Genomic DNA, 72,089 nt, shown 5'->3' on the forward strand with positions numbered 1-72,089 from the left:
TAAGTTTCTTGCCTATGGAAAAGTAATTTGTACAAATCCCAATCAACCGAGAGACCCGTTTACTTACCTGGAGAAACTTACCAACGTGTGATAACCTATTAAGCCAAAGCATGCTACATCAAACGTCTCATAAAAACTAAATGTTTTCATTCACAATCAAAGATAAATGATTTCAAGGTTAAGCTTAAGAGTTATAGCTTAATCAAAACACCTTCAAATATTTATACAAGCCTAATTATGTATAGGTTAAATATCATTCTCAATCAATCAGTCAAGTTTTCCAACACCGACGATACAAGTGAATACGCTAACCTTTTCAATCAGTCAAAACATATTTATACTCGATAGATGAACGGGTGTTTGTCTTAAAGAGGCAGTCAACATTTACATGAGATTACATGATCTCTAAAAAGTTATTATACAAAGTAGAAAATAAAAGCAACTCAGACCGATTACACATGTGTCTGGATCCAAACATAACTGTTAAGCCTAAACAATCTAAGACTAAATGGTTGCGGGCTAACAGTCATAACTAGTTCTCCATGCAGGGGCTACATGGCTCGGGGAACACTTGTGTGTATGTGTAGGGTAGTGGTACAAAATCCAGAAGTAGAAATACTTCTGCTGAGTGTACAGAAAACTATAATTGTATTGTAACTAACATTCAAATGTTTTATAGAGTCATACATGTTCACCAGCATATAGCTGAAGTATTTTTCCAACCCATTGCAGGCAATTAAGCATAAGTAGCAATAGCAAGGATTGGAGTCGTAATGAAGATAAAAGCGCGTACAAGATGGCTCCGTTTTTTATAACTAAAATCCTTGTAATATGAAACATATATTTTGTAAACTAATACTTGGGTATTTAATTCCCAAGTAAATTTTCAATGTAAATTAATATTATATTCAAACCTAAAGTTTTCCGCTAAAATTAACCCATAACCCTGATATATTTACAAAACATGTACAAACTTGTGGTCACACGTCTAGGCCCTAAGTCGGGGTGTGACACGTCAAGTAGCATAAAAATATTGATAGATCAATCAGAGTGACCCCTATCCATCGACCATTCACGCTTGTAAATAAAGGTGACAAATATTTCGAGTTTGGTAGGTTTTAATTATGGATTTAGTTTTCATGCACGTGTCATATTTCTTGTAACTTGTGTCTATCATAGGTTGTATAATAAATAAATGTTATATTTTTACACTTCCGCAAGTAAAACGAAAGTCTATTTTTATGCTTTCACAAGTAAAATGAAAGCTATATTTTTGCACTTTTGCAAGAAAAATGAAAGTTGACTTTTAATGCCTTCGCAAGTAAAACAAAAGCTATATTTTTTCACTTTCGAGAGTAAAAAGAAAGTGGACCTTTGAACTTTCGCAAGTAAAACGAAAGTTGAAATAATTATTTAAAATTTACCATCGTAAAGAAAGACAAAAGGATATTTACGTAAATATTTTATCGAAGAAAACGCCTTGATAGAAAATATTTAAATTATAATATGAAAATTCCCTAACCTTTGTGTTGACGTATTTTAAACGCGTTTTTCAGGTACATGGGATGGAAGCTTTGTGAAATGTTTGTGGGAAAAGCTGGTTGTATTTCGAATATGTAGTACTTGGACTATGTTTTAATGAAGTTGTGTATACAACTACTAAAAATATTGTTTTATGAATTAAATAAATGCCCATATTTTATATATTCCTCGTGTTCGAAATACTATTGGCTAAACGCCCTCCGTTACCACCATGCTTAAGTTAATAAAGTCTTCCGCTGCTAAGTTAATTTGGGGTGATAGAAGTTATTGTCAGAGCCAATGATTATAGTGAACTAGAAATGTTTGATAAAAAGTTATAGACTATAACCCAAGTACTTATAAATAAACATTTTTCCATTTCATGAAGCCGAAAATACGTATAAACAAATTTTATATTAGATGCAAAGGAAAAAAGTGGCATTTAATTTATTTATATGTGTCTTATGTGAATAAAGTTGAGAAATTTTACATGTATATTGTATTTATTTTATCACGATTACTTAGGACAGATTATGTCATATGTCACAGATGTCAGATTCACACCAGTTCATAGAGCTTTCACATTCAGGCGGTGACACCAGGGACATACCCTCGCTAAATACTGTCATACACGAGACATTAAAAATGCAGACAACAATCATGTTTGCCCTATCTCAACCACATCACTCATTTATACTACCACTATGTCATCCTTTTATGCTGATTTATCTGCATATGCTACTTAAAGTTGTCCCATTTTTAGTTAGAACACTTGATCGGTTAGGGAAGACGACACGAATCCATCACTATCGATCTCTAAGATTGATGGAACGTCTGAGTCAGTATCGGTTTTGGGTAGTTCTTATGGTACCAATGTTCTGGTAGTGGATGCTATTATTACTGCACATGTGAAGCTATTGTTGGTTTCTAGTGTCTCACTAGTTATTTGAAGGTTTATTGGATTTTAATAATCTCTATTAACTGGTATTGATCGATCATAATCCCTATTCATTTTATCGCTATGGTCCTTATTAAAAAGAATTTAACGTTGTTATACTTATTTGGGAGTTCAAACTAATGTTTTAGAGATTTTGATGAGAAGGAGAATACGAGTCGATTGATATAAAACTTAGTTTGAAACAGTGCTCCAAAATGAAGAAACAATGCTCCAATTCGGGTATTTGAACTTCCAGTTAACAAAAACCAAGCCGTTTGGATCACCGTTTTGAGCTAAGTTTTACATCAATCGACTCATATCATCCTTCCGATCAAAAGCACTATTACATAGCTTGAAATTCAAAAAAAAGTACAACGTCGTTAATTCTTTTTTAACGGGGACCATTATGGCGAACTGTTTTAAATTTGGGACCATCAGTGGCGATAAAATAAATAAGGATTATTACAGGCCAATGGTAAAGTTAAAATACAAAAGAAGAGCAAAACGAGAAGTGTGAGAAGAATTTGTGGTCACACAAAAAACCATTAAAAAATTCAAAAAAAATAATTAAAAAATTATAACTCAAAATATAAATAAAAAACAAAAAAATTAAAAAATCAAAATGTTTTCTCCGTCATTCCCGTTCCAAAAAAGAGAAAAAGAAAAGAAAATAAAACAGCGAAAAGACACAATGTCGAGAAAAAAATGCATAATGCCGAAAATGAACAAACAACACATTGATAAATAAAAAAAGACACAATAGGCCGCAAAATTAAACACAATCCCGAACAAAATATAACACAATGTTAAGTAATATAACATAATATCAAGAAAAAAAAGACGCATGTCAAGGAAAAAAGACACAATCAATGACGAAAATAAACAAAAAACACAATGATAAATAAACAGATACAATGATGTTTTTTCCTCAACATCGTGTCTTTTTCGATTTTGTTTTATAACGAGAAAGACGTGGAAACATTTTCGCATATTTACATTTTAAACGGTGGACACATTTATGTGTTTTTACATTTTTCAATGTTTCTATTAAATTTTCGGTTATGATTTTTTTACTAATTTTTCATTATTTTTTTGTGTGGTTTTTTTTTGTGGCTAAAAACCTTTCTCAACATTTTTATTTTTGTCACCCTTTGTAGAATAACTTAAGCCATAATCCAATACCATTCATTAGAGATTATTAAAATCTAATAAACCTTATTGGGATTACTCCACAGAATTATAACCACGTTTTGAAATTGTTTCAATCAGGTCCCTCATAAAATGTTTTGTTCAATCAGGTCACTAAAATTTCCTTTGTATTCATATCCTAGATATTTTAACTGGATAACAAGTTATGTAGGTTTCTTTATTTCTAAATAGTTTGGCATTGAAAAATATTTTTAAGAAAACCGGGAAAATAATTTTTAAATTGCGAAAAATTGCAAAAAAAAATTGAAAAATTGCAAAAATAAATCTTAATTTTTTTTTTTTGGGTTGGTAGGTTTGCACTTGGTAGACTTGAGCAGTATTGTAACACCCAACCCGGAATGGGCTGACGTGTCACCACTTACGGAGGTATACAGAGACGGAAGACATCATTCCACTAGACAACAATCTTCGTAATCATCTTAAAGTTTAATTCACTATCTTCATCTCGCCTAAAGTAACTTGTGAACCTGTGTGAAGGAAAAGTTTACGGAATAAGCCGAATGCCCAGTACGAATAAAAGGCTCAAATAACCATGCAATAAATGAAAACAAATATAACAAGATAAAGAGATAAAGTAATCATAAATGATACGATACAAATTATGATAGTCAATAAAATGAATCGTATCATACGGATGATACCCATGAGCCGAAAACATATAACATACAAGTGTGGCTACATAGTCCTGCAGAACTATGCACCCAAAATAGTGCGATGGGGTGTTAGCATACACTCAGCCATCCACAAATATCAAATACATATCCATATAACCTAGGATCGATCATACGCCTCCTAATAGTTGTGGGTCACACCTGCCCTTAAGAGACGCCGTGAACTAATCTTTTCGTCACGGAAGGAGCACACAACATCGATGCCACAATGTTGTGCCTGTGGGACACTCCACAGGAAGCGTAGAACTCAGGGTACCATAGTATAATAAGCGAATACAGGTAACACGCTCAAGTACAAACAATGTCAACAAATATCTATACCGTGTAATAAGTAAGGAACATGCGATATTGAGTACAAACTTAAAAATTATCGCATGCTTACAACATCAATCTATTTGAGTTCAAATGACCGTAACCGGATCTCGAACCAAAATAAATTTGGATCCGATTAATAATCAAAAGACGTTTAGGAGATCCAAAAGAACACGAAACATCAACGGGGTTTTAACAATCAAACACGACGATACAAGTGGAGGGGTAAGAATCCGTACCTCAAAAGATGATTCGGAGCGATGTCATATTCGTTCTATTCAAGGAGGTTTTGAAATCTACATGTAGTTTAATAGTTGATGAGAATTACTTATTTTTTTTTTGTGTCAAGATGTTATATATATTCACTAGATTCACTGGATATTATTCCAGCAACATAGATTGCATAATTTAGACCGAATGTTAGTTAATATCCATGAGTAATTATAGGGAATTAGAACGCTGAGATAAGTTGGTTAAGAATCATACTTCTAAGCATTTATAGTCACCGTTATATGTGATTTGAGATGACCAAAAAAACATTACTTATTATAAAGAGACATTTAATTGAAAAGCATTTTTTTTTTATAAAAATGTGTGTGATATGAGTTTAATTTATCTTTCGTATACTAAAATGAAAGAATACTTTGCTCATTATTTAAATCAAATATGTATTTTATGTTTATAATATACGATATTGATATTTAACGTTCTAACTTAGAAGAGAATACATATAGATTTATTATTTGACAAAAACATGCGCATGATACAGCAAGATTTGAGAGGCTATGGGTAAATAAATGATTCTGGTTAAAAGTTTTATGACATATGAGAAAATAATAGGTGCTTTAACCAACAATTAGAAGACAAAGGGGTAAAAGGGTTTTATATGAAAAGTATCTAATAATTTGCATTTATATAGGGAGATAGGAGTTGTGGATACTTACACAATAGAGGTTAAAATGGAAAGACAACGCAAACACCCATCGTCTTCTTTCTTGGCAGCAGCGGTGCTTCTAACGGATCTTTGGATTTGAGTTTTTGATGTCGCTTTCGTTCGCCGAAAGCCTTGATGTCTGCCCGAATATTTATAAGAAAGCAAAGAGTGGAGGAAGGGAAACAGAAGGGATGAGTGAGAGAGTTAGATGAGGTTCATTTGGTTGGATCTTGATTTATAGGCGGTGTGACTTGGTTTTTGATAAGCTTGTCGGCGATTACGGCGGTTGCAGGTGGGTGCCAGGTTGTAGGTGGGCGTCGGAGTGCAGGTGGCTGGCGAGTTGTCGGCGGCGGCGGCGACGACTCTGGTCATCCATATCTTGTATGTGCACAGTGGTGCATTAAATGATTTATTTTCTTTCCTAAAGTATCTCATTTTCTTTTCCTTTAGTATTGTATTTACTTTCCTTTTTATTTTACGCTCATATTTTTCTTATTCTTTTTATTACTATTAATATACTTGTATCATATATTTTATATTCATTTCTTATTTACATTCATTTTGTTTGCAAGTTCAAACATGAATAACAACGAAAACATGCAAGTAAAAGTGTCAGAAATATTCATCTTTATATATATATTATATATATATAAATAATATCCAGGTATTTCAACTCTTATTCAGAATGATTTTTTTTTTTTTAATTTATTTATTTATTATTTTTTTTTTTCAAAGAATATTTACGAGTGGAAACTTATGACCTAAGGATAAACAATAATATACTTGAAGTACACATTTGTAAAAGTGTAGCTGGTCCAAATTGGGTCAGAAAACGGTGCTTGGTGGTGGGTTAGGGTCACTGGAAAACGAATGACGGTGGCTGGGCGTGAATGGTCAGGGTAAAAATAAAAAGGGCAGATGGGAAGATTTGTACTTGCTGTTAGTTGTTTCACGTGATAATGGAGGTTGTTGGAGACGTTGCAGGTCTCCGTAACACATTCTGTTCACCGGAAAACCGTGAAGACGTGATCTGGCGGTTCAGATTGGTGTCAAAAGCTTCGACTTCGTCGGGGTAGCGAAAGATGACATCCGATGTTGGTAAGGTGTGTTCGGTCCCGATTCGCAATGCGGTTGATGATCCCTTGTCGGAACCGAAAAACCATTGTAAAACAATATGGGATGAAAAGTCATGAAGATGGAACGGTGAGGTGTCTTTCTAGAAAACTCTCGATCAGCAACTTGTTCTAGTGAAATGTTTGGAATTTAAATATTTATTGTTTTAGGCTATTATGAAGAGTTCCCATTCAAAAGTTTATTATCTTCATTTATTTTAAAGATTATTTTGGGTTATTTCAACTATTACACCCTTAAAATAAATTTTCCTCGAAATTTGTAGATGAGAATACGGATTGTTTCATAGGAGAGGTAAAGGAAACGATGGTTACGGAGGGCAGACATAAATCTACATAATGGGAATCCAGTTACACATATTTGTACATGTAATTGACAATTACCTCGCAACCGTAATTCTCAATTACCTTACAACTACGCCCAAGAGGTTCTCCCATAATGCATCTGAATGTCATAGAGAAAGTTGACGATGAACAATCAGATAACAGAGAGGTTGTCGGTATACATACCGTAATCTCAATAATTGTTTAGAATTCTTCACACAGGTTACTTTAAAAACAAACCACAAAAGTAGAGAGCGAAATAAAAAAAAAGAATATATAAAAGAATAGTTGAGACAAGGTTCACATTTTCTTGCAATAGAACTAACTTGGAATAACAATTTATGGAAGCTTAGGATACTAACATTTGGATAGTCAGTAATCAACCCAATAAGAATCCTTATCTTGCATACGGAAAGTCAATCAATCAATCATGCCCAGTAAAATCTCACCGACAGCAAAGCTATAAGTAGGGTCTGGGGAGGGTGGGATGTAGGCACACCGTACCTCTATCTAAAGGAATAAAGAGGTGGCTTCCAGAGAGACCCTCGGCTCTAAGTACATGTGTATGAAGCAAAATAAAGGAAATCAAAGTTTAACAGTTATATAAAAATTACTAATAATTATAATAATATTAATAATAAGATCACAGTTTAATAGCTATATAAGCTAATAATAATTATAATAATAATAATAATAATATATGTAAGGGAAATACCATTATGGTATGTGACCTAAATAAGTTAAGTCTAAGTCCTAAGGTATTCAAATCTCTCTAAAAATCCTTAACTTTAATTCTACTTCTCCACGAAGTCTAAGCATTATGGTATGTGACCATTATGGTATGTGACCTAAATAAGTTAAGTCTAAGCATACGGAAAGTTAATAGACATTCTATTTCATATCGTAACGCTAATCCTTGTTTCCCTCATACATATGTGAGGACATTCATGGATAACAGGATCAGTTCCATATCGTAATGCTAATCCTTGTTTCCCTCATACATATGTGAGGACATTCATGGATAACAGGATCAGAATACTAACATCTCCTACTAAGATAATGGAACCTAAAATCCAACACAACCATGAGAGGTTTACTGACGAGTTCTGAGCGCAAAAGATAAGCCTAAGCAATTTACCGTCTTAGATCTCAAATAGATAGAATCAAGGTCACAGAAATGGGACGTAGAGAACACAGTCGGTGATGAACCAACAAATCCATCTCGAGGTTAATGTCACGGTTGCTCACACACTTTCGAATAACGTGAATATTTTATATATATATATCTGTTATCAAGGTTGATTTCCATTTTGTATAAATCTCATTTACTAATTTCGTGTTGCGTATCAGTATATGCGTGTGTGTATATATATATATTCAAAAATAAATTTATTTTGATTAAAATTAATCACTTGCACACATATAACAATATTCTTACAAAAGAAATGGTAACCAGATCCAATTAGTCTATGAATAATTGCTCCATTTATCAAAAGTATCCAAAAACGTTCTAGGCCCATATCTTAATGAAAGTAATAATATTATGTAGTTTTGAACGGATAATGTACTTATTGATCATTTGGGTCTCGATCTATTATCAATATATATCTGCCACATCTTTATGATATAAGTTATTTCACGTTAACAACACTTAACCTATCATGGCTGGTAATAAATCCGTTAAATCGTTAATAAAACGTTTCGGAAAAGAAAAGAAAAGAACCGTAATGGTTATCCATTTTAACGCAAAGCTAAATTCTTGAACGTTTTTATTTATTTTATTTACAGGTTTGAATATCACCCTTATCTAGCTTAAAAACACTTAACAAAAGATGACTTAATAAAATTATACAGGTTTATAGAATTATGGGTGGATGATTCATTTAACAGGAACATGTTTATAAAGGCTGAATTTTTTTAATTTTTTTTTAGCGAAGTTCGTGATGCTCGTCGGAAATTAAAAGAAAACGTGGGGGAAAACAAGAGATGGGTGAGAGAAGGTTTGATGAGATGAAAACTAGTTAGGAGGTGAGTTCTTATATATAATCAAAGCATGATCCTTCTAGTTGGTTGTAGATGGGTGATTGCAGGCGGCTAGGTCGGTTGTTGCAGCAAGACAACTTGAGTGACACTGTGCAAATATGAAATATCTACTTACATTCTTCTAGATTTTAGTATTTAATTATGGATATTTTTATCTTTTATTCATTTCTTATTTATTAATTATTATATATAAATTTAATTGTATATATATTAACCGAAAAGAATCTCACAACTTCCTTATTTTATTTATGTATTTTATCTCTTTCAACATTTTTATTATATAGTAATACAATTATTTTTAATTTAATACATTAATCTTTTTTTTTCTGGATATTTCAAGTATAGTGTGTAGGGTACACTTGAGCTTGTGGGGCATGGGTAACATAGTGGGGTGCAGGTATAACATGGGCTTGATGAGCATGGGTAAGTAACGGGCAGGTGTTGCGGAGATGGTTAGAGTCTCCACAATGATAACAAGAACGGGTATTAGGAACATCGGGTTGAGCAGGGTTAGTAGCAGGTCTAGAAGTAGGTTGTGCAGACCGTGTTTGAACGGCTTGCGAACCAGGCGGTGCACAACAAATGTTAGCAAGATGGCCATAACGGTTGCATTGGGTGCACAATCGGCAATGGGATTGAGCAGGGTGATGACGGTTACATTTGGCACAAAGGGGATGAGGACCAGTGTAGGCTCTTTTGGTTGGGGCATTTGGGTTAGGTGAAGGTTGGTTATTGGGTTGGTTGACAACATAGTTTTGGTGGTTGGTTTTACGCTTATTGTTGTTGTGATTCTTGTTGAAGCGGTTATTGTCGTTGTAAGCATGTTTGGGTTCAGCTTTGGCATCGGTGGATGAGTCAGTTTTGGTCTTGTCAGGATTAGGCTTGGAATCATTGAGGGACAAGGTTCCATCCCTAACATGACTATCGGTGAGGGAAGCAGTTAGGTCCATAGTCTTACCGATGGTTAAGGCGTCACAACTCACGACAGCATCACAGAAAATGGTTGGTAAACCGCGAATTTATTTAAATATGGCGCAGTTCTCTGGGGCCACAAGGTGGGGTACGATGCGGCTAAGTTTACGGAAGCGGTTAGAATAGGTGGAGTTATCCCCACCAGTCTGCTTGAGCTCCCAAAACTCAGCCTCAAGCCTTCGAAGTTCATGATCACGGTAAAACCCTTTCTTCATAGCCTCTTTAAGGTCCTCCCAAGGCATGGCTACAACCAAATCAGTTCCTTGGTCGGCCCTCAAGGAATTCCACCATATGATTGATCGGTCCTCGAAAACGCTCGAGGCGAACTTAGTATGTTTGGCGTCCGGACAATCACAATGGATGAACAGATTCTCCATCTTCTCGAACCATTGTAGCAACCTGGTAGCATCTTCCTCACCACGAAATGAAGCAGGTTTGGTACTAAAAAAGTTACGAAGATCATAATTGTTCGATGCAGCTGAAGTAGCAGATCCATTAGAGTTGAGGCTCTGGAGCAGCCAACTCCTTGGTGATTCTATCAGCCAAGCGGCGATCGTGAGAACCAGATGAACGTTGGTGACGACGGTGGTTTCTGAGCGAAGACATTCTACGAGAAACTAAAATAAATAATTGTACTTGTGTAAATATTTATGAGATGACGCAACTAATGAGCTTAACGTGAGGTAACTAGATGAGGAGACGGGGTTAGTTTGAAAGTTAAATTTTTTGTTGATTAAGTTAACTTTACAATAAACTAACGAAATATATTGCTGGGTGTTGGCCTTCCATGAGCTTTCCATGACATTTTGAATGGCCCAACACAACTAACAAACAAAAGTAATGGAGTTGGACGACCCATGAGCGTTACATGGCATTTTAACTGTACCAACTAAATAATGATTTAAAATAAGTGAGTTCGACGGCCTATGAGCGTTACATGGCATTTTAACTTTACCAACTAATTATCGAATTATCAATACAATAGAGTTGGACGACCCATGAGCGTTCGATGGCATTTTAACTGTACCAACTAAATAATGAACTTACGAAATAAAAATGTGGGTAGTTGGAGTATCTCGTGCACCACGTATGATTACTCCAACAAAAACACAAAAACAAGTTGGGAAAATGGATAGTCGGAGTACCCAACTAACCATTTAAAAATAATATAACACAATAATCGAAAAAAGTTACCGAATTTAGCCACGAACCACCGTGAATTCGGTTTAAAAATATATGGAATGCAACCACTAATGCGGTTACGTTTGACAACCTAGGGTGTTGGTTATATGACAGTTGTGTCCCGCTTCGGCGCTTTGGCTTATATGATCGAGTATTGTGGTTAGGTTATCCTCCAGGTATGAAGTAGTGTCTTACCTTGGGTTCTCGGAACCGTTTTTCCAAGGCCGACTCACAATTCTCTCCCCTTTCCAGTTACGACAGGACTTGTCACACAACCTAGCCCTAAAGTGAAGGAGTAAAAACAACACTAGTGAATTCTTAAGGAATTTCCCGAAAATAAAGGCAATCTAATTGATTTTTAAATTAAATAAAAAAAATTATTTTTGAGGTTAAGGCATAGCCTCGGAGTTGTGTGTGTGTGTGTCCATGACGATAATATAATAATCAAAAATAAATTATTAACTAAGAAAGCGATAAACAATTAAGTAATTCACATAAGGCAAACAAGTAAGCACGTATGGGGCTCCTAAGCATGTTATTAAGGCACCATTAACGACCTATACTAAACTTTCGGCTCTGATATCAATCTGTCACACCCCAACCTAAGGCATAAATGTCGGGGCGTGAGCTGATTGCTCACAGCTCCTAAGGTACTATAATGCAATAAATTAAAAATGTCAATATCTATTAATTTAATTTAAATAATCAAACAAATCCAAATAAACAAAGTACATCATTCATAAATAAAGCAAACAAGATAATAAGTAGTTCAAATTTAACTACATCTTGAATTAGTCTTGATAATCATCTCTTCTAACATAGCAATCCTAAATCCTTTAATAATTCATGACAATCAATTTACACGATGACATGCATATGCGAATAAAATACAAATAATTTGTCAACACGAGGTTGAGTGGGTAAAATACCAGTTAAGTGAGATACAATATAATATATAAAAGAAAACGCAAACTGTTCCTGTGAGATAAGCAATTTTACCAATGAGCAAATAATAAGTGTCGGTAAAAACTGTTGCCTTGCGAAGTGGGCATGGGCTACTACGACGGTCGTATGATCATACTATTGCTGTGATTATAATGGACCTCTCCGAATGTGATCAATTAAGCAAATAAACATATAGCAAATTAGGCATTAATCCAATTTACACACAAGAATTAAACAGTTGCAATTGTGAATACTATATAATAGGTAAATAAATAAGATACGCATATGTCCCCAAAAGGATTAAAATAAGTAAAAAGAGGAATGAAATACTCACCTTATCAATAAACAAGAAGATAATGATTTGATAAGAAATAGGGGGTTGATCAAGCTCTTTGGAAAATACCGACGAGAAATCCTAATAGAGAATGGTTGCGGAAATAAATATAAATGAATAGCGGATTTATAGAGATTTGGGAATTTTGATGATCGGGTATATTATTGCGAAAATTAAATATTAATTAGATTTATTATCAACCTTATTATTTTTCTTTATTTATCAAGCTTTTATAATATATTATAATTTTAATTACATTCATAATTATAAGTAAAATACTCTTATATATTTATATAGTTGTCGATAAAATATATATAAAGATTTTTTTAACAATTTAGTTTAAATATATTTATTGTATTTACAATTATTTTTATTTTTCAAAAATGTTTATTATTTAGATTTTAAATCAATTTGTGTTATATATGTGTGTGTGTGTACAGATCAATATAATAATAAGAAGTGGATTTTTCCTAAGAAGTATAGAAAGTGTGTTTTCACCATTAGATCTAATAAAACACACTGCATTATAAACACACCGCAACTAAGATAAAACACACAACACAATAAACACACTTTCCCGATCCACCGTAAGATCAACATATCTAACGCACCAGATTACTTATTACACTTCTTAGACACACTTCACTTCTTGTTATAACCCCACCCTATATGTACACACATTTACATATATATACATACATAGGGTTTTAGTAAAGATTCAAAAAACAACACGTTAAACTTGTCGTTTTTAATAAAATAAAGTGTATTTATGATTTTCTGTTATTAATATTACTTGTTTAATAAACAAAAATAAGAAAATAAATCCTAAAACGACGGGCTGGGGGACTCGAACCCGCGCCCCTGTCGTCTCCCAAACTCTAACCCATGGTGCACCAGCCATCTGGGCTGGTGGCTAACTCGTTCATAACAAAGATTGAAAAACTTAAATATTAACAGAACAAGAGAATCCCAAATCGCATAAACCCTAATAATAACAATTGATTAATTATGTTAACGTTCGTCCAATTTATCATAGGGTTTATGTTCAAGGATCAAATACGAATCAGATACAATGTTTAATTACCTGTTACGATGATATATTAAGGGTTAATTGATATGAACAGTGGCCGACAATAACGAACTCAAGAACACGAACCAAACAGAAATGTTAATTTAATTGGGTCGAGGGGTTTTGACGGCGATGGTTTAAGGATTTTGTGTATGCAGGTTTAGTTGTATTATTATATTCGTCATGATGTATATTGATGAATGGGTAAGGACGGTGTGGTATAATAAGCAATACGAATCAAATTTGATTGATATATCATAATTACGAACGTCGGTGAGCCGGCAAGATTAACACAATTCTTGATTCAATTACTAAGTTAACAACGACAATTGTGGTGCAAGCAAATCATTTGGGTCTCGGGTACACGATTTGGGTCACGGGTATGGGTATATCCGATGGGTTAACAGGTTGGTGAAATATTATTAACAAAAATTGCAATTTGGTCCTTGTAGTATGGAGGTGGAAACAATAAAGGGTTAACATTTAGTGTAGGGTTAAAATTGTATTAACTTGAAAGTTGTTATATATATATATTAAATATAATCAATTAAACAATAATATTATAATAATTAAATAACTCGATAATTGCGGTATTTTATTGATAGGATAACCCGAAAATAGAAATGGTTCGGGTAATGGTTATTCATGTTTTGTCATCTTTTGGAACAAAAAAGTCGAGAGACGGTGGTGGTATTTGACTCAAGTTTTGTTCCATCTCAGTATCGCCAAACACGGCATCGTCGTCTTGACCATACAACATTTCCGGTCGATAACAACTGCCCCATTGATCCATACTTTTAAAAAATGTGAAGGAGAATGTAGAATATATTGTTTTTGAAGTAGTGTAGAGAGAGTTAAGAGTGTTGTTAATTTGTTAAATGTAATTGTGGGGTTTATATAGGTTAAAAACAATTAAAAAAAAAGTTTTTTTTTTTAATTTATTATATCAAAGCTTCAACGATCATCTTACTTTTTTTCTCCATGCCTAACATTTACTTTAGCCATGCCAGTGAGCTCGCGGTGGCTCGCTCGCGACACCCGTTGCGGTGTTCGCGAGTGATGTCGCTCGCGACGACTGCTGAAGCTCTTGGTGGCTTGATTAGTCTTAGAACAAAACATTTGAGTGAACGTTTAAAAAAATAAAATAAAATAAAGGGTTATGACGTGGTTATATATTTCGGGTAGAATTTGTCAAGTTTTGAAACATGGGAGGGTAGACAAAGCACACCGACCTTCGTTAACCAGATCCAAATCTTATTTCTTTCACACACACACCATACCATTCATCATTCATTATCATATCAAACCAAATCTCATGGCTCGTCTTCTCACCCAAACCCTAACCCTAACCCGAGCAACACCATCAAACCCCTTACAAATCATTTTCAAACTTGGTAATCGATTCTCCAGCCGATCAGGCAAATATCAGTTGACCCAAATCGACCTCGATTCCGACGCTGACGTGGAGGTTCTAGGGATACGAAAGCTCGAAGATGCCATCCATAACATCATCGTCAGGCAGTCGGCTCCCGATTGGCTTCCGTTTGTTCCTGGCTCCTCATATTGGGTGCCGCCTCGTGCCCACCGACCTGAGTCTCATGATCTGTTTCAAGCGTTGAAGAGGTTTACGAATCCGTTGACCGAGGATGAGTCGATGGCGGTTACCTCGTCTCGCGGTTGGCCTTCGTCTGCTTATTTTATTCAAGGTATGGTATTTGTTTTGTTTCATGAAATTTTTAATTCATAATGAATGTTTTGTGCCATTTAAAGGTGTGGAAATTGAAATAATTTGTTGTTTGTTACTTATGTGGTTAGTAGACAAGTAAATGAACCGAACGCTTGGCGGGAAGTTCGTGTAATAAGTGAATGAACATGAACAAGATATTTCGGTAGATTAACTGAATGAACGGACACTAGGGCTGTAAACGAGTTGAGCCAGCGTGGGTTCGATCTAAAGTTTGAAGTTTAACGAGCCTAAGGGCTAGCCGGCTTGGTTAGAAAAATGAGCTGGCTCGGCTCAGATCGTTTCAAATCATGTTTTTTTAGCTAGCTTTATTCGAGCGAGATAAGAACCGCGGGGTTTTTTGAACAGCCCTAACGAACACGAAGAGAGGCGATACTTGTTTAATTGTGTGAGAATTTTCGATAATGTTTGTTTGTTTATGTTATTTTATTAAAGGGTTTTAATATTTTAGTGACTTCTAAGCTTATCATATAGAGTTAAGCAAAGTTATTAATTATGAAACAAAAATATATGCGAGTATTATGTGATTAATAAGTTGTATGTAAGTTAACGTATGAATATGAATGTTAAAAGAAACACTAACACAAGCTTGATAGCCAGATCAAATCATTGATACTGACTGCTCCTGGTTAGTCAAATCAAATAAACATGATTTGTGTCCGTGAACCATTCACCAACAAGAAATTTCGTCTGGTTTGGTGTTCGGAACCATTTGCTTGTTCGATAAAAGCTTAATGGACAAACATCAACAAAGCCTAGTTCGGTTCGGTTTGTTTACAGCCCTAGTGGTTAGAATTAAGTCAGGTATCTCAAGAACAGTTAGGTTTTAGAAATCAACTTACAAACTTAATAACACCTGATAAGAATTATCAAATGCAATTAACTCATTCTTAAGAATTTTTACATGGTGGATATTTTATTGCTGCAGATTCTCCCCCTGTGCATCCAGTTGAGGTGAAAGATGATATTAATTTGGATGATGAAGGATGAACTTGCGTCTACCAGTGCTGTAACCTGTAAGTGTATCACCTCTTGTTAACTTTTGATTCCATTATTGTTATTGTCAGTCAAAATAAACGCTTTTTGTAAATATTTATTGAAGCTAGAAAGCCATGGGTTGAATGTACAGTTAGACGTTTCATGGCTGTTCTTATGTAGGTAGGTTTATATAGTATGTTTACTGATGTTTCTGTATAACAACATAAGCATGTATGGATCTTTATAAGCTTTTACGAATCTCTCTGTTGTTTGTATGTATGTATGTTTGTTTGTGTATGCATAGTACATTAAACTATAAGTTTAATTTCTTAACTAGATAACAACACGTTTGATGATGTAATATGGTTTTAAAATGAGATGATTGGAATTAGAGTATGCTTTTATGTTTTATTTTCTTTGAAACATGCTATGGGTCAAACAAAATGTGTGTGACATGCTCGTGAGATATCCACAAACTTTGAGAGGATAAGGTTAATGGGTTAGAAGCAAGTGTGTGCACGGTTCGGTATTACCTCATAGCTAAAACAATTAATGAGATTTGGGTATTGGTTAGATATACAAAATGGTTTGGTTAGTTGGTACTTGGTTATGCTCTCATTTTTGGGCTTATTTTATTTGGGTGAGCTGTAGTATAGATATTGAGTTTGGACTTAGGGTTTAGACGATTAAAAAGTTACAAAAAGCCTATATATACATGGGCCTCAACTTTAGTTAAAGCTTTTATAACACAAATAATGACATCAATATTAGACACTCAACGAAAGCATATGCCTGGCAAAATAAACCCAAGTATCAAACTTTGGGCTCTATGAGCAATTTCATGCTGTGGTGGGTTACTTTGGGTAACAGTCAAGTTGTTGATGGGTCTTTATGCGCTAAGGAGGAAAAAAAATCAGTATTAGCTGGTCAGGATGGGTAGGAGAAAAGGTTGAATGGGCTAGCATATTTTTAAGATTGGGCGGGTTGTAGAGAGAATATCGATTGGACTCGCCATGTTTTACTATTGCGATGTTGAGGGTTGATGTGACCCGTCTTTTCTAGAACAAAGACAACAGATAAAGAGTCGAAGATGATTTCATTGTTTTCAAAGACCTTCAACGTCGCAAATAAGTCGGAAGACAATTCTGGAATTAATATTCTTTATTGATTTCAAGGTTTCTGATTTCAATGATCTAATCGCTTCTAGTTTCAAGGTTTCCGGTTTTTGAGTTTTGGTTCATTGAGCGGAGTTTGGTTCATCAATTTGGGGTTTTGAGTTTTATTTCCAAATTCTAATTCATCAAATCAATATTGGTTGAAACTTATCATCTGATTCCTTAATTTTGGTTTTGAATTCCGTTTCTAATTTATCTATTGTGGTTTCTGATTTCATTAATATAATGGATTCTGGCTTTAAGAATTTCGGTTTTAAGTTTTTGGTTTCTTATTCAGTGATTACGGTTTTGAAACTCATATTAGTATAAAGAAGACGATTGAACAAATATAAATATGAGATGAAAAAAAAAGCATATTGATATTGATTAAGCAGAAATCCACTGGAATGTGTCCTTCAGAATTTTGATCCGGTGTTGGTTTTTGATGTTTGAGGTTCTAGTAGAACGATTTGATGGGACAGATTTTGATTAGGTGTTGGTTTCAGAATTTTGGGTTCTGCATGAATGATTTGATCAGCAAATTTTGATCTTTGGTTGCTTCTTCAATTGGGAAGTTTTGTCTTTGATCTTTTTTTAATATGGCTCATTCTAACCCTAATCTATTGTTGCCAAAACCCGTTATCACTGGAGCTAAAATGACTAAATTTTAGCGCGGCCAGTTCTGACCCAATGTACATGACCAAAGTTTAATATACAAATTCGTTTTCTAGAGAAATGGCTAACCAAATATACTTGGTTTTTAGAAGAATTGACATGGGTTAAACTGTTAACCGGGTAAAGAAGGAATAACTGGGGTAAAGGAGTCACCATCCCCAGAACATGACAAGGGAAAACAACCTCACACGACCACTTTCAGCACATAGCGAAATCAAAGAAAGGGCCATTATACTTTGCGGTTTGGTACTTTAAAACTGAAAGCAAAAGCAAAAATAACATTCACCTCACAAGCTATAACATTTTTAACGTAATTTGTTCAGCAGATTAAAACCTTAAACAATGCCTAAATCAGATTTACCTTTAAACCTGAAATTAAGCTAAATTTGGCAATGCCGATTTAAACGTTTCTATGTTATGAATGTTGTAACCGAGAATAGAACAGATTGTATGAAATTGAAAGTCTCATAGAAATGAGAAAATAAGATGCTTCATACCAAAATTCGAATGTCATTCATGCCTGTCACGGACCGTTCGCCTCTTGTAAATTGCTCTTCATGATTAGTGAATTGAGGCCTCAATATCGCCTATTTGGATTCGGTTAGTCCCTAACTGAATCAAGTATGTGGTAAGTCGATGACCTACGACATCAAAACAAAGAAGTACCTATGATCTATTGGTCTTGTGGTATGGTGTTTCTTTTTACTGAAGTAAAGTGGGTTCAAATCGTTTACAAGTGCAATGTTTGGAGGATTTCATAGTAAAAGAAATTTGTTGTTAAAAAAACAACGAAGTGAGAATCTAAATTGTTGTTAATGAGCCGAATTATACATTCAGTTTTTTTTTTTTTTGGAAATTTGAGGCCCAGTAAATTGAGAGTCCTAAACACATGTATGACCATTGACAAATGGAGTTGTACATATAGAAAACCTACCGCAACTAGGGCTGTTCATGAGCCGAGCTGAACCGAGCGAAGGCTTGCTCGTTGCTTGGCTCGTTTAAAACCGAACGGAAACGAACGGCTGAAATTCGAACCGAGCGAAAACCCAAACGAGCCAAAATCGAATCGAGCATTTTTCGATCAAACATAGAGCGATTTCGAGCATTATTTGTTTATTTTTCACTTTAAAATTTTCAATAAGAAACAATTTGAAGGTTGTAAAATACATTTTTATAAATAGATTAGTAGTTTTTAAACAAACGTGTAATATATTGTAAATATTTATTAAAAATAAGTTTGAAGTGAGATATAATGATCATGTAAACAAACTTCTAGTATTCTAAAAATTTAAAGTGAACAAATAAAACCATAAAAATGATGGAATATGAAAATTTTAAAAGGATAAAAATAATTGTAAGCTTATATTTATGTGTTTTGTCTATATATTTATATATTTGTTCATATATAATTATATATAAAATAAATTAAAAATATTCAAGGTGAACCAAACCGAGCAGACCTTTGCTCGTTGCTTGGCTCGTTTACAAACCGAACCGAGCAGAGTGGCTCATTTTCAATCGAGCAAAAAAACGAGCGAGCATTTTCCGAGCAATTTTCGAACGAGCGACGAACAGTTTGGAGCGGCAACAAATATGATGTCATAAGGTTATTTTGATAAGGAAGGTATCTTGTTGCAATTTTTAAGTATTTCATCAAAGAACGCAATTTATCAAAAGATTAATGTCAAGTTTCTATATACTCTCGTTAATAAAATTATTTAAAAACATCAGAAAAAAATGGCATAATTAAGGGTGGTGGTAGTTACTATTAGACCAATGGTAAGTTATTCTATAAAAGGGTAATAAAAATGAGAAGTGTGAGAAACCATAAATAATTGACATGTCTCAAGTGGGGACAAAAGGAAAAAGGGTATAAAGGTAAGTGTGCACATTTTTTCTCTCCACATGCAAGGCAAATGTTCATACCTCCATCATTTTAGAATGTTTATAACTTTTTCGTATAATATTTTTTTTATAAAAAAATTCATCATAACAACAAGCGTTTTTTTATCTTTAATATGAGTATGATTTTTGTTATATAAAATTTAAAACAAAAATCACGTCATTGTGTCTTTTCGCACACCATTGTGTCTTTTCGCTTATCATTGTGTCTTCTTTCGTCATTGTGTCTTTTCGCACACCATTGTATCTTTTCGCTTATCATTGTGTCTTTTTCGTCATTGTGTCTTTTCGCACACTATTGTGTATTTTCGCTTATAATTGTGTATTTTTTCGTCATTGTGTCTTTTCACACACCATTGTGTCTTTTCGCACACCATTGTGTCTCTTCGTACACCTTTGTGTCTTTTTTCGTCATCGTGTTTTTTCGTCATTGTGTCTTTCAACTCATCATTATGTTTTTTTAAATACTAATAACACCATTGTGTAATAATAATATGTACAAATAATGATAAGATAACAACAAATTATCTAATAAATAAAACAAAATGATTAATACATGTTAAACAATAACTTGAAACGTAAAACACAATGGTGAATACGTATAACACAATGGCCTAAAACGTAAGACACAATGGTGAATATATATAACACAATGACTTGAAACGTAAAACACAATGGAAACAACATATTACACAATCACACAATGAACAACAAAAAACACAATTAAAAAACCCATTAATTTTTTTTTATTTCTATATAACAATATGATACTCATATTAAAGATAAAAAAACGCTTATTATTATGGTGAATTTTTTTTAAAAAAATAATGTCGTATGAAAAAGTTATGGACATTTTAAAATAATGGGGGAATTGGCATGTGTTTTGCATGTGGAAAGAGAAAGTCAACAAAGGTGGGTTATTACTTTCATGCCATTTACATCAATTTTTATTTATTAAATGTCACATCCTGTTTTCTGGTTTCGGTTAATAAACGAAAGTATGAGTTATTATGAGTCGGGCTAGTGTTGGGTTAAATGGAATTGGGTTATGGATTTGGGTTATGAAGGAAAGAGGAAAAGACCATGGGCTTAAGCCCATGATCTAAAATTATATAAGTCATTAATACCCATTTAATTTCATTTCACACATATTCCAAACACCTCCCAAAACACACACTTAAGCTTCCTCTCTCTAGTTTCTCTCTCTCTAGCCGAGCATAGAAGAAGAATCGATCCCGACCTAAGGTAATGATAGTATGATGTTAAACCCGTTAGTTATGGTCACGAAACGACGAGTCGATACCGTTAAATCGTTTAAGTCACGAGATCCGGATGGAATCGGGTATAAACCGAGCCTAAGATGAGCTTAGGGATCACCCTAGCTCAGATCTGGATCGAATGGGGCGAAAAACGGTGAAAACGGTGTAAAATGGGGTAATCCGCAAGGAGGCGCGGGTATTTAAGGATGTCAGAGAATGTTTCTGACATTCTCTGACAAAACCTAACCCTAATTCGTTACGGGAGGATAACGAATGAGCTTCAATTCATTATGTGGTTCGTTACGGAAAAACCCTCGTTTGTTAGGCCAGTTCGTTAAGGAAGAATAATAAACTAGTTGAGCAATTCGCTTTGCTTTCCAGTTCGCTATGAAAGACCACTTTGCTGAAGTCCAATTCGTTAAGATGGTCCATAAGTGGTGATTCGTTATGATATAACGAATCAGAACTCCATTCGTTCTATAATTCGTTAAAGAACTGAATAACGAATCAGATAACTGGATAACAAACTAAGTTTACAAGAATGGCAAAAATGGTCCCTAGACTTAGAAAAAGAACGATTTAATTACAAAGAAGCCCTTGAACTTTTACGTAGCAAATTATTTAATAATTCAAAATTCTAATGAAAAATGTGATAAGACAGTTAATGGAAATAAATTTTTCCAAACTGACCTGACAGCTCGACCCCAGCCAGGGGCTCTGCCCCTTGAACCCTGCTAGGGGCTGCCGCCCCTAGACCCCGCTGCCAGGGGAGCTGCCCCCGGACCCCCGTTCGTTGAGGGTTATAATTGGACTAGAAATACGATATGGATAGTGATAGTAATTAATACGCGTAATTGTTATACAGGTAGTCGTGCACAACTAAAGAGGGGAATAACCGTAAACGGTGAACGCAACCGCTTTGAGGTGAGTTTCTAGCCCCACTTCCTTGTTATGTTTTCGGGGCTGTGTGCATACTCGATGTGATAGTTAATACACTTACCTTAGGTGGTAAGTGTATGCCTTGTATGATTTATCTATGATGATTGCTTGATGGTGTGTGAACGATCTTCGGATATTGCATGTACCGTCAGGTGGAAGTTAAGGATATGATTGATATGTATGATGTATGAATGATGTATGTATGAATATATATGACGTATGAATAATGTACATATGATATGTTGATGATACGTGAACACTCTTCGGAGATTGAACACATTGTCAAGGAAAGTATGTAAAGGACAGGTATGTTATAGTAGTACGAATGTAGGGAACCGACCCTAATAGTATCGACGAACGTAGGGAACTGACCCAAATAGTATCAGCGAAGTTAATAGAGCGAAATGCTCTTAAAACATATATGTACGAAAGGAAGTATTATGTAAGTATGAAAGAAAGGACGAAAGTACGAATGTATGTACGCATGTAAGTAAATATGAAGGTGTGTACCTTCGGGTGCATATGTCAGTATGTGAATGTATTGTATGTCGTCTGATTAACTAGAACTCACTCAGCGTAGCTGACTTTTAGTATGCACGCAGGTGAGTAGAATGAGGCAACTTGCTTGAGGGGAAGCACATGGCATGGATTTGAAGACACTGATATCTCAATGAAGTGTTATGTTGTGATATTTAAAAGACAATGTTTTATATTTAAATAATTGAAATGCTCGTTAAGACAAGGATTAATAGTTATGTAATGTAATGGTTTGAATGTTTTAATATTCCGTGAATGTTTTTATTAACTCTGATAGTATAAACTGTGTTTATGAGTAAATCCAACGTCCAAAGTAGGGCACCGGTAACGGGGCCTTACATTAAATTAATCTCAGCCATTCAAATATAAGATCAATGGACTGGATTCCTTCTCACCCTTTTTTGTTGTCCTTTGTATTTTAACTTTACCCTTAGACCAAGGACCAAATATGTAATAATCATAGGATATGTTATTTATAATATCTCCTATATAAGAATACCACCTTATGTAACCCTAATCACGATGATAAAATCTAATAAAACATTGTGTGACTTACGATGTGTTCCCGAGTTCATTTAAGAAAAGAAATGCAAGGAAAAGAAAATTTTCTCTTCGTATGTTTTCTTTTGGTATCTCCTATTTTGCTTCAACTTATTTTCCTTCATAATCTTTCCAATTTGGAAAGATACAAATTCTTTTATTTTACTAATCATTTTCTCTTCCCTCCCCTCCTTTTCTTTTTTTAAATGAAACTCGGGAACACCTTTTTTAAATTTTCCTTTCTTAAATGAAACTTGGGAACACAACATATTTTTTCCATCCCTCATTTTCCTTCCCTTTCCTTATTTAAATGAAACTCGGGAACACAACCTTAATTCTTACAAATCAGGTCAGGCGGTAACAGTGAGGGGTGACTAGTGGATGTACCATCACAAACAATGGTGAACATTGTTAACGAAAGTGAAAAATTGACGAACGGTGGGAATCGATGATGTTAGCATGTTGGTCAATGTTATTCCACAAATGTGTTGTTCTTTCAAGAACACAACAACTTATTGATGAAGTGTCTTTACTGCAACCCACATCCCTTTGGCTGTAGTACAATTACCGGTTTGTGAAGCTAGCTCCTCAGGTAAACCTTGATACGAAAGAGCGATTGCTATCTGATCCTTGGTGATATTGTTTGTTGTTCCTGAGTCGATTACGTTCCATACTCTGTAAATCTTGAAGATATCCTACATTTTAATCGACCAAATCGCATAGTTCGTATTGGTTAACATTGGACAAGGTATGCTAGGACTGTGTTCTTTTGTTACCACGTTTCCGTCGGTGTTAGTCATGACTGTGTTTTAGTTTCTTCCCTAGTTCCCTTGTACGTAGCCGGTGTTATTGGATTCGAATCAATCTTATTTCTTGAACCCGAGCCTTAATCGTTCCTCCACATGTTTATTCAAACCCTTTTGCTATCACCTATGATCACCAATTATGAATCTATCGCGCACAATGATTGATCGATGATGATCGCACCCTAGTTGGACTCATATACTCCCTCTCGATCAAGCGTCCTTAAGCTCTGACAACAATTGAATGATAATTGACACTGAAACTTAACAAACCTTAGACTTTAGGCCTGAGTACCCTTTTACCTGGACTTATAAGATTAGACTAACAATCTATATCTTATTTATTATGGAACACTTGAATAAAAAATAAAAGGTCCGAGTTTTTTTAACACAATGGAGTGGGAGGAAAAACTAGTTACCTAAATAGGTGATTACAAAAGTATTTACCAAATTAGGGGATTTTTGAAAACTCTATTTTTCTCATTCCTAACCTCATTAGATGAAAATATCTTTTTATAAATTTTGTTTATCTAAATTCAACGGACCAAGATATTTAACTGGAAAATAAAAAAAAATTATACTTTTCACCTCTTTTATTTTTTCAAATTACTAAAAAGAGGTATCCTGAAAACTAACCACTAGCTTAGTCTAGCGACAAAAGTGTATAGCCTTCAACCAAAAGATTATGGGTTCTAGTCTCATCTGAGACATGGATATAAATAAGATGAAAAAAAAATTGTTAAAAAAATTAACTATAGTAATAAAAGTAATTGTGAACTACTTGCAATTTCATCACGTCAGGTGTTGTAAAGTTAGTGCATGTATACATGATTTTTTATTTAAAGAGAATTATTTTTTTTAACTACACAAAACCGTTTAAAAGAAAAGAAAATCTATATAAAAACGTTTTTAAATTTAAGAAGAGTAAAGCTTAGACTCGAAAAACACAACATGGTTGTTTAAAAAGCTAGCTGCATCCTTGAATATTACTAAAAAACTCGACTAGAAAAAAATCAAATGTAAATGAGTCAAGCTGGCTTGGTTTATCTCATGCTGTCCTACCTTAGATGTACAGTTGTGCATTAGCCAAACCCTGACAAACTCGCGTTCCGGTCGAATGTAAACCGAGTTGGCTTGACGAGGCTCGTTTACATATGAGCTTTTTTTAGTTGGCATTTTTTTCAAGCAAACTTAAGGCGATTCACGCGCATTTGAAACATTTCTATAGTTTTTTTCAAGCTGAACTTATATCTTTATTAAGTTATTAAGAAAATGTTTATTCAAAGTTTACGTTCTCGTTTGAAAACATTCACGGACAAAAAGAGAACAATTTCAGCTAATATGTTAGTCTTATATATCAAGATTTAATCTCTCATGATTGTTTTCAAAAAGTTTTATAATGACAAATATAAATTGAAACAATTTTTTTCTAGAAAATAATAATGGTTCTAACATAACTTCCACCACCTAATGAAATGTCTCAAAAAAGTTGAAGAAAAAGAAGATGAAAAATAAACATCTAAACTATTTATTTTTTAACTACATATTTTATTTTGGTCTGCTGAATTTTGATAAAGAAAAACTATAGAAATGTTTTCATCCAATGAGATTAGGAATTAAAAAAAAATGAGGTTTCAAAAATCATCTATTTAATAAATACTTTAAAATCACTTATTTTTTTTAAATCTATCAATTTTGATAAAGAAAACCCAAAAAGTCATGTGCATGTACGGTAGAAAAAGTAGATGGAAATAAATGCTTAGACTGTGTAGTTATAATGCTCCACTCATAGATGTTACGTGTTATATGGTGCACAGTAAGAGTTATTTTTTTTTATAAAAACATGATGTAGTCATAATTCTCTATCCCTAGGCTTTATGTGTCCAGTCATTTTTACACTTTTTTTTGTTTTTCTTAAATTTTTTATTAAAAGTAAACAAATAATTTTATCTTAAATTAAGCATTTTAGTTTTTTCTATGTTAGTTTTTATATTACCACTTCATAGTTATAAAATTTTATCTAGTAAGTTTGTTAGCACATAGGCTACATAATTTGTTTGAGGCTTTGATGTGTATTTTATCCCATATTCACATGCATCAATATTGAGTGTTAGCCCAATTAGCCCAATCACTAATATTAAGTGGGGCCCTAAACATTCAACAATGGTCATCTTTTGCATTTGTTGAACGGCGATAATCAGCGACAATCATCTCCATTAGATAATTAGCGAAAATTGCAAATTTAAAACTATTGGACTAAAATCGCAGATTTGGACAAACCACAGGGGCGAAAACCACAATTCACTGAAATAAGTATTAAGAAAGAGTGAAAAGACATGTCTACCTTTGACTTAACGAGTAAATTTAACGGGGTTAGTGATTTGGTTGTAATTGGCAAGAATTGTGAAACGTGGAGGGTTCATATACAAAAAATAAACTTTTGGACTAAATTCGCAATATTTGTCAAACCACAAGGACGAAAATGGCACTTTACTCTTTCTTTTAACCCATTAAAGATTTTATATATTTAGATATATTTGCGACCTCTTCATCTTTTATGGATATATATATATATATAGGGGTGAGATCTAGAGAGAACTCTTCTAAATGAGAGAACTAGAGAACTATATTATTTTCATTGATTTCACCTAATCAAAATTGAAAAAAAAAAGAATCAGATAACAAGACCCGTTTTTATTAGGAAAGGGCAATTAAGGAATTAACAAAAATAACAAAAACCCGCCCAAAACCATCACTTTCTATCTCTCCCCTCTCTCTCCAGATCTCACGCACATCAATCGTTCATCCCAAACCATAGGGTTTCTTCAAACCAGACGAACACAATTAAATCCAGCCGATTAAACGCGAAGAACAAATAATCGAAGCCGAATAACACACCAGGTAATCATCCAATACCCGATTCTCTGTTTTTTTCGTGATTTATATCTCAAAATCGGGTAACAATATGTGGTTAACAGCTCGTATACGTGTGACTGCACATATGTATTACATGATTCATTAGTAGATTACACATAATCGATGCGAACATATGATATTACTGTGCTTTTTTGGTTGTGAGTCAAACATTATTTTGTGTATACCACTACACATACGCATTATTCTCTGTTTTTCGTGTTTTATATCTCAAAATCGAGTAACAATATGTTGATAATAGATCGTATACGCGTGATTGCACATATGTATTACATGATTCATTAGTATATTACACATAATCGAAGCAAACATATGATATTACTGTGCGTTTTTTGGTTGTGAATCAAACATTATTTTGTGTACACCACTACACATACGCATTATTATCTGTTTTTCGTGTTTTATATCTCAAAATCGAGTAACAATATGTTGATAATAGCTCGTATACGCGTGATTGCGCATATGTATTACATGAGTCATTAGTATATTACACATAGTCGATGCAAACACATGATATTATTGTGCGTGTTTGGTTGTGAATCAAACATTATTTTGTGTACACCACTACACATACGCATTATACTCTGTTTTTCATGCTCTCTCTATGAAAATCGAGTAACATTATGTTTTTAATAACTCGTATACGTGTGACTGCACATACGTATTACATGAGTCATTAGTATATTACACATAATCGAAACAAACATATGATATTATTTTGCGTTTTTGGTTGTTACATGAGTCATTAGTAGATCGAACATTATTTTGCATATACCGTTTCACATACGCACTGTACTCTGTTATATATGTATATATTTTTTTAACCAAGTAATAAAACGTTGATGAAAATTTACTATTTTTTTCGATTGCATATACGCAGCACATAATTATCGTGATTGATTGAGCGTTTTATAGATAAGTTTGTAAATATACTTTAATGTTGTCTTACATGGTCATAAAATGTATATAAATGCATAGGTGTGTTACATTATAACACGAATAGAGTAAGGAATTTTATGGTGTTTGTTTAGGTATATGTACATGCAAATATATGAAACTTTTATCACGTTTACTAACACGTGGACATAATTTATACAGGTTTTAACAAAAAAAAGATGACAATATTAAAACTTACAAAGAAAGGCAAACGGAATGAAACAGTCGCTGAAACCGGAAGGCCAATACAAGTACCTATAGTGGACAACGACGAGCAGACGGATCATGTGGTAAAAAAGATAAGAATCGTATATAGCAAAAAAAAGTAAAACACAGCCGGCTGCAGTTACAGAAACAGGTAAGTTATAACGTTTATTTATTTTTTTTCGTTATTTTAAAAGCATGAAATGGTCAGATGTATATTTTTTTTGGTTTTTTTTTTTTAATTTTATGTGTTCATTTATTTCTTTTACACCTATAGAAAAATCAAATAAGTCACGGTCATCAGGGCATAAAAGGAGCAGGACGTCGAATAAAGGAATATCGTCGGAAGTTGAGGATTGCAAGTCCAGGTAAAAAACTCTCAAACGCACACATACTTGTTAACACGTATTATATACAAATATGATATTTCATATATTTTACAGCAAAAGTTATATCAAGATCATCAAAACGTGCATGCGTTTTGAGAAGTGGAACACTGGATGTTGACGTATCCAAAAGCAATGAAAGTGAGTACACGAGCATTATATGTTGTATTACACCTATGCACTACTAATTTAGGTAGATACAGTATTAATTCGTCTTATACGTTTACGCATATATCACATACTCATTACAGATGAGTCGAGCATTTACGCGGATATGGTGTATTAAACATTAATGTAGACATCAAGTAGTGCGCATATGCATTGATTACGCATTATTTGTATCGTTAGTGCAATACGTATATGCATTAATGATTTAATGTGTCTTATACGTTTAGGCGTATAACAAATACGCACTACTGATGTGTTAGACATTTACGCGTATATGTGTGTATTAAATGTTGATGCAGATATAACGTATTGCGTGTATGCAGTGCATATGTGTTGTACGCATCATTATTGCAATACGTATACGCATTACATTAAGAAATGCACATGCGTACTACTGTTGTATTTCACGTTTACGCGGACTCATTGTATTACGTGTACGAAAGCGCGTGCATATTACGACATGTTAGATGTAGGCCATAATCATGTATAACATGTGTTTTAGATATGTATACATATACGCGTTATTAGTGTATTAAACATACGTGTTACTTGTGTTTTAACAGGTAGAAAGAAAACTGCAAAGGGAAAGAGAATAGTGGCAAAAAAGTATGAAGGAGGTGGGTTAAGGACTCGCTCGTCGCCAAAACAGCTAATTTCATGCATCGAAAAGCTGTCAAGGACACAACGGGCCACCGTTTGAAGCATAGGATTTGGGAAAATGCTACAATCTAAAGTAGACGGTATACCGGCTGGGTTAGGGCATTTCGTGGTTGATAAGTTCAACGCGGCTAATATGGAGATTGATTTGGGTGCCAATAAGCTCAAAATAGACAACGACACAATCCACCAACTGCTCGGGATACCAAACAGCGGTATACAGTTATCGTCGACTGATTGTACCAAGAAGTTTGTAGGAATATAAGAAACTTGGAAAAAGAGGTTTCCGGGAACGTATGTCGCACCAACCGAGATAGCTGAAAAGATTGAAGATAACCGTGATGACGGTGGGATGATGTTCAAGCTTGACTTTTTGGCGATGTTCTTTAGCGCGATGGGTGAGATTCAACAGACGGGGAAATGCAAGCTTGAATTCATTTATCACATAAGAGACGACACAAACATCTGTGATATTTATTGGTGCTCTTTCATCGTTAATTCAATGAAAAAATGCAAGTCTGGTTGGAGAAGATGCGATCTGAAATCAATATTCCTGGCCCGCTAACGATACTCGTGGTACGAATTTCATTAAATAAATGATTGTAAATTTTTTTAGCATTATTAAACGTGCGTGTATCTAACGGTTGTAAAAAAAATGACAGTTAACCTATGTGGATAGAGTCACATCTCCTGGGTTTAATATGGAACGTAGCATGAGCCCGATAAAATTTTGGAGCATGGAAAATCTGAAAAAAAAGGAAAGGTTAGAAAAGAAACGTGGAGGTTTTGGACAGGGTGAGATTAGGGACATGTGTTTGGGTGTGGATGGAGATGAAAGCGAGGACGAAACAGAGACTAACACGTCTGCAAATCTGTATAGCCCGAATGATCTGTCGGTACGACTTACAACCATCACACGTGTATATATTTAGTATAATGGGACTGTTAGCATTAATAACTTATGATGTGTTTTTTTATTAACAGGGACATGTGACTAAGCTTGACACGCTATTCGAATATGCCATCAAAGACAAAAAATAATCGAAGGAGCTCTGCGTGAAGCACGTTCGGCTTTTCCAACAATTAGCGAGATAAAGACTTTTTTTGACAGGTATAAAAATTTCTACAAAGATGTTGTAAACATCGAGGACGACAATGCGAACGTTGATGGTGAGAAGATTGAAGTCGAGGCTGAAGAGGAGGAGGGTGACAATGCGAACGTTGATGGTGAGAAGATTGAAGACGATGCTGAAGAGGATGAGGGTGGTTTGAAGCTGTATGACGTGATAAACAGATAAAACAAAAGAAGTCGATTATGAAAAACCGAGTTTCAGTTTCGGTTTCAGCTCCCAAGAATCAGGTGGCATGGATAACAACACGAATGCTAATGAAAACACGGGTATATGGTCGTACCAACCAGTTGACATAGAACAGGTGATGATTGATGAAGAAATGATGGTTTGTCGGTACCTAAGAGGACTGGTAGAGTTTAAAAAGAATAAAAAAAGAAAGAGCACAAGGTTGAAATCTACAGAACTTTCGGAGAAGGATGAAGACGGGATTACTGATAAAACATTCGGGTAAAAATGTTTTATTAATTTTTTATACACGTATTATGTTTGTAATTACATATGAAAACATAGTAGTGCGTGTATGTAGCAATATGCACATATATTAATGCATATATGTAACACGTTAATATGGCAGTAGCGTGTATGTGTACGGTTCATGAAACATTATGTAAGTATTGATGTTTCACGCATACACGTTATTAAGCTGGTGCATATGTACACTTACTATATTATTGCTATACGCATTAAAGTGCGTATATGTGCTGTTAATTATACATGCGTGAATAATACATATATGTACTATATAAACATATGGGGTTTTCAATTTAATATATATAATGTTAGTATTTGTTATCAATTTAATATTACACAGAAAGGATATGTTAGACGTTGACTATGGTGTTTCCACGAGAGCTTATTTGTTGGAGTCTTTGTTGCCGGGTAATCCGGTTCAGCGAAGCGTGGTTGACTGTTGGGTCACGGTTTTAAACTATCAAGAACAATTTAGAAGCCCGGGGTCAATAAACCGTTTATTTTGTCGCGCATCAACGATTGTAAGTTTACAGTATATATAGCCTTAGAATAATTTGAATAACGCTTATATAAACTAATATTGAAGTGGCATTAATTAAATATGCAAGATTGGATGGATGCATGCTTACACAGAATAAATCAACACATGAACAAAGAGTAAACGCGTTTAAAAAAACCTGTTGTCTGTGCTAAATAAGGATGAAAGCAAGATGGGTTTAAGAGAGTATGATGCGGTGTTGTTTCCAATTTATGAAAAAAATCACTTTTGTGTAATCGCTTTCGACATGAGGGAAACTGGTTTTTATGTTTTCGACAACCTGGTGAAGACCGTGTATGGAGTTAGAACCAGCACAGTTTACGTGAACAAAAGCACGCTGTAGAAAGTGGTAAGTCAAGGCACAGTATAAAAATATTATTAGCGATGAATACAAGAAGGCAGTCGGTAATAAACATGCGTAGTATGTTAACAAGTTGAACATGTATTACATTATAAATATATACTGTTGTCATACACGTTTGTTATAATGATATTTTTTTTCGTTTACACAGATTGACATATTCGGCAGGTACCTGACATTGGTTGGACACCCAAAGGCTAAAGAGATTATGCGTACATGGTCGCCAACAAGAGTGGAGTTACCATGGAAAACATCAAGCAACGTAACAGATTGTGCTGTATTCGCGATGCGACACATGGAGTGCTATAGAGGAGGAGATCGTGTCGAATGTGACTTCAGCGTGGAAGAAGACAGAAAGGTAGAGCAGATCAATATTCTTAGGATGAAGTACATAGCTCGCATGTTGATTTCGGGAGTAAACAATGTAAGGAATGGCATGTTGGCGGATGCTAGAGAATGGGAAAGCAAAAAACCAAAGCAGGTTGTGGTTAAAAAGGTTCGTTTTAAGGAGGGTTGATGGATAAATGTTGAAATAAACGGTAATCGTATAAAAACATATGGTGTCATGTAGTTTATGCATGCTTATTTTGTTTTGTTTTGACACGTGTAATTGAATTAGACGGTTGGATGGTATGGTTTTAAACATTTGTCTTGGTTGTGTTGTTTGTTTTGATATTTGCAAGTTAATGGAACAGTTGAATGGTATGGATGCAAGTGTTTGTGTTAGTTGAATGTGTGTAAAAATGCATAGGGAATGTGCAACGTATACGATGATGTTTGACATGTAAACAGAACGTGTGACTGGTACAATATACATGGAAAGTGTGATGCACATGTGTAATGTGAAAACGTAACAAGGATATATACAGGTACCAACGTGTGATGCACACGTGTAATATGAGAACGGATATATGGGGACCAATGTGTGATGCACACATGTAACATGAAAACATAGTAAGAATAGATAGTGACCATACATTACATTATACAATTTTGGAGATTAAAAAACACGTTAAATTAAGAGGTGCAAATAAAAAAGAATGAACATGCGTATACGCATTATAATGCGTACACGCAACCTGATAGTCAGTGTAACATTAAAAAGCGTGTGTAAATGTGTATACACAATACAATATTCAGAACGTAGAATGTAAAAAAAACACAGGTATATAAAACATACAACACACAAATGATAATGCACGAGTCAGAAAACATGCGCAAATGATATATACCACGCAACTGCACCCGTCTAAAACAGTTTAAACACAAGTATAAAAATCAAAATATTAATCTGTATTACACAAACATAAGTTTCATTGGGCTGTACCAGCAGTCATTTCAAATTTTATTAAAATGCATAATCGTCTAATACGAAAACATAAGACGCGCTTATTGAATATATAACAATGCATTGCGCGTATGTAACATCAAGTGCATAAAATAAAGGACAGAATTACAAATTTTGTCCTTTAAAAAAAGAAAAATTACGGTTCGTGTCCTTTTCTTACTTTCCTTACAGGCGGTGTACTTTAAACTTTTTTTTCTACAAGTTTTGTCCTTTACGCTAACTGGGTTAGAAAAAGTCAGTTAAATCCCCTCACGTGAGGTGCATGTGAGGGCATATTGGTCTTTTTGCCTACCCTGCAACTTCTTCTTCTTCTTCTTCATTTTGCAGATCTTTACCTTCCCCTCCTTTCTCTCTTATTTCTCTCTCTACGCCACCACCATCACCAACGCCCACCCCCAGCTCCGGCTCCGTGAATGCTGCTCGCCGTGATCTGCTCCGGCCACCGATGACGTCACCTTAGGGTTTGAAGCCACAAAATAAGACGACGAGGACGATGACGTAATCATAAACCCACTGAACAAGCCATCGCACCGGACTCTCTCCTTAATGCATTCCTGTCCGCCGGTGCGCATGGCGGCGTGTTTTGGCTTCCCTTCGCGGTGTGACTCCACGCGCCGTAGCGTGCAGTCGCCGAACCCGGTTGAGATTCGCTCGAAGAAGTCGCCGGAGAAGCTCCGGCTACCGCACCCGACGGATCTGGATCTGGATACCTTCCGGTTGTACGGACATGGGCTTTCGGTTTCGGTTTCTTCAACCACGATGATTTCACTGTCGGTTTGATTAGATCTGATATTGGATGCACGTAAGATGTTCGACGAAATGTCTCTGTGAGTTTTGGGGTGTTTTTGTAAGTGGATGAATGACCAGAACCCACGTTTGTGTGGGCTGGTTAAGTTGTCGTCTAAGTAAGTTGCTGACGACTTGCTTCGTTTCAAAAGTATATTATTATTATTCTTCTTATTATTATTATTATTATTATTATTATTATTATTATTGCCATCAATAATAATATCATGGTCTTTCTTTTTCTTCTTTTTCTGACCAATCATATACATCATCCGTGACCGGTTGGAATGGTAGTGGTGACGGTGACACTTGGTGGTGGTGCTACTACTAGTGGTTGTGGTGTTGGTGCTTGGGGTGATGTGGTTGTTTGAAATACTTGAAGTAGTATTTGAAGCCATGATGGAATGGTTGTTCCCATTGTTGGTGGCGTAGAAAGAGAAATAAGAGAGAAAGGAGGGGAAGGTAAAGATCTGCAAAATGAAGAAGAAGAAGAAGTTGCAGGGTAGGCAAAAAGACCAATATGCCCTCACATGCACCTCACGTGAGGGGATTTAACTGACTTTTTCTAACCCAGTTAGCGTAAAGGACAAAACTTGTAGAAAAAAAAAGTTTAAAGTACACCGCCTGCAAGGAAAGTAAGAAAAGGACACGAACCGTAATTTGGCTTTTTTTAAAGGACAAAATTTGTAATTCTGTCTAAAATAAAGCATGCATGTAATATTAAATGCATAAAATCAAATAGAAGCAACACGTTTGGACCGTGTGGCATAACGGTTGACGGAACGGTCGGTGGTTGACTTGGAAACAACAGCATCAGCTAAAACAGCAGCGGTGGCGGCTTCTTTGGCAGCTTTGACCTTTTCACAGTTACGGGAGTCATGATCGATCACGTATTTGTTGCATTTGTGACACAGCCTTGGGTTTTTGTTACAATTTTCCAACAGTTTTTCAACTACGCTGACTTGACGTTTAGTACCCGACCCCTTATTTCTAATACCAGTCGGTGGCTTGATAGTCACATCAACCGTGTCGGGCTGTCCAACAAGCTCGCTTATAATCGAACGTTTATTGTTACAAGGTGGCTCAGACGGGAACTCTTTAAACACCTTGTCTTTTATATCTTTAAGCTGGACAAGGAGGGAATTGAGGCAATCCGGTTTGTGTCTCAGCCGGTCAGCGCATTCAGTTAATATTTCAAACATGTTGCATCTAATAACGGACTCCTCGTCATCTTCAGTCGAATATCTGTTCGAGATGTCATGAACCCTGTCCGGAAGCACGTTTCTCATCCACCGAGCAGGCAGGTATTTGTCAGGTATCAATTCGACCTGGTTGTACCTAAACACGCAAAAAGCATGTCTGCAAAGATATCCAACACGCGTGAACCCCATGCACGAGCAAGAAACAGTTGTATCATGTGCATTAAAGTCGACCTAGGTATTCTAACCAACAAAAAATATAACATGAAAAATAAGGTGAATGCCGAGGAATGTAAGCGTTAACATGTAAACATAAAAATAACAGAAAACATAAACAAACTTACCACATAATTGTTGACTACTTTGAATCTTTTGTTGGTATGTGCAATGTTGAATTTTTTAACGCCGTCTATTTTCGAAGAACTTGTAATATAACACCGCCTCATTCCTCTGTAAATTTCCTTTTGAACCTACAGGAATATTTTGCGTGTATATATCTTGGACGCGTGTATTTCCAAAGGCAGTTTTTCGGGCATTTTTGGTGTCGTTGTACTAGTTTCAATGTCAAGCTCGAGTTGAGTTTTTCGTTGTCTGTCAAGAGCAGTGCCAAAACACAATAGAAACTGGACAAGCGTGTTGGCATGACTGGTGTTGACCTTAAAAAGAGAATTGGAGCTTTCACATATCAATGTGGTTTTCATAAGGCAACACCATTGTATTTCTCTGAAATAACAAGGGACCCATTGCTCCCTAATTGCATAAATCTCGGTAAGCCAATGATGATCACTCAAATTAGGGTCATCAATAAGCAATTTCCACTGCTCTTCAAATGTAGAAGGTGTTATAAACAAGTTCCACACCAGTTTATGTATGGAAACTTGCAAATCTGTATTTGCTAATAAGTCACCCGAAATCTGTTAAAAATTGCACGAGCGTTACATATGTTCATCATATATAACAAAAATAAAAAAATTAAAACAAAAATTAAAATAATTGTACCTTTAATGGTATCTTCTTAACAATGTGCCACATGCAAAGTCGGTGAATTGACTGGTCAAACACAACACGAACAGCTTATTTAACCGCAGCATCTTGATCGGTTAAAACGAGTTTGGGCTGTTTTTTATGTGTTTTAAGAAACTTGTCGAGTAACCACTTGTAAGACTCGATAGTTTCGTCATATATTAGACCAGCACCAAATGTCACACACTTCTTATGATGATCCATGCCAGTAAATTGTACAAATATCATCGTTGCATTTTGAAACATCGTCAGCCCAAAATATATACCGGAGTTCACTTCCAACAGCTTTGTACTCAAACGAGAAATTTGGCAAGTTGACCGAACGAGACGTCATTGTGTCCATAATCATTTGCGCATCTCTGTCAGAAATAAAGAGGCGGACATCCCTGGTAGCATTTTGGAAATCAGTTTTAGTGCCATTGACGTTGTGAGATCCACCCTTTAACGAACATTGCAAGTTATAGGCAATGTTTGGACCAATTTTGTTTAAACTTAGTTTGTGAATGAAATTGCGTTCAGAATACCCAATTTTTCGTCGTTTCTTTGTAAACTCCATAGCGTTCGGTCCAATCAGCTCATGGATATGAATATCAACAAAATCATATATCTTGAATCTCATGGTGTTTGGAACGGGTTTCAATCTTAGGCGGGCATTGCAACACACGGCCTTGGAGCTGCTGCGACGCGAGGTCGAAGCAGAGTTTGTGTTAGTTGAATCAAAATCTTGAAATTTCGGTTTTCCAGCTCGAGTACAAAGCATGTATCTGTGTGTTACCGAACCCTTGACTCGTGTAATATTGCTTAAACGTATTGAAAACCCAGATTTTTCAGCATACGTGTTATACATATTGACAGCATCGTCTCACGTTTCAAACTCCATATCTTTGACAGGCACAAATTCTTTGGGCACGTTAGGTTTCCAGTATGTTGTTCCGTTTGGTGTATGGTAAACAATACTCGACACATATCCTGTATAAGGTCGAATATATTGTAACAAATACATTAACATTTAAGACGCGTTACGTGAAAGTAACAAATATCGCATAGTGTTAACATTAGATAACACGTCATGTAAGACAGATTGTTAACAGGTATAGTGCACATGTGTATTGTATAATATGGGGAAAAGGTGCTATAATACGTATATGCAATATAAAACACATACGTAATATATATCATTTACGCATTGAATATCAGGTTGTATGCAGATCCATAAAGTCAATATGTTACCTCGATGTTCAACACCAACAGATTGCATATTATTATCGGTTTGGACACAATAGCTTGAAGCACCATCGCCGGATGACACTGAATATGAAACACTTGATTGATTGGCACAAGATTCTGATACAGAGTCGGTTATTTCAGCATAGTCGTAACCGTTTGTTGCAGTAACAAAGGTTTTTGACATAGAATCGTTCAATTGAACCGATAATGCACCATTAATTGCAACAATGCTTCCAGACGAGTCGATTTCTGATTAAACAAAAGCAAAAACACGATTATAATTGAATCTAAGGTAGTAAAACGAATTTAGCCTAACAATACCTTCGATCAACATGTTAGGAATAACGGGATGAACAGCGTGCGTGATTAGTGGAGCTCGATTTCAATTAGATTAGGACGATTCAATTAATTGATCTGGGCATCGATGGATTGAGATTGAACTTTGAACAGGGGAAGGAGATATACTGATAATGGAAGGAATCGTGATAAGGGAAACAATATTTGGGGGAAAATATAGTTTTGAGATGTTTTACATATTTACCCCCTTAACTTAGTAGTTCTCTCCATAAAATGGAGTTCTCTCATGATCCTCTCCCTATATATATATATATATATATATATATATATATATATATGAAAACCTGTGATTGAATAAAAAACCGAGCTCCGAACAAACTATTCGGAACTGAAAAAGGAATTTACACCAATAAGAGAGGATTCTTAATCCACTCATCCCAAGCGACTCTAGCTTTATGATTTCTACTAGTTTACCATAAAAAAGAAAATTAAACAATATTCTCTAAAATCTCTCCATTTCTAACCTTGTTCGGTTAAAAAACAATCTTATTTATGAATCTCCAAAAACTCCACCAAGTTGTAAACAAACCACTTCAATTAATACTTTTTGTTTCAAACTAATACGATTATCATCCATTAACATCAACGGATAATATTTTAATAGCTTTATTTGTGGTTGGGCGAATTTTATTAAGTAGTATTAGCCAAGAGCTAAAGGTGACAACAAACAATAACAAGAATTATAACCAGAAATTACACCAATTTTTTCACAAAACATTTTTACACTTGGAACGATTTCTAATCCAAGGTACCGATACCGGTACCGTGTATGTCCACCATCGCTTTGGAGAGATTTGCCACTTCTTCCCAAAAAATAGCCTCATTTCTTGTCTTTCATATGCACAAACATGCCTTGAGAGTACTTCTATATAAAATCTTATCTTTACAATGACTCAAATTACTAGCTTCATGAATCTTTAGTAAATCTCTTTACCGAAAAGGTGAAAATGAAAAGGATATTATTGCACCTATTACCAACCAAATTTCAAACCAAAGTGACGAAATAACAAGACATAAAACGATGATCACTAGTTCTTCTAATCCTTTAAAATAGTAATATATATATATATATATAGAGAGAGAGAGAGAGAGAGAGATGGAATGTGATGCACTTTGATCTATTAATGTTGGTTACAGTCTGTATTCTTAGAAATAGAAGAAGAAAATAATAGTTGTCTTTCACATGATGATTGGAGTTTGAGGATGATTTAAAGCGGATATAGCTGTTTCTATGTGCATCTTCAAAAGATCTATCTCTTCCTTCTCAGCCTGCACTTACAAACAATCATTTTCTTATTAAGAAATCGGCCACATGATCATATATAAAGCATATTTTAGAACATATTCTCCTATTCTAAATACTCTAAATAACTAATCACTTATTAATATTGCTGGTTACTTTGTCATTATTCCCATAAAGACGGATACAAGGCAGCGTCAGTGTCAAGTTACATTACAAAATTTATAGTTAACTTGTTTCGCATTATATAGTATATTTTATTCAATCTTATTTATAAATTATCATGTGTTATATAGAATTAGGTACTCGTTTATAATGAGTTGTATATTTATTCAACATCTAAGACGCTCCAACACTGAATAAGGCGTGAAACGAATAATGAGATTAAAGATGTCATAGATAATGCTTAAAATAATAATCATATGCTTTTGTTATAGTTTAAAAAGCTCAAAATCCGTGATTTATAGGTTTAAAAAGGTCAAAAATCAAAATACTCCCGTCACTTTTATAGTTGTGGCAAAATGCTCTAATATTAAAGAGAAAGAGAATATAAATAATTCCCAAGTTGTGGAGATAGTTTAATTGTCTAATCTATTTGTCCTTTCCTTATATGTTTACAAACGTGATAAAATAGCACCAATGATTTTATAAACAAAGGGTTTTGTATAATAAATAATCATTAAAGTGTTGTCATATATGATAAGATACCTTTTGAAGGATAGTCGCTTAGTATTATGTCATATTAAGTAACTTCTAAAATATTTGATATAATCATGTACAGTATCAACTAAATAAATTAAATATAAATAACAATTAATTCATTACAGGTGTACTGATCATCTTAAAATAATATTGAATAATTTTCTAAGTTTTCCTTGTAATTTGCGCCGTAATATTATATGTTTACAAGCGTGATAAACATAGCATCATGATTTATATATTTATAGAGGAGTTTTGTATAATAAAATATTTTTTTTTTAATATAATGTCACCTTTGACAGAATACCCTGTAAAGAATAGTCGCTTAATATTATGTTGCATTCCCTTTAAGGCTTTAACTCATCAAAATGATGTTTAAAAATAAATAACACTTGATCCGTTTAAAAATAAATAAAAACGGCTTCATGCATCCAATGATTAGTAATGCGGTATTTAATACCCAGAAAATAACACTTTGGCGACAAGCTACCAATTAGTAATACACCCTTTATCTAAAGGATATCTTTTTTTAAAACAATATCTATATATTTAAGGTTCTCTTTGATTTTGGTGTTTTAAAAATGGGCCTGGACTGGATATTGAATAGGTTGCTCTATCATTTTAAGCCTGAAAAACAAACAACATAAGTTTTATAATATTATTTTCTTTATACTTTTATTTTTTAGTATTACACTATAAGTTTTGAAATAGAGTAATTATTATTACACTATTTTATTTTCTATAACATAATTACTTTAAATCAAAACTATAATTACTTTATTTATATGTTAATTTTATTTGCACCGGACTCCACCTGTATATATCTATATATAAGTTAAAAAATGTTAATTTTTTTAAATTAAATTATTGGTATTTCATAATTATTTAAGGCCCAGCCACCATCGATGTTTCCATGATTTGGTGAGACATGTTAGATAATTGAGAAATCATGTCCCATATATGTAATTAACTATATTTCTTTAAGACAAATTATCCTCCCGTGATCTTTGGACCAAATTTTTTAAGCTGGATTATTATAATGATGTCTAAGTTTATCTATACACAGTTAAAACAATATATTGCATGTTTTAGAGGTAACCATCGATACATAATAAGAAAAATAGTACTCTGACTTGGAGAACTAACAAGAATCATAATATAGTTATCAAGTGAAAATGATATAACTGTAATAAAATTAAATAGTTTTTCTCCCTACTAGTTAAGTTAATTCATTGATATTTTAAAGCATGATAAGCAATTACATAATTATTTTATGTAACAAAGTTCAAAGCAGCAGGTGAATTACATGGCTCTCATTTTTCTTCAACTTAAAACGGATAATAATATATATGTTAACTTCTTCATTTGAATATTTTACAAAGAAAAAAAGAAAGTTAAAAAGGATACCTGAATAAAGAGAGTATTTAAAAGCCTTTGAGGAAGAGCAACAATTGTGGCCGTAACAATATTAAGCTTTAAAGATTCAAAGACCTCACAAAGCTTTACAATTGTGTCTCTTCTTTTGCTACATTTTAAGGTCACCAATGCAATCTTCTCCCCCACAGATTCCACATTCAGCTGTCACATTTGTTTGTATTTTTTTTATATTATATATATTTACAAACAGTTGCATATATTCAATAAAAATAGATTACCAAAATTCATGACTTACTTCTTGAATTTCAATTGGATTCACCCACGATCCACTCGGATCAAATGCCTGATCAGCTCGTATCTTCTTCGATCGTTCCATTGCCATATACACCTCAGCTTCTTCACATAGTTCCATATTATCAGGCTCTACTTTTCGAGACTCCAGTTCCATCAACTCCAACTGGATCGTTCGCTCTTGTTCATGCAATACTTGAATGTAATCGATTGCGTCTTTAATTATTGATGCCTTGTCCATCTTCACAAAACGAAAAAAATGCACAGATCATGAGTCAACTTTAGGAGAGTAAACAAGCCAAGCCACTCGTGAGCTCGATTCTAAAATTAAATATGTATAATAAATAAGCCGAGCTTGAGCCTAAAATAAGAATGTTTAATAAACGAGCACGAACTTGACCCTAAAAATAAGCTCGTTTAATAAACGAACCTGAGCCCGAGCTTCACTTATCAAGCTCTAGCCGGCTAGTGAGACTGAAGAGCCTATTATTTATATAATTTTTATTTAATATTTGAAGTATGTATTCATATTACCGTTATTAATACACACATACACATACAGATTTATGATAAAAATACTTAAATAATATATATATGTTATATATAAAATTATTAGTTAAAACTCATATAAAAAATATATAAAATAAATAACAATAATTAACGAGCCTAATCTAGCTCGAGCTGGGTTCTTATTTACACTTGTAAGCACTAGTCAACTTTCATTTTTGACTTTTGATGTTTCAAAGCAAATTCAATAAAATAACAATTGTTATGATTATTATTATTATTTTTATAATAATGATTGCAGGATGTTGAACAAAATTGAAGAGTTAGTGGTTGAGTGCGGAGGGAGGATCAGACCTTACCAATATTAGGGACAACTGCCCTAAGCGCATAGAGCCGATCATTAAGCTTCTTCCTCCGGTTCCGTTCAGACATGATGTTTTTGGAGGCTGTTGCCGACTGGCTTCCGTCAGGCGAGCTCGAATCATAGTAGCCCGAGAGTGTTTCCTCCAATCCGCCCCAACTATATATATATATATATATTACGTAAAATAATATATATATTTATTATTATGAGAAATTTGAAATAAGAGATTTGCAAGTACAAGTACCTGAAATCTTCGGCTGGATGGACGGAATCCCAATAGGTGGAGTTTGAATCGCCAGTGTTTTCCATGGAAGATGATGGTTTTGGTATGGTGAATGCAAATAATAATAAGTGCAAGGAAAGACAAGGGGCCTATTTATAGGGAAGTTTGGGGTTCTATTTATTGAACCTGCATTCATAGTTTCATACCATATCAAGTAATTGGGGAGGGGTGGTGGATGTGGTGTGATAACTCATCATACACCTCACCTAATCAAATGGTGTCACATCATCAATCTCAAATCCATTACATGTGATGGTTTTTTACTAGAGGTGGTGGTGTGGTGTGATGGTGTGTGATGGTTTTTTTAGTAAATACTAAATTAAATAAAAAAAAACAATATTTTACATTAATTAAAAAATAAAACAAAATTATATTAAACAAAGACAACTAAATTAAAAAAACCGACAAAAAATAAAAAAAAACCTACGGCCCTTCCCAACCCCACTTGTCGTATATCTCGCGTTTTCGTTGAAGTAGGAGCAATTTAACGGGTTCATCAAGATGCTCGTGCGGTTGTAGGAGGATTTGTAGATCGGCGTTTTTTTGTTTTTCATTCAAATGAGTGATATACGCCTCCTCACGCTTCATTTTTAACATATGAGCCTCTTTCCTAAACTCCTTCTTCTCGGCCATTTCCCCATCCTAGCCGACTTGTATTCGGCGAAGTTTTCGGCCACCACTTCCTTTCCAAGTCTTGACGGTTCCCCACTTTTCTTGCGATTCGGCCGTGTGGGTGTGGGTATGTCTTCGTCGGGATTGTCTTCGGGTTCTTCGTTCAAGTTCATGTTCGGCATGTTGCATGATAGGCCGCCGGTTGACGTCGTGTAGTCCCCGGACTCGGAAGTTTTTGATCTTTTTGAACAAGATCCTTTCTTCCTTGGAGCCGTTGGTCCGTTCAAATCGACGAACGGAATCGGTACCCACTTCGTGTGACGTCTCGCAACCTGCCACACATCCAAGTGGGGAAAATCCTTACATTTGTAAACTGAGACATATTCGCGCATAGCGTTCGTTATCATAGTCGCCTCCTCGCTCCGCTTTGTGGAGTTCGGGTCTACAAAACATTTAGAAAAAATATATTTATAACAAATTGTAAAAATAAAGTACTAGATTATAAGATAAATAAACTAAAATAGTTACCTCTTGGACGTAACAAGCGTTAAATTTTGACATTTTTCAATTCAAATCTCCCCACTTGCCAATCATTTGATCCTTGTTTCGTTCGGTTGTGCCGGGAAGTTGCGAGAAATGTTCTTTAATACGTTTCCATAACGCGTCTTTTTTTTGTTGGTTTGAACGTTTTTTGATTCGGAGCAATGTAAATAAGCCTTGGTCAAGGCGACCTCCTCATCGGGCAACCAACGCCGAGCACCTCTTTGACGCGGCTCCTCATCCTCGGATTCATCTTCATCCAAAGTTTGCACTTCGTGACGAAAAACACTTGCAAATTGATGTATAACATCGTTATTGTCTAGGGGATCGACGGACATTTGAGACGGTTGAGAGCCAAACATTTGAGACGGTTGAGATCCAAAATTTTGAAAAGCATTATTTGAGTAATTTTGGGTAGAAAAAGGGGGTATAAAAGGTTGGTTTTGATACGATTGGTTTTGGGACGGTTGATAATAACGTTGTTGTTGGTTTTGGGACGGTTGAAAAGGTTGGGGATAATAAGGTTGTTGTTCGGAAGGTTGGTTTTTGTCGGGTTCGTATTGTAAGCGAAATCTCGTCGGTTCGCCTAGATTTTGTCGAACCTTTGGTCGGGTTTGGGTTTTCTTTGAACCCGACCCACGTTTCTTAGAACCCTCCATTTGATATGTTAAAAATGGTGTGTGTAATAGAAGATTTTGAGTTGGATTTGAGTTAGATTTGTGTATGTTTTGAAGATATATATAATGTTTTTATTGTGTTTGGTTTTAATGTTTTTTTATTTATTTATTCAATTCCAACGGCTACAAGACCCCCCCCCCCCAACGGCTCTTTCTTTCTTGGTAAACACCCCCACCAAGCGTGATGGCCATCACTCAAACTTGATTTTTTGGCGTGACCAAAGCACCGGCGGCGATGTGGCCAACCCCATCACGCGTGACGGGGAGGCCACCACACACCGCCCCGTCCCCTCTAATAATGACGTTTTATGGGTGTTATTAAACCTACCCTTCTCTATATCATTTTATATGGGTATAATCCCTCCTTTTCATATAATCATACATTCATACATTCATACATATATTTCTTCATACTATCATTCATATAATTACATACATACTTTAAACTTTTCTATATAATTCATTTATCATTCATTAAACAATCATATAACATACACTTACCACTTAAGGTAATTGTATTAACTAACCACATTGAAGTATGCACACAGCCTCGAAAACATAACAGAAAAAAGGCCGGAAACTCACCTGTGTCCTGTTCCTTTCCGAGTTAACGGTAATACCGCTCCTTAGCTGTGCACGACTGACCGTGTAATAATTATGAGTGTCAATTAACCTCTTCTAACTATATCATACTTCAAGGTTAGTGAAACCCCTAGCTAACGAGGGTCCAGGGGCAACGCCTCAGTCAGCGGGGTATAGGGGCGGCAGCCCCTAACAGGGTCCAAGGGGCAAAGCCTCTGGCTGGGGTTTGAAAATTTTTATTTTCATTAATAAGCTTTTACTAAAAACTTCATCAAAAAACCGAGTTTTCAAACCATTTGAATTGAGTTTTCAAACCAATTGAATCGAGTTTTCAAACCAATCGAATCAAGTTTTTCAAACCAATCTAATCGAGTTTTCAAACCAATCGAATCGAGTTTTAATTCAATTCGATTCGTTTCTAATTCGATTTGAATCGTTTCCAATTCGATTCGTTTTCCAAATGAATCGAGTTCATGAATCGAGTTTCCCTAGAACTCAATTCAAACATGGTTTTTCGTGTATTTCCATTCCTAATCATATCCTTACATCCCGTTATGCCCGTTCTACTGATAGAACGAGTTCCATTCCATAACGACTTCATTATTCTCATTCTAACACGGTCCAAACGTCACTCGTTTGTCCCGTTTCATTCCAAACATCTTGTTTACGTTCAAGTTTACATTTTTCTTACATAACAAGGCCTGATTTCTTAGACAGATTTCTTATTGTTTGATGATGCTTGAACACGAAATCCAACCTTCTTCAGCTCAAATATAGGTCCAAAATGATGTGTGTGTGTGTGTGTGTGTGTGTGTGTGTGTGTTTTAGTGTGCAGGGTGGAAAAATTGGTGAAATGATGGGTTTAGGGTTTTAGGGAGGTTTAAGGGTGTTTATATACTCCTAAGCCCATGGACCTAAGGCTCATCACCAACCCATATTCCATTATTTATAGTCCAAGCCCACATTCTATTTTTTTTATTTAACTTAACTCAATAATAACACACCATTAAGTAAACGGAATTCTTTTATTTATTATTATCAAAAGTAGGATGTTACACAATCCCATCTTAGAAACAATCAAATTTCGCAAAAAGGTCATCTTGCAAAGATTGACCACCTCGCAAATTCATAAATCTATGCTACTCGCAAATGATATCATCTCGCAAACTTTACCTCCTCCCAAAATGGAGACATCTCGCAATTCATGCCTTTTTGCAAGAATTTGCGAGACACTTCGTTGTACAAAATTTACTATCTTTGCGAGACTCTCATTTTGTGAGTACCTAAATTTTGAGCAATCCTATTATGTGAGATCTTCTAATATGCGAAATTCCTACACTTCGAGATCACTTATACTGTGAGATCTCACTTTTTGCGAGTAGATCTAGATTAGGTGTTTACAAGATCTTCTAAAGGGTGTGATATATTAATATGGAGCTTATATCCAATTATATGTATATATATAAAAGACATATGGTAGTTACCTTACATTAGGTAACTATTCATGATATAGTAAATATATTAACCGCTTACTTTTTGATGTGTCACATACTTTTTCCTATTTCAATAACTAACTTTTGATTTTGACATATTATGTTTTTCTCATGCATATTTTAATATACTATATATATATGGTTGTTAAATATAGCATCGTGAATACTTTTTTTTTATTTACGTTTCAACATAAGTTCATTCAAAACCGACGTAGGTCAAACAATATATAATTTTATCTTTTTTCTGTTTGCAACATAATGCTACTTAAAATTTGAATATAAACGACAATGTTTCTATATACGTTTCGATGTAAATTTGATTCAATACCGAGCTTATGAAATGCACGACCAAAATGTCACAGCCCCCGACCCTACCTTGGGAGGGGAGCCCATGATCGCAAGCAGTGGTACTAGTATTTATTAAAATATTTGGCAGCAGAAAATTTTATCAGGATCGTAGTTAGAAAAAAATCACAAGAGTGTGAAAACACCGTCATTTCTTATTTCAGGGGGGGGGGGGGTAAAACCCCTTTTTATACAAACATAAGTGTAACATTCGTCAAATTCAGAACCCGAAACCTGGCCCATTTAATTTTTGCTGATTTATTTGAATGCCCGTTAACAAATAACATCCATGAAATTTGTTATTTATATTTGCTCATTAATCGTTTATTTACGTCGCTTGTTACTCGAATTCATTTTATTCGATAAACGAATATTTAAACTATTAAACTAATCCACCCTAAACCATGTTTTGAACCAACTGAACTAACCAAGCTATCCCGAGGAAACTTAATTGAAAAATCCTTAAAATTTTCTTCCATCTCCCTCATTTCCCCCCGTTATTAGCGAGTAACCCCCTTTTTGATTATTTATCCGTAATATAAGCTGAATATCACCAAATTGATCACCTCTACTCGTCTATCGTTTAATTACGCGTTCAATCATGCTCTAAATATGTTAATTGACAGCCCATTTGACAACCAATTCACTCCTCATCGAACCGCGAACTTGATTCATCCTAAAACACTATAAAACCTCGTCCAAAATACAATTAACTTGTCTCACACAATCCCTTCATAATTCGGAATCAAAAACCTATGTCAATATCCTACCCCGAAGTTGTGTTAGAATGTTAGATCGAGTTTGTTGCGAGCTCTCAGCCAAAACACTAAGTTCTCCTTAGCCTTCAATTCGAGTTCATATCAGGTGATTATTATATGATTCCGGGTCGGATTTTGGTGCTTAATCAAAGCTCTCTGTCAATTTTAATTAATAGAGGGCAATAGACCTTCAATCTGGGATTTGGTAAATTAGGGTTTATATGGATTTGGGGTTATTTTCTATTAGTATGTAAATTAAATATTTTCATGTTTTATACAAGTAAAACACCTGGCCAGTGGCAGGTGCAAACTTGATAAGGAATTGAACTGGCTTGGGGCGCAAGTGCGCCTAGGCCCGATTTTGATGGTTTTTTTTCATTGTTTATTTTTATTGTTTTCAATGTTTAATTCAATATAAATATATTTGAACTAACTTTATATAAAACTAACATTTATTTCACTCGTTTAAATGACTGAACACCAACTCTCTCCCGAAGTGAATTTTTTCCCTTAAATCTATAATATATATAAACGAAAGCTAAAAAATCATACGTGTCGCGATGTGGTCGCTCCCCCTTTTATAGAAGCCATCAGATTTCATGATTTTTAAATGAAGATTTCTCATGCATTTGACCCGAATTACCGTGTATGGGTCTCGCCATACCTAGACAGGCCTTAAATGAGTTATAACATCTCATTAAATTAAAAAAATTAATCTCACCAAATATTTGATATGAAAATCCTATAAAATAAGGATATACTAAAAATTAATATTTATTGTTTTTTTAAGAAAGATATGATTTATAATTAAGAAACAATTTTATATTAAAAAAAAGCGGGTCATGGGTTTACCAAACCCATATAACTTTTAACCGGGTTATAACATCTAGTTTATTTGTGAAACAATTTTTATCATCAAATCCTAAATATATAATTATTAACTTCCTTAAAATACATAAAATTAAAATCATATATATATATATATATATATATATATTAGAAACAAGTAATATAAAATAACCCCATAATACGAACGAAACCTTTAATATCCTACGTGTCGCGCTATGGTCACTCCCCGCCCCCTCTCAAGCCACTAGATTGCTTCATTTGTAAATGAAGTCTTTTTATGCGTTTGAACCGCTTTGACGGGTATGGGCTTCCAACTAAACCCGGATAGCCCACGGGTCATAATAACTTATCTTAACATTTTCCTCTTTCCTCTACATGCGAGACCTTGCTCACACTCACCTTATCACTGGTGTGGATTGAAATAGGGAGAAGACTGAGCGAAAGTCATGGTGGATTGAAAGTCTCTCTATCTTCACAATTGCAAAACATTTCCTTTCAATCAACTATTTATAATTAAGAAACAATTTTATAATAAAAAAAGAAGCGGGTCATGGGTTTTACCAAATCCATATAACTTTTAACCGGGTTATAACATTTAATTTATTTGTGAAACAATTTTTATCATCAAATCCTAAATATATAATTATTAACTTCCTTAGAATACATAAAATTAAAATCAAATATACATATATATATATATATGTTAGGGCACAGAAATTTGAAACTGTGGATACGTTATCCTGGCATATGTCTGGATCAGTTATCCTTAGCATGTATTCCAGATCATATCAGGATCAAGATTCCTCAGTACTTATTACTAATTAACAGTTTTTCTCATGTGTAGTCTTGTATTTAGCAGGTGTAACGGTTAGAAGACTCAGTCTATCCACTAACTTGTAGTCAAGAAGATATGACACGTGGTCAAATGGCTATAAAACGTTTACTGGGGATAGTGGCGGATTTATAGGACTTTTTGTTGAGTTACAAATAACTGAGTACTGAGGATATGTTATTCTTGAAGACGTGTCTGGATCAGTTATCGTTCTGAAGATTTCCAGAGCTATGTCAGGATTAGGATCCTTAGTAATTGGTATCGTTAACGATTGTTTCTCATGTGTAGTCTTATATTTGATAGATATAACGTCTCCAGGACCTGTTCTACCATATATTTCTCTACAAATCATCTGCAGCACGTGGTCAAAACTGAAGACTAAGCTAGTGGGGAAAGTGGCATAAAAATAGGAGTTAGTTAGCTTTTATTTTTATTTATAATTGAGATTAAGATCAGTTAGAAAACACTTGTATACACACACACTCAGAGCAGAACTAGTTTTTCTCTCTACACATTACCACCCGTTGTAACATTGATCGTAATCTCCAAAACACTTGTAACCTTTTTGTGATTAATAAATTGGTGATCGACGAGTTGTCATCACCCGAGGTTTTTTTCTTTTGATCTGAATAAGATCAAAGGGTTTTTCCTCGCAACAAATCGCTCTGTTCATCTCAATTTCGTTCATATATTCATTGTTATCAATTCAGAACTAAACCTCACCTAACAAATTTGGATACATTATCCTTAGCTTATTTTTATCCAAAACAATTTGGCGGCCACCCTGGGGCAATTGGTGCTATAGTCCAGAAAATACCCTATCATTTTCAACCTTTTCATACCCATATCACCATCAATGGCCTCTCAATCAACCTCTGCTTCACCAACCATGCCAACTTCGGTTCCTCTCTCATCAAGAACCTTGCCGCCGATGCCTCCGCCAATCACGGGAGCACCACGAGCCAGCGCTGCTGGGAACAAGACACAACTGCTAGTCTTCTAGAGCTCGAAAACTACCGCTGCCACTTCGGTAGTTAATATTAACAATGATGTTTCTAATATGTTTTCACAGGTCAAAGCATACTTGGAGCAACAAACCAAGACTAACCAGAGGATCCTCCGGGATATAGAAGACCTCAAGAGAACTAAGAGGCCGGCAGAGGATCAAACTACTCTAATGCCTAGGATGCTAGATTTCACTACTCCAGGATTCTTGGCTCAACATGCGCAAGGATCATCCATCCTTCAACTGGGGTCCATGGGTCAGCCAGCTCAAGGCCTCAACTTTTCAGCAAGGATCATCCATCCTTCAACCAGGGTCCACGGGTCATATAGCTCAAGGATCCTCAGTATTTCAGCAAGGATCATCCATCCTTCAACCGGGGTCCATGGGTCAGCGAGCTCAAAGATCCTCGACCTTTCCGCAAGGTCCATCCATCCTTCAACCAGGATCCTTCGGATCATATCCTCAAGGATCCTTCAACTCCCAACCACTGGGATCCTTTATCTACAATCAAGGATCCTTCTTCAGGATCTAGGATCCTCTGGGGTTCAACATCAACAATCCTCTGAGGTCCATGAAGGAGATATAATCCCCATGCAGACCATAGCTTCGAGTGAACCAACTCCTGTAGTAGACGCTTCTTATCTCAGTCATTCTTCTAGAATTCCAACCTTTACGCAGCAAAGAGGTAACACGTATGATCCCATATCCTTGGATGCTAACCGTGGTTCCATGCAGGATGCAGGTATCAACCAAGCAATGGCTAAGGAACTGCAGAAACATAAGGATATGATATCCAGCGTACCCGGGATGATCCGTCCAATCCCTGAGATACCAGAGGGAAGCCACAAGTTATCCAGATTTGCTCCACCTACCTGTGATGCTGAAATCCCGAAGCGATTCCATGCCCCCAACATGAAGACTTATGATGGGACTACTGATCCTGAGGAGCATGTAGCTCAGTACAGAGAAAGAATGGAGATCAACCCCATTCCTGAGAGACTTAAAGAAGCTTGTTTGTGCAAGGGCTTCGGATCCACACTGACAGGATCTGCGTTAAAATGGCTACTAAGTCTTTCTCCCTTTTCAGTTACTTCTTTCTCGCACTTAGTTAACTTGTTCAACAGTCAATTTTCCTGTAGTAGGAAATTTGAGAAGTTAACTAGTGATTTATACCGAGTTATCCAACTTAGTGATGAATCCCTTAGGGATTTTGTTACGAGGTTTGGCAGGGAAGCTCTGGAAATCCCTAATATTGACATTGCTACTGCTGTTGAAGCATTCAAGATGAGAATTCAGAGGGGCTACCCCTTTTATGATGATCTTGTGATGACTCCTTGCATGTCCTTAGATGAAGTTAGAAACAGGGCACTCAGAGTCATATGGTTGGAAGATGACAAGAGGATCCACGATCGTCTGGGGAATCAAACAAAGCAAGAATCTTCCGACAAGAAGCAAGGATTCTCATTCAAGAACAACAATTCGAAGCCTTACTCCAAATTCAACAATCAAAACGTTCGAGCTGTTGAGGATGAGGATGATGATGAGGATTACCCCAGCATCTCAGAATATTGCTTCTCGGTAGATACTCATGGTTTAATTTGTGCCATGAAGGATCTAGGTGAGAAAGAGAGGTGGCCCCGAAAGAACGAAAAGTCAACCACCTTCAGAGACAAGTCTAAATGGTGTGCCTTCCATGAAGATTTTGGCCACATGACGTACGATTGCATCGGTTTGAGGAGGGAAATCAGATACCTTCTAAGCAAGGGCCACTTTAAGGAACTATTGGGAAGAAAGAAGTCCAGGATCTAGGATCCTGAAGAGGCTCCCCAAAAAGCAACTCCGCCCCCACCAGATGCTCAAGTGATCAACTTCATTTCCGGTGGCTCAAGCATATGTGGAACTTCTTTCTCCGCAGCTAAGAGGCTGGCCAAAGAGACCAAGTTGGATAACGGGGAACGACCGGTCATATCCACCACCTTAACAACAGACAAAAGAATCTTCTTTGATGAAGAAGATAAATCAAGCATCTAGAATCCTCATCATGACGGTTTGATTGTTACTTTGTTTATTGATAACCATTACGCACGTAGGATCCTTGTCGATGGTGGAAGCTCGGTCAATATCATCCAACATGATTTCCTCCAGAAGATGAACATCCCAGATTCAGAAATCATCCCGAGGACGTTGGTGTTAGTCGGCTTTAGTGGAGAGACCAAGAAAACATTGGGGGATATCAAACTCCCAATATACATCGAAGGGTTAAATTCTTACAAAAAATTTTGTGTTATAGATAACCTTTCTTGTTGCAATGTTATTTTAGGTAGGCTTTGTCTACATGGGATGAAGGCAGTGGCCTCTACTTACCATCAATGCATCAAACTACCAACTCCTTGGGGAGTAGTAAGGATAGATGGTGACCAAGTCGAAGCCAAGAACTACTACTCTTCATCAATGAAGCCAACAACTAAACAAACGATAGCATAGCAACCACAGAAACATCCTAGGGACGTGCTGGAAACTCGTGAGAAGGAATTAAAGGAAATATCCTTGGACCCCGAGGATCCAGATGTGAAAGTGTTCCTAGGATCCAGTATCCCTAGTGAGATCGAGGAGGATATAATAACCTTCCTAAAATGAAGAAAGTCCATATTTGCCTTCAAACATTCAGACATGACATGTATTTCTAAGGAGGGGCAACATATCAAAAACTGGTCAACATGATGTTCAAGGATCAGCTAGGCAAAACCATGGAAGTCTACATAGATGATATGGTGGTTAAGTCAAAGAGAGCTGAGGATCACCTCAAAGACCTTGGAGAAGCTTTCAAAATCCTGGATCAGTACAATATGAAGCTGAATCCTTCAATATACCACTTTGGTGTCAAGGCTGGGAAGTTCCTAGGATACATGGTGACCAAAAGAGTAGAAGCCATCGTCAATTTGAAGTCTCCTGCGAATGCTAAGGATGTCCAAAGACTGACAGGGAGAATAGCTGCTCTCAACAGATTCATTTCCAGATCCTCGGAGAAGTGCAAAGACTTCTATGACATCCTTAGGAAAAACAAGAAGTTTGAATGGACTGAGAAGCAAGAAATCGCCCTCAAAGCATTAAAGGATTACTTATCCTCAGCTCCAGCTCTAATGAAGCCTGTGGATGGAGAATCCTTAAATCTCTACCTAGTTGTTTCAGGAAATGCCGTAAGTGCTGTTCTTGTGAAGGATCATGAAGGTGAACATCATCCCGTTTATTATGTAAGTAAAAGTCTATTAGATGCAGAAGCCAGGTATTCTTATTTAGAAAAATTAATTCTTGCAAGTATTATGGATTCCACTAAATTAAGATATTATTTTGAGACTCATAATATTATTTTGAGAACTAACTATCCTGTTAAGAATGTTCTTAGAAAGCCAGAATTGTAAGGTAGAATGGCCAAGTGGGCTGTGAAGCTGAGTGCGTATGACATTCAATATGAGCCTAGAACAGCTATCAAATCGTAGGCACTAGCATACTTTGTGGCTGATTTCAGCAGTGACATGCAAAAGGAAGCTGACTTAGAGGTTCAAAAACTAGAAGAAACCAAGGATCCTTGGATCCTCTTCACAGATGGAGCATCCAAAGTAAGAGGAACGGGATTGGACATACTACTGAAATCGCCACAGGGGGACATAATACCACATTCCATTGCATGTGCATTTCAAGCCACAACAATGAGGCAGAGTACGAAGCACTTATCGTGGGTTTACTTTTAGCCAAACAAATAAGGATCAGGTATCTTCAAGTTTATATGGATTCTTCACTTATAACGAACCACTAAAACGGTTCTTATACCGTGAAAGGTGAAAAAATGATCAAATATTTAGAAATTATGAAGGATTTAGCAAAATCCTTGGAGTTGTTTAGTATCATACAGGTACCAAGAGAAGAAAATGCTGGGGCAGATGCCTTAGCTAATTTAGCCTCATCCTTGAAAATTCTAGAAGATACGAGGATCCTAATCATCCATATACTCTCCCCAGCAATAGGAGAACAAGAAGTTGGGGAGATAACAACTGACAAACAGATCGTACTTTGGGATCCATTATCCTCAGCTAGCTAAGGATCCTGGATCCTCCCAATTAAGAGATACATTCAAATTGGAGAGATTCCAGCCACGGAGAATCCCAAATCTTTCAAACTCAAGGTATCACCATATATTTTGTTAGATGATATGATATACAGAAAATCTCTTGCAGGTCCACGCTTGAGGTGCATCGAGGATCCTGAAATTCAAGAGGTGCTTAAAGACTTTCACGAAGGTGATTGTTGTAATTACAGTGGAGGTAGAGCTTTGTTTTCTAGGATTCTAAGAACATGATACTTCTGGCCAATAATGAAAAGAGACGCCATGGAGTACTCAAAGAAATGTGATGCTTGTCAAAGGCATGCAAACAATCTACATCAACCAGCAGAACCTATGTATCCTATATCCTCATCATGCAAACAATCTACATCAACCAGCAGAACCTATGAAGTGGGGTATGGATATTGTGGGTAAACTGCCTAAGGCACCAGGAGAAAAAGTATTCATGCTTGCAATGACTGATTACTTTTCAAAATGGATAGAAGTAGAAGCTTTTGTTCAAGTTCACGAAAAAGAGGTGATATCCTTCATTAAAAGAAATATTATTACTAGATTTGGCATTCCTTTTGAGATTATTTGTGACAATGGTTCCCAGTTTATCGGAAAAAGAACCACTAAATTTTGTGACAGTTGGGGCATCAAGATGATTACATCTACTCCAGTACATCCTCACGCTAATGGCCAAGCAGAGTCAAACAACAAGATCATCATCAACAACCTAAAAAAGAAGCTTGGATCCAAAAAAGGAAAGTGGGCTGAAGAGCTACCTTATGTTCTTTGGGCTGACAGGACAACACCCAAGAATGCAACGGGCCAAACACCCTTCTCATTAGTGTTTGTATCGGAAGCCGTAATCCCTACAAAGATGGTGGTTCCTACAGCCAGAACAAGCATCCATGATCCTGAGGCCAATGAAGAAATCCTTCTTGAGGACTTGGATACTATTAAAGAACTCAGATCCTAACCAATATCAGAATTGCGGCATATCAACAAAGGGTAGCTGGGGCATACAACAAAAGCATAAGGATCGGAAGATTTCAAAAAGGAGATCTAGTCTTGAGAAAAGCCTTCCAGAATACAACTAATCCGGCAGATGGGAAGCTAGCAACCAAGTGGGAAGATCCTTATCTGATCGAGTCGGAAGCAGGAAAGGGGGCATATCATTTGCTCACTATGGAAGGTAACAGGTTACCAAGAGCATGGAATGCTATCCACCTCAAGAAATACTTTTTCTGATCAGGATCAAGCATCCTCTGAGGATCAAGTATTCTTAAAGGATCAAGGATCCTAAAATCGTAACAATGCAGGATATTAATGAGACATTCAATGATCAAGAGGTTGGCCACCTCTCATTTACATTCAAGGTACTAAGCTATTTCCCTTGGCCTAGCCCACAATTGGGTATGATCCCCGATGGTCATATCCCCTAAGGTTTAAAGGTTTTCACCTTTCTTATATATTAGAGTTGCTACACTCTCGCCTGGAGCACATGCTATCCAACGTATAGTCCGGGGCAGCGAGACCAGTACACGCTTAGTGGCTGACAATTTTGTTGTCTTCAGCTATATGGAGGATCCAACGATTTATGGTAGACGTACCATACCACCGGTTTATAACATTTTCATGTTATCTCACGTTTGGGCTAAATCCCGGTTTGGGCGAGTCCCCAGTTGACATCTGTATCTTTGGGCCAGTCCCTAGTTTGGGCTTGTCCCCAGTATTTGGGTTTTTCCCCAGTTTGGGCTTGTTCCCAGTTTGGGCTTGTCCCAAGTTTTGGGCTTGTCCCCAGTTCACGGGCTTGTCCCCCGTTAATTTATGGGCTTGTCCCAGGTTAATGGGTCTAACCCCAAATAATCTTATAAGTTATTTGTAACAGATGTTCAAAGGTTCTTCTAAGTCGAGACTAGCGGATTCAAAATCCTTAACTTGCTCCTACAAGGATCATGGAAGAATCACTATTTATGGTAACCTAGGTCTAGTCAGACCTTGTGGTATGATTTTCTCCTATTGATTTACATTTATTTGATTGAAATCATTATAATCCTTTTTTCTAAAGGATTTGAAATCTTTAAACTATTTTTTGCAAGGATATTTTATCCTAAAAATCCTCTTCAAAGATGTTTTTAAATTCTTCAACAAGACTAAATTTATATCAAATAAACTTTCACAATAACAAGCAAATAGTCAAAAACTTTTTATTATTAATCATAAGTCACCTGGACTTACCTAAAATCCTTAACCCGGACTTCACCATTCAAAATATGGACCATCCATCCGGGTTAAACATGTGTTACTAGCTGTTCATGATGTGCAGGGAGAATAAGAGGAGTTGAATATATAGCCGGAAGGGAAGTTCTCTAGAGATATTTGATAATTATATCTAGCTTGTCAAATCTCATATGTTTTTGCAGGAAGTTTGAATTCAAATGAAAAATGACACCTGTGATCTTATCACAACCGCCATTTTGGGGGAAATTGTTAGGGCACAGAAATTTGACACTGTGGATACGTTATCCTGACATATGTCTGGATTAGTTATCTTTAGCATGTATTCCAGATCATATCAGGATCAAGATTCCTCAGTACTTATTTCTAATTAGCAGTTGTTCTCATGCGTAGTCTTGTATTTAGCAGGTGTAATGATTAGAAGACTCAGTCTATCAACTACCTTGCAGTCAAGAAGATATGGCACGTGGTCAAATTGCTATAACACGTTTAGTGGGGATAGTGGCGGATTTATAAGACTTCTTTTTGAGTCACAAATAACTGAGTACTGAGGATATGTTATTCTTGAAGACGTGTCTGGATCAATTATCCTTCTGAAGAGTTCCAGGGCTATGTCAGGATCAAGGATTCTCAGTAATTGATGTCGTTAACGATTGTTTCTCATGTGTAGTCTTATATTTGGTAGATATAACGGCTCCAGGACCTGGTCTACCATATATTTCGCTACAAGGCAGCATGTGGTCAAAACTGAAGACTAAGCTAGTGGGGAAAGTGGCATAAAAATAGGAGTTAGTTAGATTTTATTTTTATTTATAATTGAGATTATGATCAGTTAGAAAACACTTGTATATACACACACTCATAGTAGAACTAGTTTTTCTCTCTACACATTAGCACCCGTTGTAACATTGATCGTAATCTCCAAAACACTTGTAACCTTTTTGTGATTAATAAATTGGTGATCGACGAGTTGTCATCACCCGGGGTTTTTTTTCTTTTGATCTGAACAAGATCAAAAGGTTTTTCCTCGCAACAAATCGCTGTGTTCATCTCAATTTCGTTCATATATTCATTGTTATCAATGTAGCACTAAACCCCACCTAACAGATTTGGATACGTTATCCTTAGCTGATTTTTATCCAAAACAATATATATATATATATTAGAAACGAGTAATATATTAATACCCTCGTAAGACGAACAAAACTTTAATATCCTATGTGTCGCGCTCTGGTCACTCCCCGCCCCCTCTCAAGCCACCAGATTGCTTCATTTCTAAGTGGAGTCTTTTTATGCGTTTGAACCATTTTGACAAGTATCGGTATTCTAATGTAACCCGGATAGCCCACGAGTCATAACAACTCATCTTAACATTTTTCTCTTTTCTCTGCCTGCAAGACCTTTGTCACACCCACCTTATCACTGGTGCGGATTGAAACAGGGAGATGACTGAGCAAAGGTCATGGTGGATTGAAAGTCTCTCTATCTTCACAATTGCAAAACCTTACCATTCAATCAACGATTCCATGGTGCGATTTCATCGCTTCAGCAACACATTAATTGCTCAGTAATTTTGAATCTTTTTTTTTTGCAGGCTTCTTTTTCTTATTAGCTAATTTTAAATCGAATTCAATAAGTAACTTGTATCATTGCCCCTAATCTATATGTATACCTAAAAGTGATTGGCTTTTGTTCTATATTTAAGATCGACCTTTGTTAACTATTAAAGGTTCATAGTTCTTTATTAATTAGGCTTTTTCATTAATTTTTTTAAGGTTTTATGATATATATTATTATTATTATTATTATTTTATTTGAAACATCCCGAAATTTCTAAAATAATATTTAATATATTATTTGCGTCGGGTGAAATAATTGAGTTAGTGGAATAATAATAATAATAATAATAATAATAATAATAATAATAATAATAATAATAATAAATATGAAAGGATAAGTAGGCTTTTTAGATGGAATTAGTTATGGACTAAAAAGGAAAGATAGGCCTTAGGTCTATGGGCTTAAGAGAGTATAAATACCCCTTAAACCCTAATCCTTTCCATTTTCCATCCATCTTGTCCATCTTATTCTCTACACACTCAAAACACACAAACATACCTTGCCATATACGGTCGTGAGAAGGGAAGGAGAAACGAGATCAAACGAACGTTGATTCTTGGTAGATCTTTAATATACAAGATAAATACGAGATTAAAGGTTCATAACCAAGCTAACTGAGACCAAACGAACACGTAAAGGTACGTTCTTGATCTTAACGTTTACGTTTTTAGGAACGGTTTGCCTTGAAACTTAAACGTAGAGTAGATAAGGTATAAACGAACCATAAAGTAGCAAACTTGATGCTAAAATGAACTTAACGAACCTACGGCTTTGTACGACTCATTTAAAGAAACCCTAGATCTAGTTTTGAACATCTTAGCCTTAAAGATCCAAGCTTTACGTTCGTTCGGGTCAAGTTTGGACCACAAACGGTCAAGGGAACGTTTGTGGCTAAGGCCGAACCATAATAAGGGAATCAAGGTCACGAAACGTGCGTTTTGGATGATAAAATTAACCTTATACAGAAGCTGTTCGCTTACAACAAGTTCGCTTACATGCAAGTTCGCTTACACGCAAGTTCGCTTACACTCAAGTTCGCTTACATGCAAGTTCGCTTACATGAAAGTTCGCTTACACGCAAGTTCTCTTACATGCAAGTTCGCTTACACGCAAGTTCTTTTACATGCAAGTTCGCTTAATGCAAGTTCGCTTAATCCAAGTTCGCTTACATATAAGTTCGCTTACAATTATGTTCGCTTACATATAAGTCCTCTTACATTTATGTTCGCTTACACTTTAAGTTCTCTTACAAATCCAAGATTCGATTACATTAAGGCTCTATTACTTTGGAATACCTTGATGGTTCGAATGCAATGGAATGAAAGAAAGATTGTCAAAGAAAGAAATATATTAAAATAAATGAAAACCATAAATTTAAATATGCTAGGGTTTAAGAATTAAATCTATGAAAAAGTAATCTAATACAATAGGACAAGTATTGATATGTGTAACTCATATACAGTTAGCAGAGCTCAACTAAAGAAGGGATTAACAATTAACGGAGAAAGAAACAGGTTCCATGTGAGTTTCTAGCTCCATTTCCTTGCTATGTTTTCGGGGCTGTGTGCATACTCGATGTGATTAGTTAATACACTTACCTTAAGTGGTAAGTGTATGCTATATATGATATATGTGATAGATATGAATGATTGCTAGTTGGTACGTGAACGATCTTCGGATATTGCGCATACTGTCAGGTTATAAGTAAAGATGTGAAAGTTATATGTAATGTACGGCTGATGTATGAACTGTTTTGGTCAAAAATCGTTTAAGAATCAAATAACCAAATTTGTAAAGTGAGGTCTAGTGTTATGATGATAATATCGATTATGTAAAGATTGCAAACACAAACACAAACACGAGGATTTGTTATGAGGAAAAGCCCTTGATCTTATTCGGATCGCCGGCACAAAAACCCCGGGTGATGATAAATCGTCTATCGCCACTTTATTAATGTAAAAATCAGGTTACAAGGGTGGAGTTTATGATCAAAGGTTACAAAGTAGCTAAGTGTGTGTAAGAACTGCTTAGAGAGTTCTTGAGAGAGTTTATGAATGTCAGCAGTAGGTGAATGTGTTCGTGCGTATATAAGTGTGTAGTGACCTAATTTTGATCATAACTCGGTATATAACAATAATAACAACTAACTAGTCCTACAAATCCGCCATTTTCCCACTATCTTCATCCATGACTTTTGACCACGTTTTTGACAAGTCCAGTAGCAAGATATCCTGTAGAATAAGTCTTGTAGCCGTTGCATTTGTTAAATATTAACCTACACACAAGAAACAATTATTAAGAATACCAAGTACCAAGGATCCTTGATCCCGACACAACTCTGGAGCTCTTCAGAAGGATAACTGATCCTGAATCGTCATCAAGAATAACATATCCTTAGTACTTAATTATTCGTGGCTCAAAAATTGCCCCCAATTTGGCGGTTGATGATAAATTCATAGCTGTCAAATTGCATTCAAATTTCAAAAAAGCTGCCGAAGAGATTAGGTGAAAAGTCATAAATAGAGGTTAGATAAAAAATAAATAATTAACTTAGGGATCAAATATAAAACCCGGCTCCCTTTATATTCTATTCATTCCGGAAGCTTCTCATATTCAATTCTCTATATTTCAGGTAATCCTTTATCCCTTTCCTCCTTTTATATCCAGTATCGATCAATGTCTACCGATAGTTGCTTTTCAAACTCGTCCAACCATATGGGCGGAGATATGAAAGTCAAGGGTTATTGCAAAACCTTCATCGGAAATTTGCAAGTTTACAGACCCTGAGACTGGCCAAATAGCATCCTCTTTTCCTTCCAACACCGTATTCAGACCTTACGATTCCTCTACCCCAAGAGACATATCATCAAAGATATGGGTCTGTTTTCCGGCCTGTCCTTTCCTGCTTGGTTATTCGTACCCATTCCAGAAGTTTACCCAGAGATTCTTCACCCTTACTGGCATTAGTTACATCCAGGCCATGCCGATGATATGGCGAGCATTATCGACTCTTAAAGAAATCATAGCCGACCATGACCTTGAGTTTGGACTCTCTAAACTATCATACATATACTTTCTGTACACCCACGGTTTCACTCGCTTCTTGCTCAAATCCAAGCCTCACCAACCGATTCCGCTTGACAAACTCACACAAAACGATTCTCACTGGAAGAATAAGTTTTTCTTTGTCAAGCGAGACTCAATTCCGAAAGGGAGTACCCTTCCTACTAAGTGGATTAGGCAGGGTAGGGTTTCTGTATTTTTTGTTGTTTACTGATTAAGGTTGAAGTACTGATTTGCTTCTTTCTTTTTTGCAGTTGACAACTTCGTACATCTGGCCAAGCTTCTAGGAACCAAAGAGAGAGTAGCTGCATTCCTCGCATTGAGCCCAACAATCCGGACTTTCAAGATCAGGATCCTTGATTCTGATTCAGAAGCTGAACAGTCAGACTTCTCACCTCAAAGTAATATGTCAAGTAAGTATAATCATAAAGATAAGTATATTGATTTTGTATAGTAAAAAATGAAAAACTTATCTGTTTTGTTATGTTTTGAAGACATGCCTAAGTCTGCCAACAAGCCTACTACCCAATTTTCTCTGGATGATATAGACCACTTTATTTCTCCAAAGATGGTTAAGAATGAATCCTCCAAATCCACCCCTGCTCCTAGCCCTCACACAGTGACTACCAGAGTGAAGACTCAGTCCGGGAAGAAAAGGAAGCTACCAGAACCTCAATCAGAAGCCAAGAAATTTGAGAAGCATCTTCAAGAAGGGGTCACTCAGGCAGTTACTCAGGTAAGGATCCTTTATTCTTCTTGTCAGTCTTGTTAGATACTTGTTGTTGATCCCAAGCTTGTGACTTATAGGGCATCCAAAGTTTCCACTCTTACTATAGTTCAGTCATCAAGGACCTTAAGGATACTTTTGACGGGAATGAGGACTCTTGCTGCTGCCAAGGACACACAGGTTTCTAAGCTCACAAAGGAGAAGATACAGGTTGACTCCCAAGTCCATGCTATGGAAATGAAGATGAAGGACGGGATCAAGGCGGCAACTGATGAAGCCAAGATGTCTGCGACAAAGCTTATTTTGCAGGCAAGGATCCAATTCATGTTTGGGCGAATGATCCTTCTTTTGACAGGGCTAACTAGGAGGTGGATGAATGGAAGAAGTCTCTGGCTAGGTTGGGAACAACATAGGAAGAAGAGGATGTCGGAGAAGGGAGCAAGGATGCAGATGAGGGTGAAGGTGGAACGAGTGGTGTGAAGGATGCAAGTGCCAAGGATGAAGGAAAAGAAACAACAACAGATGGGGATGCTGTGGAGACGGGCAATGAAGGATGATAAAGACAAGGCCAGAGCCCGTTTTTTATTTTGTTGATGTTTTCAGGATACTTGGTTGTGTATTTTAAGACAATAGTAATCTAGGGTAAAGGATCCATGATCCTTAAGACATATATCAGGGGTAGCAAAGGTGGAGGGATCCTCTGTTTGTGGGGATGAAGCCTTTGATGCCCCTGCCTTTATTTTCCTACACTTGGTTGAACTATTAGTAACAACTTACTCTAACCCGAATGGATGGTCCATGTTTAAATGGTGAAGTCCGGGTTAGCTTTTGGTAATTTTAAGTAAGTTTTAATAAACAATATCTTTTGACTATCCACTTGTTGTTTGTTACTTTGAAAGTAAATTTGATATAATCTTAGTCATGTTGAAGTTTTAAGAAATATTTTTGAGTAAAAAGTTCTAAGGATAGAATACCCTTGTTAAAATGTATATTATGGATCTTAAATCCTGACAAAAAAGAGTTAATGAAAGATTTTATCCAAGTAAATGTAATTTGATAAGTAGAAATCATACCATATGGTGCAATTAGACCTAAGATACCATAAGTATTTAGCCTTCTGTGATCCTTGTAAAGCTAAGTTAAGGATATCGAATCCACAAGTGTTGTTACTTCTGTAATCATCATATTTGAACTTAGGATACCTGTGGCAAATTACTTTTGATATTAACTGGGATTAAACCTAACAAACTGGGTACAAGCCCATAAGATAAACTGGGGAAAAGCCCATAAGATAAACTGGGGACAAGCCCATAAGATAAACTGGGGACAAGCCCATAAGATAAACTGGGGATAAGCTCGTGCAGCTGGGGACTAGCTCGTGTAACTGGGGACAAGCCCGTGAACTGGGGACAAGCCCAAAAACTGGGGACAAGCCCAAACTGGCGACACGCCCAATAATACGGATGTTAACTGTGGACTCGCCCAAACCGGGATTTTGCCCAAACGTTAGATAACATGAAAATGTTATAAACCGGTGGTATGGTACGTCTACCATAAATCATAGGATCCTCCATATAGACGAAGACAACGAAATTGTCATCCACTAAGTGTGTACTGGTCCCGCTACCCCGGACTATAAGTTGGATAGCGTGCGTTCCAGGCAAGCCCAAGTATACCATGCACCGTACTACACTGCTCAAGCCTACTAAGTGCAAACCTACCAACCTCTAGCCTATGCACCCCAAACCCATGCACCACTGGTGCCTCAGCTCATGGCTCCTCCATTGGCATCAACACAAGCCCCTACTATTCAAGCTCATCACTTGAATCAAGTTGCTCAAACCCCTCAAGGGTCCAATGGTCGTGTGTTTATAATGAATGTGAATCAAGCTAAGAGTTCTAGCAATGTGGTGAATGGTACGTTCTCATTGATAATCATCATGCTTTAGTTTTATTTGATACGGGTGCCGTTAAGAGTTTTATATATTTGGATTTTGTGTATATTATTAATAAGCCTCGGGATAAGTTGTCTTGACCTTTTTCCGTAGAAGTAGCCGACATAATTCAATTATGATTGACTTGGTAGTCAGGGATTGCGTCATAGTTCTTTACAAAGTCGAGTTTTTAATTGATCTCATTCCGATGCAAATGGGTAGTTTCGATGTAATTGTAGGGATAAATTGGTTAAATTTTAATCGTGCGGAAGTTGTTTGTTTCAAAAAGTTCATTCGTATACCTCTCGAAAACGGTCGTATTCTTAAGGTTTTCGGTGTTACTCCAACGTCTAAGATTAACCTCATGTCGTTCTTTCAAGCTCAACGTTATTTGCGCAAAAAATGTGTCGCCTTCCTAGCTCTCGTGGTGGAGAGAGCAGAAAGAAAAGAAATTATCCGATATCCCGGTTGTTCGCGATTTTCCCGATGTTTTTCTCGATGATGTCACTGGTCTTCCTTCGGTTCGTCAAGTTGAATTCAGAATTGATCGTATACCCGTAGCTAACCCTGTAGCTAAAGCCCCTTACCATCTTGCGCCTTCTGAAAAGCAAGAACTCTCAAGTCAACTCCAAGAACTTTTGGACAAGGGTTTCATTCGCCCGAGTTCTTCTCCTTGGGGCTCACCTTTGCTATTTGTCAAGAAGAAGGATGGTTCTTTCCGTATGTGCATTTACTACTGTGAACTCAACAAGCTTACCGTTAAGAATCGTTGTCCGCTCCCTCGAATCGACAATCTTTTCGATTAAATTCAAGGAGCCGCATACTTCTCGAATATCGATCTCCGTTCGGGTTATCATCAACTCAGAGTTAGTGAAGAAGACATCCCCAAGACCGCCTTTCGTACTCCTTATGGTCATTACGAGTTCTGTGTTATTCCTTTTGGGTTGACAATCGCACTCGCAGAGTTTTTGGACCTCATGAACCGTGTTTGTAAACCTTATTTAGACAAGTTCGTTATTGTTTTCATCGATGACATCTTGATCTATTCGAAATCCGAGAGCGACCACAAGAATCATCTCCATACCATTCTTGATCTGCTTCGAAAGGAGCAATTGTATGCCAAGTTTTCTATGTGCGAGTTTTGGTTGAAATAAGTTCAGTTTTTGGGCCATATTGTTAACGAAAAGGGTATTCATGTTGATCTTGCAAAGATTGAAGATGTAAAGAATTGGAAGCCGCCTACTTCTCCCACCAAATTTCGTTCTTTTCTCGTTTTTGTGTGTTATTACCTTCGTTTCATTCAAAACTTTTCCAAGATTGCATTGCCCCTCACCGCCTTAACACACAAAGGTAGAACCTTTATGTGGGGGTCAAAGCAAGAAGAAGCATTTGAAACTCTTAAGGACATGCTTTGCAATGCTCATATCCTTGCTCTTCCAGAAGGAAATGAAGATTTTATCGTTTTCTGCGACGCTTCTAACCAAGGTCTTGGTTGTGTTCTCATGCAACGAGGCAAGGTTATCGCTTACGCTTTAAGACAACTCAAGGTTCACGAGAAAAATTATACGACGCATGATCCCGGCCTTGGTGCTGTCGTATTTTCCTTGAAAATTTGGAGACATTATCTCTATGGTACGAAGTTTGTGGTGTTTACTGATAATAAGAGTCTCTAGCACATTTTTTACCAAAAAGAACTCAATATGAGACAACGTGATGGGCCGAGTTGCTTAGCGACTACCAATGCGAAATTCGCTATCATCCTGGAAAGGCGAATGTCGTGGCCGACGTTCTCAGTCGTAAGAAGCCATTCAAATAGATACTTCTTACTTGTGTTCTTGTTCAAAATGATCTCGAAAAGCGTGTTCTCGATGCTTAACACGAATGCGTCACCGAAGGCAATATGTATGACGAGATGTCGTGTGGTGCTGAAACCCAACTTGAAACTAAACCCAATGGTCTGCTTTACTTTCTAAACCACTTATGGATCCCCAATCGTGATGATCTTCGCACATATATTATGGACGAAGCTCACAAGTCACGATATTCCATACATCCTGATGCGAACAAGATGTACGCTGACCTTCGTTCTGTCTATTGGTGGTCTGGTATGAAGAAAGATATCGCTTTGTATGTTTCTAAATGTCTCACTTGCTCCAAAGTGAAAGCCGAGCATCATCGACCTTTTGGTTTACTCGAGCAACCTCCGTCCCCGAGTGGAAATGGGAAGGTATTGCTATGGATTTTATCACTAAGCTTTCTTCTACCCGCAAGCAACATGATAGTATTTGGGTAATCGTTAACCGTCTGACCAAGTCTGCTCATTTTTTTCCCATCAAAGAGACATATTATGTTGATCAATTGGCGTGTATCTGCGTTGAGAAAATTGTTTGTCACCGTGGAACTCCGTTATCCATTATCTCTGATCGTGATGGTTGTTTTACTTCTCATTTTTGGAAGTCGCTTCAATCCGCTATGGGTACTCGATTAGATCTTAGTACTGCTTATCATCCGCAATCTGATAGCCAATCCGAGCGAACAAACAAACTTTAGAGGATATGGTCCGTTCTTGTGTCCTCGATTTTGGAGGAAATTGGGATATTCATCTACCGCTTATCGAGTTCTCTTATAATAATAGCTTTCACTCTGGTATTGGTATGGCACCTTTTTAAGCGGTTTATGACCGTAAATGTCGATCTCCGATCTGTTGGAACGAAGTGGGTGAATCTCAAATCACTGGTCCTTAACTAGTCCAAGAAACGACTGATCGTATTGCTCAAATTCGTCAAAACTTCCTTGCTGCTCATAGTCGTCAGAAGAGTTATGCTGATAAGAGATATAAACCCCTAGAGTTCAGTGTTGGTGACTTTGTTTTACTCAAAGCTTCCCATTGGAAGGGAGTTGTTCATTTTGGAAAGAAAGGAAAACTAGCTCCTCGGTTCGTTGGTCCTTTTGAGATCATTGATAGAGTTGGTCCTGTTGCGTATCGACTCAAACTTCCTATTGAACTCTCTAATATTATGTAACATCCTACTTTTGATTATAATAAAATAAAGTTCGTCTATTTTATTGTTGGTCGTTATCGGTTTAGATAAATAGAATGTGAGTTGGGCTAGTGTTGGGTTAAATGGATATGGGTTATGGACTTGGGAAATAAAAGAAAGAAGGAAAGACCATGGGCTTAAGCCATGATCCATAATTATATAAACCTTAAATCACCCATTTAATTCATTTCACACATATTACATACACCACCAAAACACACACTTAAGAAGCTCCCTCTCTAGTTCTCTCCCTATCTAAACAGAAACCAAGAAGGAAATCGAGCACCGACCCGAGGTAACGATAATATGATGTTGTATGAGCTTGAACCCGTTAGATATGGTCACGAAACGACGAGCCGACACTGTTAAACCGTTTAAGTCACGAGATCCGGGTAGAATCGGGTATAAACCGAACCTAAGATGAGTTTAGGGATCATCCTAGCTCAGGATCTGGATCGAACGGGACGAAAAACGGTGTAAAATGGTGAAAATACGTTTTTCCGGTGAGATTAGCGGTTTTCCGGCGACGGCGGCGCCGGAAAGGCGGCTGGTACAAGGTTAACATGTCAGAGAATGTTTATGACATTCTCTGACCTAATCCTAATTCGTTAACGGAGAGTTAACGAATTAGAGGTAATTCGTCACGTAATTCGTTAAAAGAAGTATAACGAACCAGCCTTAGTTCGCAACTAGATTCGTCAAGGAAAAAGATAATGAATTAACCACAGTTCGTTATAGTAATTCGTTAAAAGGAGATAACGAACTAGAAGGTTCAGTTCGCTATGAGGTCCAATTCGTTAAAAGGGTACAATTCATCATAAGGTCCAATTCGTTATGACAAACCAATTCGTTAAAGAACCCAGCTCGACCCCAACCAGGGGCTCTGTGCCTTGGACCCTGCTAGGGGCTGCCGCCCCTAGACCCCGTTGCCTGGGGCGCTGCCCCGGACCCCGTTCGTTGTGGGTTATATAAAGGTAGAAATACGATATGAGTAGTAATAGTTAATTAATACATGTAATCATTATACAGTTAGCCGTGCACAACTCAAGAAAGGAATAACTATTAACGGTGAACGTAACCGCATTCAAGTGAGTTTCTAGCCCCACTTCCTTGTTATGTTTTCGGGGCTATGTGCATACTCGATGTGATAGTTAATACACTTTCCTTAGGTGATAAGTGTATGCCTTGTATGATTTATGTATGATGATTGCTTGACGGTGTGTGAACGATCTTTGGATATTGCACGTGCCGTCAAGTGGTAGTTAAAGGTATGATTGATACGTGTGATGTATGAATGATGTATGTATGAATATATATTATGTATGAACAATGTATGTATGATATGTTGATGGTACGTGAATGCTCTTCGGAGATTGCACATATTGTCAAGGAAAGTACGTAAAGGACAGGTATGTTATAGTAGTACGAATGAAAGGAACGGACCCTAATAGTATCGGCGAATGAAGGGAACCGACCCTAATAGTATCGATGCATGTAAGGAACCGACCCTAATAATATCGGCGAACGTAGGGAACCGACCCCAATAATATCGGCGAAGGTTATAGAGTGGAATGCTCTTTAAAACGTATATGTATGAATGAAAGTATGTATGTAAGTACGAAAGAAAGAATGAAAGTACGTATGTAAGTAAGTATGTAAGTAAATGTGAAGGTATGTTAAGTCGGGTGCATATGTTAGTATGTGGATGTATTGTATGTCGCCTGGTTAACTAGAACTCACTCAGCGTAGCTAACTTTCAATATGCACACAGGTGAGTAGAATGAGGCAACTTGCATAAGGGGAGACACATGGCATGGACTTGAATAAGCTGGCATCTCAAGGAAGTGTTATGTTATTTTAAAGACAATTTTTATGTTAAATGATTTGGAATGATCGTTAAGACAAGAAATATGGTTATTTAATGAAATGGTTCGAATGTTTTTAATATTCCGCGAATGTTTTTGTTAACTATGATATTTAGAACTGTGATTATGAGTAAATCCAATGTTAAAGTGAGGCACCGGTAACGGGGCCTTACATATTCACCCGGTGTTTCATGTTTCTAACCTCAAGAAGTGTCTTGCCGAGGGAAATCTCCACATTCCTCTCGATGAAGTTACTATCGATGAGACCATGCATTTCGTTGAGCAACCCGTTGAGAATATGGATCATATGGATAAAGTTACTAAGTGAAGCCGCATTTCTTTGGTTAAAGTTCGTTGGAATTCTAAGCAAGGCGCCGAGTTTACGTGGGAGCGTGAGAACCAGATGAAACTCAAATACCCTCATCTTTTCGTTGCCGATTCTCTAATTTCGGGACGAAATTCCCAAAAGTAGGGGACATTGAAACAATTCGGGTTTTCCCGCTTTTTCATTTGTAACCGTTACCCGACCCACTTACGGGTCCAGGCTTTATCATTAATAATATTCCCGCACTTATCAAGTTATAATCATTATATTTACTTATTTATTTATAACTACATCTTTTTAGCCTTGACACTGTTACCCCAAATTATAAAGTTTAAACCTTTCTGTGTCCACTCTCAAACTTGAGGGTTCTATTTATAAATATTGTTAGGATCCATATTGTAAAATGGATATCCATTATCATACCCGACCCATATTCATGTTTTTGGTGTACCCGAAATCAATCAATCAACTGATTATTTGTCCGTATTCGTTTGTAATCAACTTATGATTTAGGATATCGTTTGTATATACTCATCGCGGCCTCACCGACGAATTAATTTTGTTAACTTCACCATTTTTGACTAGTTTTTCCTTTTTAAACCTAACCGACACCCTAATGATTGTTATACACAAAATCATCGTTATTAATCCAATTAATTGTAAGGATTTATATCTTGTTTGATCGCCAACATTAACCCCCTATATAATTAGATTGTATTGACCTATTATTACTCGTTCATCGCGTCTTCTTTGGCCGACCCTATTCACCCTCTTTCTCCCTCTTCGGATTACGTTTTAAGGTAATTAGTATATGGGTTTTAATCACATTTTCATGAGGATTAAAAGCCTCAAACATGCTTTGACAAATTACAAACGATTTGGGTTAATTGAAATTTCTAGGGTTCTTGGTTAAAAAGGTCAGAACCAGATCGTGTTTTTATTTAATTGGAAATGGGATATGTTGCTTATGGCTGTCTAGCCCAGTGGGTTAACGCATGGGAACGTGGGGCGGAGGTCACGGGTTCGAACCTCTTGCACCCCGTTTATTTTTGGAAAACTATTTTTCTTATTCTTTTAGTTAATAACTAATTATAATAATAATGATAATGTTTAAACAACATTGTTACACTAAAAACCGACCTTTTAATACTCGTAAATTTATGTTTTTATTCATATATATATATATATATATATATATATATATATTTCTAAGACAAGTTTACATATATATATATATATATATCCAGTAACTTTATAAAAACTAAAAATAGTACAATATATTTTCTTAAATCAAAATAATGGTTTAATAATAAATCCTTATAAATAAAATATTAAAATAATATTTCTTTGTTATTAATTATCTAGTTAAATCGTGTACTTAGCGAGTCCTTTTACTCTCATTTTCTCATAGGCTTTAACGTTCGCGTTTAATTCCTTCTCTCATTCTCACTACCTTAATAATCTTCGTTCAATCTTGAGGTGAGTACCACATTCCCCTCCATTTTACTCATTTTATCACTTTTAGTGACATATGCGTAACTTAATATATTTTCACATTTATCTATACACAAAACTGCAACTGTTTGTCTTATGTGTTAACTAATCTCATGACACACTTGTTATATGTTTATGTGCTCATTGTGATCCGCATTCGGAGAGGTCTAGCATAATCTCAGAAAATAGTATGATCATACGCTAGTTGTTATAGCTTTGTCCTTTTCGACATCTCATTTTAATTGCTCATTGGTTGATTTGTTAAGCTCATATGACTCGTTGCAGCTCGTATTTTGTTATATATTGTATGTACAACTGAAATGGTGTGTTACTCACTCAACCTCGTGTTGACAAACAATATTATTTCCAACGCATATGCAGGTCACCGTATGATGTGAAGTGTTTGGACTTAAGGGGGGTGTTTGGGATTCCTTTTTTCCATTAATTTGTAACTTATAAACTTTTTGAAAAGTTAATAAGGTGTATAAGGTGTTTGGAAAACCATAAGGCCTTATGGATTTTAACTTATGGTGAAGGCAAAATAAAAGGGTTTTGAAAAGTTAGAAATATGTAACTTATTAACTTAATGGTTTTGATTTACCTATTACACCCCTCTAACCCTCAAAATTCATTACACTCATTTTAAAAAATATTGCCCCTTTTGGTCATTTTAGTTTTCCCTAACACATAAGCTAATCCAAACATTTATTTAAAAACTACTTTTCCAAAATTCATAAGTTTAGAAGTCCTTTTAACAATAAGTCCTTTTTCACTTCAATAAGCAATCCCAAACACACCCTTAGAAGATTGTTTAAGGACTTATGCTAGGAGTTTTGATTTTGAGACAATAAATTTTTATTATGTTGATTTGTTTGATGTTTTGTTTATTCTGGATATTGTAATGAATAATGGTGTTACTTGAATTTATTAAATATATATTTAAATTTGTAATTTTGAGTGATAGTAACCTTGCGAGCTGTGACAATCAGTCCACGCCTCCGGCATTTCCGCCGTAGGTTGGGGTATGACAATACGTACTTCAGATAGGAGCCAGCATAGGAAGGGACTGCGAATCTTATACGTGCTGTAATAGTAATATGGTATCATAGGGGAGGACTGTGGACCTCGTACGTGTTATGAAATAGGTTGCAACATAGGGAAGGACTGTGGACCTTGTACGTGTTGTTAATGTAGGATGGTATCGGGAAGGATTGCGGACCTTGCACGTACCATAAATGGTGAACATAGGTAAGGATTGCGGACCTTTACGTGTTCACGACCTTGAGTATAGGTATAGAAGGCGGACTATGAACATACTCTCGGTGGACTGAGGTAAGTAATGGTATGTATGTATGAATATATGATAAAAAGGTAATT

At 36.0% G+C, this 72,089-nt stretch overlaps 4 protein-coding genes across 4 annotated transcripts; 1 reads left to right on the forward strand and 3 right to left on the reverse strand.

Moving 5' to 3' along the window:
* Positions 1-14,887: 14,887 nt before the first annotated feature.
* On the forward strand, positions 14,888-16,578 carry LOC143628641 (uncharacterized). Its single transcript, XM_077098177.1, has 2 exons — positions 14,888-15,289; positions 16,256-16,578. Exons 1-2 carry the CDS (start codon positions 14,899-14,901, stop codon positions 16,315-16,317), a joined length of 453 nt encoding a protein of 150 aa, XP_076954292.1. The 5' UTR covers positions 14,888-14,898; the 3' UTR covers positions 16,318-16,578.
* Positions 16,579-33,615: 17,037 nt separating this feature from the next.
* On the reverse strand, positions 33,616-34,434 carry LOC143628622 (uncharacterized). The gene has a single exon (XM_077098161.1). It carries the CDS (start codon positions 34,432-34,434, stop codon positions 33,616-33,618), a length of 819 nt encoding a protein of 272 aa, XP_076954276.1.
* A 336-nt stretch (positions 34,435-34,770) lies between these two features.
* On the reverse strand, positions 34,771-36,267 carry LOC143628623 (uncharacterized). Its single transcript, XM_077098162.1, has 3 exons — positions 36,235-36,267; positions 35,710-36,149; positions 34,771-35,374 (listed from the first exon to the last, which is right to left on the reverse strand). The coding sequence occupies exons 1-3, from the start codon at positions 36,265-36,267 to the stop codon at positions 34,771-34,773; spliced, it is 1,077 nt and encodes a 358-aa protein (XP_076954277.1).
* Positions 36,268-38,943: 2,676 nt separating this feature from the next.
* On the reverse strand, positions 38,944-42,656 carry LOC143628642 (transcription factor bHLH35-like). The gene is made up of 5 exons (XM_077098178.1): positions 42,565-42,656; positions 42,311-42,476; positions 41,454-41,690; positions 41,189-41,359; positions 38,944-39,111 (listed from the first exon to the last, which is right to left on the reverse strand). The coding sequence occupies exons 1-5, from the start codon at positions 42,627-42,629 to the stop codon at positions 39,022-39,024; spliced, it is 729 nt and encodes a 242-aa protein (XP_076954293.1). The 5' UTR covers positions 42,630-42,656; the 3' UTR covers positions 38,944-39,021.
* Positions 42,657-72,089: the final 29,433 nt, after the last annotated feature.

This window comes from Bidens hawaiensis, unplaced genomic scaffold (assembly GCF_021521415.1).
Source record: "Bidens hawaiensis isolate Kalapana, Puna unplaced genomic scaffold, B.hawaiensis_p1.1 tig00005035_1, whole genome shotgun sequence".
In the NCBI taxonomy this organism is placed as follows: domain Eukaryota; kingdom Viridiplantae; phylum Streptophyta; class Magnoliopsida; order Asterales; family Asteraceae; genus Bidens; species Bidens hawaiensis.

Bases quoted from the DNA above. Each gene is read 5' to 3' on its own strand.
- LOC143628641 (XM_077098177.1), top strand. From the start codon at position 14,899: ATGGCTCGTCTTCTCACCCAAACCCTAACCCTAACCCGAGCAACACCA. The intron at 15,290-16,255 runs GTATGGTATTTG...TTATTGCTGCAG, and splicing joins GTCTGCTTATTTTATTCAAG to ATTCTCCCCCTGTGCATCCA.
- LOC143628622 (XM_077098161.1), bottom strand. From the start codon at position 34,434: ATGGCTTCAAATACTACTTCAAGTATTTCAAACAACCACATCACCCCA.
- LOC143628642 (XM_077098178.1), bottom strand. From the start codon at position 42,629: ATGGAAAACACTGGCGATTCAAACTCCACCTATTGGGATTCCGTCCAT. The intron at 41,691-42,310 runs GTCTGATCCTCC...CGTTTTGTGAAG, and splicing joins TTGTCCCTAATATTGGTAAG to ATGGACAAGGCATCAATAAT. The intron at 39,112-41,188 runs GTATCCTTTTTA...TTGTAAGTGCAG, and splicing joins TAAATACTCTCTTTATTCAG to GCTGAGAAGGAAGAGATAGA.
- LOC143628623 (XM_077098162.1), bottom strand. From the start codon at position 36,267: ATGTGGCACATTGTTAAGAAGATACCATTAAAG. The intron at 36,150-36,234 runs GTACAATTATTT...AATTTTTAACAG, and splicing joins TTAAGAAGATACCATTAAAG to ATTTCGGGTGACTTATTAGC. The intron at 35,375-35,709 runs GTAGGTTCAAAA...TTGCGTGTTTAG, and splicing joins TATACACGCAAAATATTCCT to GTACAACCAGGTCGAATTGA.